Source organism: Chenopodium quinoa, unplaced genomic scaffold, assembly GCF_001683475.1.
Source record: "Chenopodium quinoa cultivar QQ74 unplaced genomic scaffold, ASM168347v1, whole genome shotgun sequence".
Taxonomy (NCBI): domain Eukaryota; kingdom Viridiplantae; phylum Streptophyta; class Magnoliopsida; order Caryophyllales; family Amaranthaceae; genus Chenopodium; species Chenopodium quinoa.
The window spans coordinates 3570299-3641550 of NW_018744537.1; the positions used below are offsets into that span (position 1 = coordinate 3570299).

At 36.6% G+C, this 71252-nt stretch overlaps 6 protein-coding genes and 1 long non-coding RNA gene across 15 annotated transcripts; 3 read left to right on the forward strand and 4 right to left on the reverse strand.

Moving 5' to 3' along the window:
• Nucleotides 1-10833: 10833 nt before the first annotated feature.
• LOC110698829 (RNA polymerase II C-terminal domain phosphatase-like 4) lies at nt 10834-11706 on the forward strand. The gene has a single exon (XM_021876346.1). The coding sequence runs from the start codon at nt 10834-10836 to the stop codon at nt 11704-11706; it is 873 nt and encodes a 290-aa protein (XP_021732038.1).
• A 589-nt stretch (nt 11707-12295) lies between these two features.
• LOC110698708 (protein ANTI-SILENCING 1-like) lies at nt 12296-30372 on the reverse strand. Of its 3 annotated transcripts, none has more exons than XM_021876217.1 (14): nt 30030-30372; nt 20636-20985; nt 20316-20484; nt 18993-19079; nt 18748-18882; nt 18101-18229; nt 17965-18017; nt 17506-17598; nt 15319-15394; nt 15149-15239; nt 14411-14516; nt 14200-14316; nt 12758-13011; nt 12296-12661 (listed from the first exon to the last, which is right to left on the reverse strand). In XM_021876217.1, the coding sequence occupies exons 2-13, from the start codon at nt 20972-20974 to the stop codon at nt 12766-12768; spliced, it is 1641 nt and encodes a 546-aa protein (XP_021731909.1). In that variant the 5' UTR covers nt 20975-20985; nt 30030-30372; the 3' UTR covers nt 12296-12661; nt 12758-12765. The 3 variants fall into 3 exon arrangements, with proteins under 3 accessions (XP_021731909.1, XP_021731908.1, XP_021731910.1); XM_021876216.1 differs by having other exon boundaries at nt 12298-12661; nt 18748-18888; nt 30030-30371; XM_021876218.1 differs by having other exon boundaries at nt 12301-12661; nt 18101-18202; nt 18748-18888; nt 30030-30370.
• On the reverse strand, nt 28014-29023 carry LOC110698830. The gene is made up of 2 exons (XM_021876347.1): nt 28844-29023; nt 28014-28724 (listed from the first exon to the last, which is right to left on the reverse strand). Exons 1-2 carry the CDS (start codon nt 29021-29023, stop codon nt 28014-28016), a joined length of 891 nt encoding a protein of 296 aa, XP_021732039.1.
• A 3308-nt stretch (nt 30373-33680) lies between the features above and the next one.
• Nucleotides 33681-40757, reverse strand: LOC110698710. Of its 2 annotated transcripts, none has more exons than XM_021876220.1 (7): nt 39995-40757; nt 39120-39385; nt 38139-38870; nt 37044-37172; nt 35340-35543; nt 35022-35222; nt 33681-34337 (listed from the first exon to the last, which is right to left on the reverse strand). In XM_021876220.1, the coding sequence occupies exons 1-7, from the start codon at nt 40245-40247 to the stop codon at nt 34209-34211; spliced, it is 1914 nt and encodes a 637-aa protein (XP_021731912.1). In that variant the 5' UTR covers nt 40248-40757; the 3' UTR covers nt 33681-34208. The 2 variants fall into 2 exon arrangements, with proteins under 2 accessions (XP_021731912.1, XP_021731911.1); XM_021876219.1 differs by having other exon boundaries at nt 39078-39385; nt 39995-40756.
• Nucleotides 40758-50113: 9356 nt separating this feature from the next.
• On the reverse strand, nt 50114-55507 carry LOC110698711. Of its 6 annotated transcripts, XR_002506777.1 has the most exons (8): nt 54667-55507; nt 54414-54494; nt 52996-53043; nt 52067-52216; nt 51450-51506; nt 51270-51309; nt 50998-51151; nt 50114-50421 (listed from the first exon to the last, which is right to left on the reverse strand). It is a non-coding gene; the product is annotated as an uncharacterized LOC110698711 (long non-coding RNA). The 6 variants fall into 6 exon arrangements; XR_002506776.1 differs by lacking the exon at nt 52067-52216; XR_002506779.1 differs by lacking the exon at nt 52067-52216 and having other exon boundaries at nt 50998-51506; nt 54667-54854; nt 54942-55507.
• A 2403-nt stretch (nt 55508-57910) lies between these two features.
• Nucleotides 57911-61108, forward strand: LOC110698712 (F-box/LRR-repeat protein At4g14103-like). The gene is made up of 4 exons (XM_021876221.1): nt 57911-58150; nt 59074-60182; nt 60285-60434; nt 60546-61108. The coding sequence occupies exons 2-4, from the start codon at nt 59085-59087 to the stop codon at nt 60870-60872; spliced, it is 1575 nt and encodes a 524-aa protein (XP_021731913.1). The 5' UTR covers nt 57911-58150; nt 59074-59084; the 3' UTR covers nt 60873-61108.
• Nucleotides 61109-65795: 4687 nt separating this feature from the next.
• On the forward strand, nt 65796-70478 carry LOC110698831. The gene is made up of 4 exons (XM_021876349.1): nt 65796-66176; nt 67061-67381; nt 69454-69672; nt 69789-70478. The coding sequence occupies exons 1-4, from the start codon at nt 65796-65798 to the stop codon at nt 70476-70478; spliced, it is 1611 nt and encodes a 536-aa protein (XP_021732041.1).
• The last annotated feature ends 774 nt before the right edge of the window (nt 70479-71252 follow it).

Genomic DNA, 71252 nt, shown 5'->3' on the forward strand with positions numbered 1-71252 from the left:
ATAAATATGACACAATATTTATCTTAAGCATAAAACAGAAATAATATTTATCTCAACTAAATAAGCATGAAGATAAATATTAAAGCTAGCAACACATTATCATTTGACAGAAATAATTCTATCTTTATTCATATAAAATTAACCACATAGAATCATATATATCTATATCGGCTTTCATCATACAGAATTATAATACCGAAACAAGGTGGAGTCTTCAATGTCAAAGATATTATTATACGTAAGAGAAAACTAAGGAAAATATATCAATTTACTCCATTAATTGATATCTTCTCCAATATGACCCTTAAGATGGACGACGAATTAGATAGTCCGATCTTGGTCAAGAGAACATCGAGCCGCGGTTTAGATAAAGGTTTAGTGATGAAATCAGCGAGCTGATCACCGGTGGAAACATGTACCACACGTAATGTCCCATTTTGTACCTGCTCACAGATGAAATAAAATGCAACTGCCAAGTGCTTCATCTTTGAATGAAAAACGAGATTAGCATTGAGATAAGTGGCACTAAGATTATCACAATAAATCACCGGAGTGTGAGTAACCTTAACACCTAGTTCGGTGAGCAAATTTTGAACCTACATACAGCAGTAGTAGTAGTGGCAACGGACCTATACTCAGCCTCAGTAGACAAACGAGCCAATGACTTTTGTTTCTTAGAGCACCAAGTAATAGGATTGCGCCCAAGGAAGACAACATGACCCATGGTTGATGTGTAGTCATCCTTATCCCCTGCCCAATCCGCATCGGAAAAGACATGCAAAATAGGTGGTGAATCACAATATATGATTACCCCTCTATCAAGTGTACCACTTAAGTATCTCATAAGACGTTTAAGAGCTAACCAATGATCTGAGGTGGGCCATGCATAAATTTTGTGAGAGCTTGTTAACTGTGTAGGCAACATTTGGTCGGGTGAGAGTAAGATATTGGAGACCTCCAACAGCCGCTCTATAATCCTTCGGTTCTTCTAAGACAACACCCGAGTTGGCGGACAAATGTTGCATGGTGACCATAGGAGTGGGTGTCGGTTTGGTGTCAAGCATACCCATGCAATCAAGAAGATCAATAATATATCGGCATTGACTGAGAAATAGACAATGAGAAGAAGGCATGACCTCAACACCAAGGAAGTACGAGAGTTCACCTAAATCCTTCAAGGAGAACCTGCTAGCAAAGTCTTTGAGAAACATGTCACGAATTAAATTTCCGTAGTTTGTATTACTGTATAAGCACGTATATATATACAACCTAAGAGAGATTAGGGCTTATCACATTGGTCCATTAGCTATACATATACATAAGGCTTAACCACCCCCCCTCAAGTTGGAGCATGCAAATCACAAATGCCCAACTTGCCAAGTAAATACAAGACTTGGTTTTTGCTTAAGGCCTTAGTAAATATATCAGCGAGTTGATCAGTTGTATTCACATAAGACGGACTAATAACTCCTTCCTGAATAGCATCCCTAACATAATGATAATCAACCTCAATATGTTTAGTACGTTCGTGGAAGACCGAATTCTGGGCAATATATAACGCTGATTGACTATCACAAAACAAGCTCATCACACGGGGATGCGAAACTCCCAAACTGTCGAGTAGTGCCTTCAACCATTTTAACTCATCAGTTATATTAGACATCGAACGATACTCTGCCTCCGTAGAAGACTTAAAAACAGTATGTTGCTTCTTAGTCTTCCAAGAAATAGAGGAATCACCAAGAAACACCAACCAACCAGAAATCGATCGTCCCCGTCAAAGGACAACTAGCCCAATCCGAGTCACACCAGCCTATCAAATGTAAACTGCAATCTGAACTCAATAGGATTCCTTGACCTGGACATCCTTTCAAGTAGCGCATCGTACGAAGGGTGGCCTCCCAATGGTCTTGACGAGGTTGTTGCATAAATTGAGATAAGATATGAACTGTGTAAGCCAAATCAGGTCTAGTGAAAGATAAATAGATCAAACGACCCACAAGACGACGATACATTTCAGGATCAGAAATAAGAGGTGTCTCTGATTCAACCAGAGTATGATTCTGCTCAATAGGAGTACCTGCCGGACGTGCCCCTAGCAAACCAGACTCTGCAATAATATCAAGAGTATATTTCCGGTGGCATAAAAATATATCTTCAGGACTTCGTGCAACTTCAATACCAAGAACGTACTTCAAAGCACCTAAATCTTTCATATGAAAACAGTCACTCAGATAGGACTTGAATTTTGAAATTACAGAAGAATCATTCCCCGAAATTATTAAATCATCAACAAACACAAGAACACTAAGATGAATAGTCCCATGATTCAGAGTAAAATGAGAGTAATCAGAGTACGATTGCAGGAATCCATACCTTTTCAGATAGCCGACCAATTCGGAGAACCGACAACGAGGTGCTTGTTTAAGACCATACAAAGACTTTCGGAGGCGACACACCAAGCCGGGTTGAGAACCATGGAAACCGGGAGGTGGCTTCGTATAAACTTCTTCATCAAGGTCACCATGAAGAAAAGCATTATGAGCATCCATTTAATGTAATTCCCAATTCTTCGCTGCAGCAACAACTAAGAAAGCACGAACGGTAACCATTTTAGCGACGGGAGCAAAAGTTTCATTATAGTCAATACCCTCAACCTGATGGTTGCCGAATATAACAAGCCGAGCCTTCAACCGTTCAATTGTGCCATCAGAACTATGCTTCACCTTGTAAACCCATCTGCTCCCGAGAGCCTTCTTTCCCGGGGGTAAATCTTCCATTACCCAAGTCTCTTTATCGTCCAAGGCAGAAATTTCTTTCTTCATAGCCTCTTTCCACCCCTCATGTTGCAATGCCTCCTTGAAATTACGAGGCTCAACCGCCGTATCTATAGCTGCAATAAATACACGGTGTCGCATAGAAAAATTTTCACAATTCACAAAGTGTGCTAAAGGATAAGGAGTACCTGAGGAGCTTGAAGTAGACGGTGAACATGGAGAGATAGATGAACTCGGAAGAGACAACGTATGTGCGACATAATCCCGATGCCAACCCGGAGGATGCCTTTCCCTTTGACCACGGCCCAAAACATTAGAGGATGAAGAGGAGAGACTCGAATCAGCCATGTAGCTGCTGTCCGAGTGGCTGTCAGGAGCAGTAGCAGCGGCAGAAGAAGACGCGGAGGAGCTGCGGTCAGAGCTGGACTCCGCAGGGTGGGCGCGTCCTGGCTGCCACTAGCCTCCGAGGTAGTAGCAGTAGCAGTAGCAGATGACGCAGCAGTAGCAGTAGCATGAGGAGTAGCAGTGGTAGGGACGGGAGAATGGTGGAGAATGTCGTCGTGGTTAAGAGAGGCCTCACCCACCTCTAAAATTTGTTCTAAGTCATCCAAGAAATCAACATCAACCCCAACATTATCATGAGACACAACATCCACATTAGTGTTTACTACTTCACCATTACTCACAAATGGAAATTCATTCTCAATGAATTTGACATCACACGATACAAAAATATCACCTGTTTCCAAATCATACATCTTCCAACCCTTTTTACCATGAGGATATCCCACAAACACACACTTCCTACTTCTAGGAGCAAATTTGTCGCCTTTAGCTTTTTGATTATGGGCAAAACAAAGACAACCAAACACTCTCAAAGCATCAAAATTAGGTTATTTGCCAAAAAAAAATTCATATGGTGTTTTGTTGGCTAGTACACTAGAAGGAGTACGATTAATCAAATAGACCGCCCCAAGAACACATTCTCCCCAAAAACCCATCGGTAGATTACCTTGAAACATCAAGGCACGACTCACATTTAATATATGTTAATGTTTACGTTCTACCCGACCATTTTTTTGAGGTTTACCAACACAAGAGAATTCCATTGTCATTAAAATGCGGAAGCAAGTGTTTGAATTCCGTACCATTATCACTCCGCACACATTTGACAGTAACATCAAATTGACATTTAACCATAGCAAAAAATGAAAGAAAAGAAGAATAAACTTCAGTTTTATCATTCAACAAATAAACCCAAACACCTCTTGAAAAATCATCAACAATAGTAAAAAAATAGTGAGCACCACAAGTAGACGGCGTCTTATATGACCCCACAAATCACAATGTATCATTTCAAAAATACGACTAGCCCTACTGTCACTATTGGGAAAACTATCCCGAGTTTGTTTTGCTTGTGGACAAATATCACATGCTTTATTCAAAAATTTGCTACCAGAACCAGCACTAATAGCAGGAACTAACTTGACAATCTTATTTGACGGATGACCCATACGACGATGCCATACCTCGAATAAAGAAACTTCTGGATCCGTCATTGCACATACTTTGGGAATTCGCCGAAAATAGTAGAGTCCATCTATTCGTTCACCGCCTCCAATCAGGCTCCCCGAGTGTTGGTCATGTATAGCACATAAAGAGTCAGTGAATTAGACAAAACAGTGTGAATCATCAATCATTTTAGAAACCGAAATTAAATTGCAATTTAATTTCGGAACAAATAGAACATGCTCAAGAATAATGCCATCGGCCAAATACACTCGACCCTCCTTCGTTGCCAAGGCTTGAGCACCGTCCGGAAGACCAACGGGGCAAGGTAAGATCGATTGCACATCTAGTAAACAAGACCCATCACCGGTTACATGATGAGAGGCGCCGGTATCAACAATCCAAGACAAGGAACAAAACTCACCACTCATCCGGTCTTGCTGACGAGTATTAGCCATATTCAATAAGATACGAACGTGCTCTGGTTGTAATTCTGACAGGGCCATAAGAGTGTCTGACGAAGGAGCATCGCCACTATAGCAGGCCACAGCATTGGCTCGCACAGAAGGCCTGGAAGAATCAGCCGCACCAGCAGGGGGCTGTTTAGCTAACCTGCTGCCAGGGGCAAGCACAGCCGAGGAACTCGACTGTCCAAAAGAATTAGCCCCCCCTTTTTTTGCTGTATTTTTCGAGCCACCATGGAGGATATCCATGAAGAATAAAACAGCCTGAATTTTCGTGACCCGAGCGCTTACAGTGCGAGCAATATAATAAAGTTGCGATTTATCCACTCGATATGTGGATTGAGAAGACCATCAATCAGGGGGTAGCGTAAAGACATGGGCTTCATCCTTCTGAGACTTTGTTTCAGCAATAGTGCATGATTGTTCCTCTTGAAGCAGAGCCTGGTAGGCACGATCAAGAGTAGCAGGGGGTTGTTGAGGGAGAAGAATGGTGCGCACCACTGCATATTTCTCGTCATCAATACCGATCCAAAACTGATGCAATTTCTCCTTCTCCCTATCCAATTCGTACTTTGCAGCCAAGTTACAAGAGCAATTACCACACTCGCAACCATGAGGCGGCTTCAATCGAAGGAGATCATCAAAATACCCCATTAATGTAGTGTAATAATCCTCAATAGACATATTCTTTGATTGCTTACAATTAGTGATAGCAGCCCTCAATTGTTGAAGCCTAGGTCCGCTTGCTTCGCAAAAACACTTCTCAATCCCAAAGCTTCTTCACCTCTTCAAAATAGGGAATTGATGCAGCGAGTTTCGGATCCACAGCCCGCAAAACCCACGACACCAACATGGAATTGATTGTTTCCCAGTCGAGCATTTTTTTTTTCTCAGTCGGCTTGGAGTTGGTGCCATCAACAAAGCCGAATTTTCGTTTAGATTTCAATGACAAAGTAATTGCCCTAGACCATGCTAAGTAATCATCACCCTTCAAGATTACGTGAGTAATCAAGTTTCATCGCCTGAGCCAAGGTAGAAAGGGGAAGAAGGATCAATCTTTCCGTCGTCACCCATTGTTGATTAAGCAGTAGAGTAGAGAAGAATAGAAAAACAAATTAGTGTTTTAGGGTTTAGAATCGAAGAGGCTCTGATACCATGTCACGAATTAATTTTCCATAATTTGTATTACTGTATTAGCACGTATATATATACAACCTAAGAGAGATTATGGCTTATCACATTGGCCCATTAGCTATACATATACATAAGGCTTAACAAAACATATTTAAATTAATAGAATTGGGCCCAATTACAATAATGTGATCTACATACACAATAAGATATATAGGTGTAGTAGCATGATGAAGGATAAATAATGATGTATCCCAAACACATCGTTTGAACCCTCTACCGATCAAATAATTTGCTAACTCAGTGTACCAAGCCCGTGGGGTACAATCAATGCCAGGGCGTTGTTGAAAACCCTTGGCAACCAAACGAGCTTTGTACCATTCAATCGAACCATCTTTTTTATATTTTATGCGGAAAACCCACTTACACTACCAAGATTATGAAGAGAAGCAAGTTCCTCCTCCATAAAGGGTCTTGTAAAGCTTGTTTCACTGTTTTGGGTACCTCCGGCTTAGATTGAACAGAGGTGTTGTTTACGTACTTTTTATTTGGTTTAAAAATGTTGTTTTTGGATCTCGTGATGATCTCATGGGTTGGTTGAGTGGTTATTTGGGTATTTGAGTTTGTGTCAGGAGTAGGAGTAGGAGAAAGAGGTAGAGGTGAATTTTGCAGAGTAGTTATAAGTGAGGGTTCTGGGTTAGATGGTAGTTGCGGTGTGGGTAGTGGGTTGGGCTTGAGTCATAGAGTGGGTAGAAGACGTGGGGCTATTTGGAGTAATGGGTGAGGTGTTGGGTAGTATCAAGTGGGCTAGAGACATGTGTAGGATGGGAGTTGGTATGAGTGGAATTAGATGGAGTTAGTGTTATTGGACTTGAGCCATAAGAGTCTTGATGATCATGCATTGGCATGCGAATGGGATTTTGTAGAATAGGCAACGAGATTGAACACCAAGAGTCTGGACTTGGAGTGGTAGTAGGTGAGGGGTTTTTCATAAGCTGAGAGCGGGGAAACTCATTCTCAATAAATCCAACATGGCGGGATGTAAAAACACGATTAGTGATAGGATCTAAACAATGATGTGCACTTTGTGTTTTTGAGTACCCAATAAATATGCAAGCTCTTGATTTTGGATCTAATTTATGAGATTTGTATGGTTTTAACCATGGTTTTGTATCTTCCTGCTCTGATACCATATAAGAAGAAATGAGTGGTGATTGTATTCAAAAGTAACGTCGACTGTATATATTACAAGCTATAGTCTAAATATGTGCAAGGAATAAACTAATTAAGGAAAATAATAATATCCTTATGAGGGGATATTATTTACAGCTAGCAAGAAATATATGCCTAACTAATTAGAAAGATTACAATGATACAAGTCAAAGATATTATTAAGGAAAATATATCAATTTACTCCATTAATTGATATCTTCTCCAATAAGGATAAATACAAATATGTAAAGTATACATTCTAGCTAATTTGTTAATATTATGAAAATATTATCTAATATGTAAAGTATACATTCTACCTAAATTTGTTAATATTATGAAAATATTATCTATTCTATTGTGCGTCCTATTCCTAATAGAACTCAAATCGCTTTATATAAACACCCCCAAACCTAAAATTTCTTTAGTTTTACCTTCTTAAAAGAATTTTAGAGTACACCTGAAGAGGTCGAACGTCTTCGAGACGACAATTTACGATCCCTTTACACCTGTAAGAAGCTCCATTTACTTCTTGATTTAGATCACACACTAGTTCATGCAAGAGAGATAGTGACATTCAAGTCTGAGGAGATACAATCCTGTAAAAACATGGACGATGTGTACGAAATATTTAATGGTAGCTTTATAGTGAAGTTAAGGCCGGGTGTTCGTGAATTCCTTAGGGAAGCTAAGTTCCGTGTTTGATTTGTCTATCTATACGGGAGGAGAGCGAAGCTACGGACAAGCTATGCGTGAAATACTTGATTCTAAGGACGCTGGTTCCTCGATGTTTTCGTACGTGATTGCTAAGGAGGATTGCTTAAAGGCGGAACGAAAGGGTTTAGACAATGTGTTATCACATGAAAGGGTTGTTTTGATTGTTGATGATAGAAAAAAAGTTTAGAAGAATTCTGGTCATAAAAATCTAATAAAAATTGAACCTTATTTTTATTTTCCTAGCAAAAAAGAAGGAAAAACAATGGACAAAGAGTTAACTAGGGTTTTGAGTGTTTTAAGGAAAGTCCATAATTCATAGAGATGTGCGAGATGTGCTCAAAAGTGTTATGAGGAGACCGTTAACTATTTTGAATCGGGTCACAAGGAAGATCGGTAGATTCTTGGTATGTCATTAAATATTGTTTGTGTTTAAGGAAATTAATTAGGAAATAAGTTGGATTATTGTTTAGGTTTGTAGTGACATAGCAAGTGTTGCATATTAGAAAGAAAAGATTCAATAAATTTCACTGAAACAAGCAAGGTGTATGTATAATATGTTATTCATTAACCTTCACTTTTATGATAGCCCATAACATAAGAAATATTCTAATTATTTCTTAATAGTAAAATCTCTAATTATATTATGTCTTGTGTGATGGTGAAGCTATCGCCAATGTGAAGCTACTGCGGTGAGACATGCTTTGTGCACATTCATGGAAGCGGGGTTTCAAAGATTTGTGCTCGAGAAGGACAACATTTAATGAAGGGTCTTGCTCCTCATTTAGAGTTTGGTCGCATTCTTAAAGACATACAATGCATTGTAATGTGGCTGGGAGGTTTTAACCCCTACTGTAAATAAGATGTGTGTGTGTGTGTTTTTTTATTTTCTATTAAAAAAAAATCTCTAATTATGTTTGTGTGAAACTTAGTATATATAGAAAGTTAATATTTTAGAATATACTTCACATTGAAACCAAACCCAATACATTTTTAAGTATCTATACGAAGTCTATGAAATATATGATAACATCTATTTTTGTATAGGTAGAAAAATGTTGTTTAATGTAAGTACATTTATACATGTGGTATATATGATGCAAAATAAAAGTCGTTTGTCAAAAAAAAAAAAAAAAAAAAAAAGTCAATTGAAATTTTAAATCAAAATAAAAATCAATGTGTGTACGGGACAATTAAAAGAGTAAAGGAAGTGTAGTAATACGGATTAAAACCGAATTAAACCAGGCCAAACCGAATTAACAATTCGGTTTGAATTTTTTTTAATTTGGATTGGTTGGGATTGAAAAAACTAAAAAATATGGAATTATGATTTGGATTCGATTTTGGATTTTAAAAAACCGAAAACCGAATAGAAATCGAATTTGGGCCATAATGCTTAGGATTATGCTTACTAATGTTGTCAATTATAATTTGAAAATTTGTGCTAAGCTTTTGTTTATTGCGATAAGTAATATATGTTCACGCCCAAAAATTAAACCCAAAAACACATGTCCAAAAATTTCGGTTCAGTATAGATTCAATTTTGAAAAACCGAATTAATACGGCTTGGATTGGATTGGACTAAATCCAAATTCGATTTGGATTCGGTTTCAAAATTCCAAAACAGAATTAATTCGGTTTGGCCTATAATCTAAACCGAAATCCGAACTTTCACCCCTCATTTTAAAAGTGAGCTTATATAGTTATACTTAAGTAAAGCTTTGACATGTCGTTCACTATCAAATATTATGAAATGTATTGTATTTTAAAAGTGAGCTTATACTTAAGTAAACCTTTGACATGTCGTTCACTATCAAATATTATCTATTATCTACTCCTTCCAACCACTATTCAAAAAAAAAAAAAAAAAAAAAATACTCCTTCCAACCTATTACAAAATAGTTCAAACCCTTGCTTGGGTACAAAATTTTAGGTGATAGCTGCTAAATATCTTCCTCGCTTTATACTGTTCTTCAATTCTTATTTTCAATCAATTTTGTCTTATAAAAAGATTCTAAATAAGAAGAACAATATGAAATTGAGAGAGTATCAATTACCCTTCTAATATTTAATTTTTTAACGAATTTGTCAGTTATATCATATTCTTTGTAACGATAAAATTTACTCCACATCTATTACTATTACTAAAACAGAATATACTGACGTCACCACTGCCTATATGTCACTTCCTTAATAAAAAATTTCCCGCCTAAATGCCAGGATGATGTCATTTTTGTATTTTTTTTAGAGCTATCATATTTAACAATTTTGAAATTTAAATGTTAGAAGCTTCCACATTACAACTAAAACCTATCAATCTCTAGGAATTTTAAATATAATACTAATAAAATACCTCCTACATACTTTTTTTTTTCCAGGCCAAATAACCTCCTACATTAAAATATATATTAGATGACGTTGAACTGATACTATTTCATAATTTGATGAAAATCTAAAATTTTAAAATTACTTTTTTTTATTTGTACAAGGTGCATAATTTTTATATAAATCGTATATCGCACGGATTCTAACCTAGTTAATTTCTAAAATGATATATTTTCTCTCTATAAGATAATAATATCACAACCTTAAAAAGTTACTCGTAAAACTGCATATTCTCTCTCTAACATTCACAAAAATAAATGCTAGTACAATTTAGAATTTTATTTTTGCAATTTGAATATCAAAGAAATAATTTATCTATTTATCTCTAGTAAAAACACGGTGCAACAAATTAAACCGTGTAAGATCTAAATTACAAGCTAATGAGTAAGGAAAGATTGGCTGATATGTTGTTTTTAATATAATAATAAAATTAAAGGCGGCATAGATGGACTAGGGATAGAAATATGGAAAGTATTTTCTAGATAGATTTTTGTTAATCAAAACATTAGCTTTCCTGTAATATGTCGTATATAATCTTTATGTATATTGGACTCCCTCTTTAAAGGTATCCAAAACCTAAAAAATTATTTCCTTCGTCTTTCCTAAAACAATTCTAAAGATTTCATCTTTCCAAAAAAATTACAATGAATTCATCAATAACAAAAAGTGAGATTAATCGTATTCCAGACAATAATCTCCAATGCTTGTTAAACTCGAAGAAACTTCACTTAATCCTTGACTTAGACCACACCCTAGTCCACTCGAGAATGTTGCACAAACTCACGTCTACGGAGAAGGAAACTATTGACTCGAACACGAACTCGAACTCAATTGAGGATAATGTTTATAAGATTTGCGGTGGTAATTGTGTGGTGAAGTTAAGGCCGGGTGTACGTGAATTTATTACGTTGGTTAGCTCGATGTTCGAGTTGTCGATATACACCATGGGAAGTCGGTATTACGCGCAACAAGTGCACGAGTTGCTTGTGTCTAAAGCCGGGTTTCCGAGTAATTGTTCGATTGTTGTGAGGGAGGATTGTGTAAAGGAGAGGCGAAAGGGGTTTGATAATGTTGTGTTATCACATGAACAAGTTGTTGTAATAGTGGATGATACGGAGAAAATTTGGGAGGAATCTTGTAAGAGAAATCTTTTGAAAATTGGCGGGTATAATTACTTTCCAATTAAGGAAGGGTTTGATGATCAAGAAGTAGTGGACACGGAACTTGCGAGGGTTTTTCGGGTTTTGATGTTGGTTCATACTTTGTTTTATGATGATAGTTTTGTGATCAACAATGGTTGGTCTCGGGACTATGGTTCGAGGGACGTGAGGGATGTGCTCGAAGCGGTTTTGATTAGCTCGGTTTCGGGTTGTGGAGATAAAAGGGGTGATGCTGTGTGTAGCAAAAAGAGGTCGAGAGATAGTACTATAGCTTGTGTTCAGACAGAAGTGAAAAGAAGCAGGACATCAGTTGATTATGTGGTTGATTCTGTTCAATTGGCAAGTGTAGTACATTAATTAAGGGTTAATTTTGTTGGTTAATGTTTGTTTAAGTATTGTGGATTGTTAAAATGGGTTGTTCTAATTGATGTATTAAAGCCCTAGGCATTGGGAAGACCCTTTGATGATCCGATCCCTAGGGTTTTATTATTCGCGTGTTCATTAATTCAATGAGGATTTCTTAATTTTTATCTTAGAAAAATTGTACTAGGATTAATTTGCGCCCAAATTGATTAGGGCTATTATGATAATATAATAGTATGAATTCTTCAATCTTCATTTACCAATTAATGCTGTAAGTTTTTGGTCTTTATTTTGATCTGAATTTTTTAGTACTGTTAATGCTGCAAGTTTTGGGTCTTTTATTGGTGTGTTAAACCATGTTCAAAATAATTAGAGAATCAATTCTTGTATCGATCGCCCTGATTCAAGTATAACAGTAATCATGTTCCAGTAAAGCTTTCTTCTACTCCATTTCTATTAATATATTTCTGCATATATGACAGTAATCTTAGCAGAGGTAACAAATGAAACGACTTTTTTTTTTTTTTTTTTTTACCATGAATGAAACGAAATTTTGGAGATCAAAAGCTGATCATTGCAAAATTCAAGTACAGAATGGTCATTTAATAGCCCAATAATTAAAGTATGACACATAGATCATTACAGAAATTTTAAGGGAGAATCTATAATTACGATCGAAGGAAAAATTTATAATTGTGTTTTCAAGAAGGAAGTTATTTACATTGCCTCAGAAATAGTAATTGTTCAAATTTGTAGCAAAAAGGATTTAGACAGCTTCATATGTTCTATTTGAGAAACTATGATTGGATCCAAGGGGTGCAACCCGCAAATTCTTCAAATGGCGACTTGCTAAATATATCGTGCTCAACATCCAAAAACATATCAAGCACACAGTAGCAGTTAGCTCAATCTGAATCCTTCTGTACACAAAACTCTTCAATTGCCCAACCTAAATAATTATTCAAAGGTAGAACAAGCAAGGCACTTCAGTAAATGTGACAGTAAGTGTTTAGCAAGAGAATTTTTTGATTCATAGAATGCTTACCATAAAAATCACAACAAAGTCGGATGTGATGCACTTTGAGGCCTCTCAACAGGAGATTCAGGTCCAGAAGTAACTTCTACAGCTGTTCTATTAGGTTCATCTGATTTGGGCGCCGAAGGTCTCTCTACTTCTGTTCTATTAGGTACATCAGACGATTCATGTGCAACAGTTACCTCTACTGCCGATGTATTAAGTTCATCTGTTCGATGCTTCATTATCTGGTTCTGACAGTGTGAAAACTCTTTTGCTTGTCCCTGTCTCAATGATAAAAATCAAAACTTTGCCTTTTGAAAATAAAAGAATGAACAACTTTGGACTCCTATACTCCTACCACACTTCAATGCAAGATTGCAATGTCACATGTTACCAGGGAAACGGCAGGAGAGACAGCAACCACTAAGGGCGGGAGTTCATTGGTTAGTGACGTATATAAAGGAGATGAAATTTATACCCAGCCATTGGCCATGGACCAGGCATAAATTAAGAGCTATTCACCCTATACCCGCCCACCCTGCCCCATATACCCACCTCAAACCTGTCACCCACCCGGTGTAATCAAGTTATACTCCCTCTGTCTACAAATCAAAATCATATTCATATAATACTATATTTTGAATGTCCACAAATAAGTCAAGTTACTATACATGGCATATTCACCCTAATTTTATCAAGTGATGCGAGTCTTTGAAAAAAAAAAAAGGTTTATCTTTCTTTTACACTACACCATCAATTTAATAATTTTCTTTTACATTATCTATATAAAGCCTTACCCCCTCCATGTTTAAATTTTATATCTTTGAGCCAAAAAACCTTAGGAGACTTTTATTTGTGGATAGAGTGAGTAGTAAGTAGAACTACTCAATATATTCAATTACCCCAAAAGAAAATACTGCACCAACTTTATCTTCTCCTCTTTGTTTTTTTTATAAATAAACATATTTATCTTACAGCCTGATTTTGCTTTTGACATTGGCATTGTTACACTTTGAATTACACTATAATAATGTTTATGAGTGTGTGAAGTAGGTGACTGAAGTTGATGATTGGTACTGACTATGTTACACAGACTCAACAAGTGTCTGACACGACTTGTCAGAAACAGCAATAATATGAGAAATATGCACGGAACCGGTCCAAAATAAAAGTGTTACTACCATACCAAAGCACCCATTTCTGAGTGCCAAGTATCCGACACTGCTCTACTGAGACTTGTAGTGAAATGAAGTGTTGGAATAACAAGGTATTTGAGACAGATAGTGTGCAAAGGGTACAGCTAGTTAAATAATTGTCCTATGGCCAAATGGATGATGGGAGTGGTATCTGGTATGGTTTAAACATGCAATAGCCGATATGGGTATGCGGGAACCTTCCACCACATGTCCACACAAGCTACACCACACTCACATTTCTACAAAAAGAAGATACAGTGGGAAAAGTGGCACCTTATATAAAGCTTCCCACCAGAGATCTGATTTATTTTGAAGCATGCGCCATTGCATTGCCATCTCATGTTCAATTGTATTTGCCTGTGCACAGTGGGAAGCAAACACAGCCTTTCTCTACAAGGACCAAAAAAAAATAAAGAATCATTCACATATTAAGAGCAAATAAAAGGTGTGATGTATGTAGAATTAGAATGGTAGATAAGAATGCCTTGTTAACGTTAAATTTGTGCTTCAGTGAATCCATGATGAGATGGCCAGGAAAATTCAGAGTCATATCAGGTTCATTAAAAGTGGCTTTGCAAGCAACGAGAGGCCTGGAATAAGAATAATTAGAAATTTAAAATAAATAAATAAATAAATTAGAAGCAAGATATAACATTATAACTACAAAGTGAGTCCTGTACAGAGTGATTTCCCTCTATCCAAGAACAAGGGATTAATTCGAGAATAACCTCTCTTGGTGCGAAGAGATCTTAGGAGTTCGTGTGCTAAGGAAAATTTTGATCTAGCAGAACCCAAGTATCGGTTTCAGAACCAAAGAAGGCAGGGTTCATTTATGATTATTCCAAAGAAAGTTTACCTAGTTTCTCAAGGAAAACATATTACCTATCACCACTCAAAGCCGGGGTCATTTGTGATAATTCAAGTAGTAGAAGACACTATAAGGAAGTTGCCAAGGAAGATCGTATGAGGCGGGAAGAGAATATGTCACATTCAAATACTTCAGATATCAGCGTGTTAGGTTATCAGGATCATGAGAAGTAAGCTTCTGGTTTGGGTTGTATCAAGTGTGAATCAGTTAGTGTCTTAGTGATAGGTTCGAGGAAAGCCATGAGAAAAGTGATTATCATCCAATCACTTCAAGTCCAAAGTTTAAACCTTGCAGTTCATCCACCTCTACTAAGATGACCAAGAAGAAGAAGGGGGGGAAAACATGTTAAGATACCTTCCTTCCCCGACTACAAGACACCTATCTTTTAACAAACACATGACGAGATCTGCATCATCCTTCGATTCAAATATAACCAATGCATGCCCTGCAAGTACAAACTATAGCTTCAGATATTGTTTACTAATTTCATGCTAAAAACCAAAGATTTCAAATTAAGAACGTACCATATACATCAAAAGAATGTCTGCGTGGAATGACTTTTGCATGAGCCTTAACCTTAAAAGCCTTTGAAATCATTTCCTAAGCAATCAAAGAAGTGAATGACATCAAGATCATAGTGATTGGGCTACAACTAAGGCTACAAAACATGGCATTAGGATCACAACTAATATACAGACTCTTTGTAACATTTTAACTAAGGCTACTAATCAAATTTGGTTCATGTAACCGACCCCACTTATGGGATTAAGGCTTTGATTGATTGATTTGTAGCATTTTAAGAATTTGTGCCCTTTTTAACGTCTGATTCCTTGCTAGGGGTTACGCCCCGTGGGGTTTAGTCCACAATTCAACTCTTTGCTAGTGTTAGAGGTGGTATAATCATACACCTATCATGAAGCAAGGAAGCAGATAACGGACCAAGCAAGCTACCCTATGTTCTCTCTAATTAGGTTTACTACTTAAATAGTAAGAAAATGTGTGGCACGCTTTGAAAGGGAAGAGGGTGAGAGCTGAAAGACAAAGAACCATCATACCACAGAAGTACAAAACAAAATGAAGATCTTAGTCCCATCATTTAACAAAAGATAAAAGCCTTGAGCCTTCAAATATTAAAACAGTCCAAAAGAACTTTAGGGGCGTTTGGGTTAACAAAGGGGAAAGGGAATGAGCTTAAGAAAGGGAAAGAAGGAGAATAGAAACAAAAACCCTTAGATAAGTTAGATTTAGATAGTTAAGAAAGGGAATCATCCAACATCCATTTCCCTTCCCTTCAACAACTACCACCGCCACCTTAAATCAGAAAACAACCACTATTGCCCCTTACTTCCTCCACTACCGCCAAAGTCACTGCCCCTGCCCCTCCTTACTTTTCTCTCTCCCTTTTTTGAATAAATCTTCTAGTTCTAGTTGCTTAGGTGGTTTTTTCGGATGGTTGGGAAATTTTCCGATTGTATAGGGTGGTTCATGTTGGATGAAGTGATTTTTTCACTATGGTGGAGTCAATTTCAGGTTGGGTAAGCGCTAGTTTTGGGTTTGGTGTTGTGGGTTTTGGGAGTGTGAGGTGGTTAAGGTGGCTTTTCAGTGCTGTGTGCCCTCACAGGCATGTAGATTACCAAATCAAAGAGACATATATAACCCCATTACCAATTTCTCTCTTTTTCCCAAGCATCTTCTCACACAATGAATGAGAGAGAGGGGATTTAGATGCCTTAAGTGGTACCAATACAGATGCAAAAACATAGATACTACATTACCCCTCTGAATCTCAACAAGTTTCTATTATTACTGACATTCTTTGTTAATGACAGTTTCATAACCTCTAGCCAATTATATAGAATTGTATGCATACTAAATAAGACTCCACCACCTTGACTATTGATAATTTGAATATTATTTAAGCTACTAGTTTATGACATTGATATTAAGTACTCCCTCCGTCCCTTATATTTTGCCCCATAGTATAATGTTACTTTATTAAGTTTTGGTTGGAAAAAAGTGATGAGAGAGAAAAATGGTGGGGTTAATGGGTGGTTGTGAGAGTAGAAATGTGGACCCATATGTCCAAAATAGAATGGGGCAAAATTAAAGGGACAGACTAAAAGGGAAATTGGGGCAAAATATTGGGGACAGAGGGAGTAAATATGAAGACTAGGAGATAGACACTAACAGGCTGACAAAATCTAACCTTCCCCCCCCCCCCCCCTCCCCCTCCCCAATATTCTAGACTTGGTATGAAGACTAGGAGATAGACAATAATAGACTAACAAAATCTAATCCCCCCCCCCCCCCCTCAAATATTCTAGACTTGGTGTGCAGAGAATCATAATTGATTAAATTAAAGGAAAGACTATGTATAATTTAATACTCATAATTTAAGCTCCAATTATTATGAACCAAAGGGAAGTATGAAAGGAAAAACAAAACAAATAGAGGACATGGCGTTCCTATGGGAGTAAAAACCCAAGCACCAAAGAAGAGACACAGACAGCAGTCACTTACTACCATTACTTACTATCTTTACGCAAGGGGAAAATAGGTGCTCTAGCATGAGAAATTTTTGATGAATTACAATAGTAGTTGAGTGGAATAAATATGCAGATATATTAAGAAATCATGCATATGAAAAGAACAAGAATCAACATTGCAAGGAAAAAACACGGGTAATAATTAAATTATACTGTATTCAGTACCTGTACGTCTAATGCAGTATGAGACAGATCCAAGTTATACAAGTGGACGAGAGTTCCTTGCTCATGAGCCTCCTTTACTTTATCTTCCCACGGCTGCAATTATATAGCAAAAGAAATACTCAAAAATGCATCATTTTTGCGAGATGTTTTATAATAGTTGACCAGATAACTTTTCCAGTCCCTCAAACCCACAAGCTATCAAGAGAATTAAAGCAAAGGATTACTACAAAATGAAGGCCAATTCAATTTGAAATAACTGAAAGTTGGTAACACAATAAAGGCACAAAAATTATCACAACCAACATCAACAGAGACATCAACAAAAAATATAAAAGGAACATAACAGCCTATTCCCAATCCCACAAATCTATAAGATTTACTGCATTAACGCATAATTCTACTGAACCCTTAGCGTCCAGAAAGTAAGCATGCTCAACAACGTTATGTAGCAGAACTTACCAACGTGAAGAACCATCTTCGGGTATCCTGAGATGGTGAGGGAGGATCTGTCTCTGAAATATAAACAATGTAAATGCAGATATTATCTTGCCCACCAAGCATATATGAACAGAATAGAGTAGACTGCAAGTAGTACCTGCCACTGGTAGAATTTTCCTCTTCTTCAAAGGTGGAGCTTCTAAAGTGTGATGCTCCAAATTCTCATGTATACTCAGAACTTCTGCCTTTATATGGTTTTCTGCAGTGTATGTAGGTTTTTCTTTAACTAATGCCAAGCAAAAAAACAGATGAGATAAATAAAAATTAATACAAACAACTAATAAATATGCACCTGTGTGCAAAGTGCACCCAAAGTTAAGTTTTGCTCATTCGATGATTAACTGAGCAAAGAATACCCTTGGGTGCAAGTTTCACCCAGGTGTATATATGAATTACTCAACTACTACCTCCGTTCCCGTATGTCCTAGGCACTTACTATTTTGAGAGTAATTGAGGAAGTAAGGAAGAGTGTACAGGTGGGGAAAGGAGTGATTTTATAATTTCTCAACAATGTAAGTAGGTCAAATCTTATATTAAATTTTGTATGTGGGTATTGTGGCGGGCCAAAGAAGGCAAAAAGTTTAAGTGTCCTTGCCATAAATGGAATAAAGTACAAGTGTAAAGAACTTTAAGAAACGAACTTATGAGGAAGATGTAAAAAAATCATTTAGGAATGGAGGTAGTATATACCAAACTTTTTATAAACAAAAAAAAAATAGAAAGTACATTAGTCTTTTCAACCACCTTTCAATAGTGCATTAGCACTAGGATCATTCCTGCATTCTACATTTGCTTTGGGCTTATCTCGATTCTCAAAATTCTCAGATGCATGCAAAATTTCGATCTTTGTAGGCTTTTCAGCAGTGTTTGTAGGTTTTTCTGCAACTAAGCATATCACAAGCAAACATAGGAGGCATATATATATTAATACAAATAACTTTTTACCAAAATTATAAAAAGTGGAAAATGTATGTCTATTCAACAAGTACCTTTCAACTGTGCACCAGCAGAGAGACCAGTCCTGCATTCTAAATTTCCTTTGGGATTATTTTGACTCCAATTGAACAAACGTTCCACTGCAGACATATGAAGATATAGTTGCTGATTTAGATCTAAATAGAAAGAGAATACTTAACATGAAACATTATCACAAAATATCGTGTTCATAGTTCTGAGTACTAAGATGGCATCTTGGCCAAAAGAAATTATAATTAAGAGAGCAGGGATTATATAGTTTCAATGATTTGTTTCAGCATGATTTACTATGTCACTTAAGTCAGATGTAGCAGATTGCCTCATGCTCACAACAACAATAAATCCCACCAGTAGCAAGAGGTCTATATCAGACTTCCAATATAATGTATTCTCATTTCATATTATATAGTACTCCTATAAAAACAAAAATAAATAACAAATTCAAATTTCAAAACACAGAAAAGTTAGCTCTATGATAAGCAAATTATAAGGTGACAATGTGCCTAAGAGCATATGCTGTAAATTAATTTGCAATATTCCACTTAGAAAAAGGCCAATTTATTCAAAGCCCATCATCATGTGTTGGTTACATTGGGTTCAGTCGCAGACTTTTTTTTTGGTTAATAGTCACAGACTGGAGTCACTCAATTTCACAATAAGAGTAGGTCAAATTTACAAATTTCTTCTAGGCCATCATAGGGCAAAAGAATAGAGTTGGATAAAAAAGTTTTGGAAGTGCAAAGGAAAACTTTGTTGCTGGAAATTGGAATACAACTGTGAGAAGTTAAGAGCAAATGAGCCTCGTCCTACAACTCCTACTTGTAGTGCTTCTAGCCTCTTTAAGCTTGACTAACCATTAAGTTACTAGGTTACTAAACCTTTTATCTAAACGTAGATGAGCGAATCTTCTACCAAAATATCTTGTATGGCTTGTTGAAGAAAATCCCTATGGTCCTAGAAAGAAAAATCCATACAATAAATTAGGAAGAAGCGCTCTTCTAGTAATAGTCCTTGCTACTCTAACTCATATATTCTTGCACTCAAGCAAACACAGTGAAAAAATCATTACCCTCCTAAGTAAGCAACTTCACATTTTAAACAAACACAACCTTAACAAGTTAGACTTCCCATTGATGCCATTATTGCAGTGTTTGCATTATACCTAAGTCGGTCTTTATCAAGAAAGTTTCACTTCAATGTCAACAGACCATGAGAAAAAAAAGCCCAAGGAGGCTTCCAATGACTTTATGAAGCCAAGTAGACACGTATTACCAAGATTTTTCTATAGTACATGTAATCCAACTAAGACACAAAAAAACCATACAGATTACACTAACCTTTTATCTTGTCAATGATATCAGGAAACTTATCTGATATCCTTAGATCTCCGACATCAAAGATGTGGGAAACGTAGTAGTTAGCCTTTGCCAAATCTGATTTAGATAGAAGAGTGTTCCTTCTATCCTTTGCAGTACATGCAACATTGCATTTCCCAACAATAGCTTCCTGAAACATAATGGAGATAAAACTAAGATAATATTCATAATTTCTTTTGAAACATTTCAACCATGTAACTATCCATATTCACAGACAGTTCTAGCAGGGAGAAGTTATTGTTAGGAAAGTGAACAAGAGCTCAAGAAGGTAGAGAAGTTACCAGAGGGATTATGTTTGAAACTCCTCTGCCCTCACCAGAAGCCAAAAACAGCTCATTCCAAGAAGGCTCATACTCTCGTAAGAAGTTACAAACATCTACTGGGCGGAAAAACCAGATAACTTTCCCTCTCTTTGCTCCTGTTTTTGACTCCCACATCTTTACCAGTTTACCTATATCGGTGTCTTTTGCACCTTCCCGATATAGGTAAACACAGTCTTGAAGAAAATATTGAACACCTTGATATGTAAAAGACTTGTAAGACTTAATTTCTGAATCATCTGTTACAATCTTGATTCCCCATTTGAAAGTTTTCTGGTTTTCCTCCACGAGTTGTGACATAGCTTGGTCACCTAGAAGAAAGTCAGAAACCACTAATCAACACACTACCTAATAAAGAAATCATTTCAGTAACCTCCAAACACAGAAACCAATATCCCAATTGAAGAAATAAAATTTGAGCAAACAACAATATAAGAAACAATACAACAGCTACTTGCTTCCATTGAAGCTACAAAGGAGTAACAATTCTTACACGAAATAGAACAACACGCAAATTTATACATAAGCTTCAATCAGATTTATACATTTAAGAGTATGAAGACAGATATATTATCAGTCCTTCATACTATCGATATACTACACTATCAGCATGTGATTTTACCTCAAATTAACATGAGTAGCATCTTTTTATGAGGGAAAACGTTAGCAGGCATTTATTCCAAATCGAGCTCCGCTAAAGCTAAAATGCTTTGCGGGAAAAAGTTAACACATACAAGTTCCACACATCCACGGGTATCCCATCTTGCTACAAGATGGGCAACCGTGTTGCCTGCTCTACGAACATGAGAAATACTATAATCATTAAAAGACTTTGCTAATAAACCAACATCTGTTGATAATTTAGAGTGTCGGAGGAGCGCTCGCGCTTCTGAAACGCGCTTGCGCCAGTTAGGCGCGACCCGCGACAAAACCGCGCATAAACCGCGATGAGTTTCTGGAAATTCTGGGAAAGTTTGGAGGCGCGCCCGCGCCTCCGGTTGACGCGCCCGCGCCATGGCATGGCGCGACCCGCGCCTAAACCGCGCTAACTTTATGGAAATTCGAAGATTTTAGGCAAAGAAGGTGGCGCGCCCGCGCTTCTGTGGTGGCACGCCCGCGCCTCTTCGCACGCGCCCGCGCTTCTTGTCGTTTTGCGGTTTTATACGTCGGTTGCTTCTATTGATATAGAAGATGTTTTTTGAAATAAAAGAAAAGATATACAGAACTTCTCTCTGAAATTCTCCCTAAAAAAAAATTCTCCATTTTCTCTCAAAAAACTTGCAATCTTTTGTGAGAAATCTTCTTGATTTTAGTCTTTCTTGTGAATTGTTTATCATCAATTTGTTTCTTAGTGCAAAGAACAATTGGGCTGACTTTTGTATCTCAAAGAGTATTTCCGGATCAAACCCAAGCACCGTTGTGGGGGAAATTAAACTCTTTAGGAATGTATTCATACGCCTAAGTCAGTGTGTCAAGGATTGAGACTCAAGTGGTCACCGGTTTTCTCATGTTCATGTTGGATGTAATAGCTTGGAGTAGAGGCAAGTAAAATATCTTTCACAACTAGTGTTTTCATTGTGTTTTTCTGTATTACTTTGATAATTTGGTGTTTGGTTGTAATACATTGAATTGTATTTGGATTTTGTATAATTCATTATCAATTATACATAGTTAGGTTTTGTTCCCACAATTGTTATAGTAGTTCTTGTTTTAGAATTACTTGGAAAACCTTACAATCTAAAGAGTTTAAAACTTAGCAAGCATGTCTAGTGTGAAAGATTTGACCACAAATTTTGTCAAACTCAAGAAGTTTGACGGTGTGGAGTTTCGGAGATGGAAGAAGAAGATGTACTTTCTTCTTACATCTTTGAAAGTAGCCTATGTTATTAGTACTCCAAGGCCTAGTGAACATGAGAAAGAATCCTTGGAAAATGTTCGGGAAATGTCAAAATGGGACAACGATGACTTTATTTGTCGTGATCATATTTTGAATGGTATGGAAGATGATCTTTTTGATGTGTATCAAAATGTGGAGTCGGCTAAGGAGCTTTGGGAGTCTTTAGAAGGCAAATATATGGCTGAAGATGCTTCAAGTAAGAAGTTTTTAGTAAGTAATTTTAATAATTTCAAGTTTGTTGATGGTCGGTCCATAATGGACCAATTTCATGAATTACAACGAATCTATGGGAACTTGAAACAACATGGTATTTCTATGGATGAATTGTTTGTTGTTTCAAGTATAATTGACAAGTTGCCTGCTAGTTGGAAAAGTGTTAAGCATGAGCTTAAACACAAGAAAGAGGACATGTCTTTGTCCGAGTTGGCCACCCATCTTCAAGTTGAAGAAGGGATAAGAGCCATGGAAAGTGCTAAGGATGGGAATCCTAGTTCATCTACCATTAATTTGGTAGAGGAAGGAAAAACTAGTGCTTCCACTAGTGGAAAGAGGAAGAATAATACCTCTTTCAAGGGAAAGTCCAAGAAGCAAGCAAACAATAACAAATTTGCTTGTTGGGAATGCGGTAAAGTTGGTCACCGCAAGAAGGACTGTTTTTCCTTTAAGAAAAGGATGGAAAAGGCCAAAGAGGGTCATGCTAGCACTAGCAAGGACCAACCCACCAAAGGTAATCCAATTCATGAGGTTGAATTTAATTCCGGTTTGGATTTAAATGCAACGGATCCTAACATTTTTATGGTGCAGGATGATGACTCATGGTGGATTGATTCGGGGGCTTCAAGGCATGTATGCAAGATGAGGCATTGGTTCAAAACCTTTCACAAGGTTGGTGATGGAGAAGATCTCTTTATGGGAAACAATTCAACCATCAAGGTCCTTGGTAGAGGACAAGTAGAACTAATGTTTAGTTCGGGGAATGCAATCATTCTTAGGGATGTGTTGTATGCTCCGGATATTTAGTCGGAATCTTGTATCGGGGCCTTCCCTGAATAGTCTTGGCTATAAATTAGTGTTTGAAGCTAATAGGTGTATAATTACTAGAGGAACAAATTTCATAGGTCGTTGTTATTTATGTAATGGATTATTTAAGCTTTCTTTGAAAGACATGTATGGATTTGATGACGTTTGTATGAATGTTGATGCAAGTGATAATCATGTTAATTTAAATTTGTTTGATTTGTGGCATTCTAGATTAGGACATGTGAATTACAATAAAATGCTTTTCATGTCAAAACAAGAACTTATACCTTCTTGTGATATTTCTCCTAATAAATGTCCTACTTGCATGTTGAACAAGATCACTAGAACACCTTTTAAAAGTGTTGAAAGAAGTTCTAATATTTTAGAACTAATTCATAGTGACTTGTGTGATTTTCATAGTACTCCTTCTTTGGGGAATAAAAGATACATGATAACGTTTATAGATGATTATTCTAGGTTTTGTTATGTGTATCTTTTACACTCCAAAGATGAATCTTTAAATAAGTTTGATATTTATAAAAAGGAAGTAGAACTGCAAGTAGAATCATTAATTAAGAGAATAAGAACTGATAAGGGAGGGGAATACTATGATCCAGTTTATTTCCAATCTTTGGGTATAATTCATGAGACTACAGCTGGTTATGCACCACAATCAAATGGTGTAGCTGAAAGGAAAAACAGAACTCTCGAAGAAATGGTTAATTCTATATTGTCTTACTCAGGTTTGAGTGAAGGGTTCTGGGGTGAAGCTATGTTGACAGCTTGTCACATTCTTAACCGAGTTCCCACTAAGGGAAAACAATCTACTCCTTATGAACTTTTGGTACAAAAGAAAACCAAACTTGAAGTATCTTGGGGTTGTAGGGCAATCGTAAGAGTGCCTGGCAACAAGAAAAGAAAGCTCGGTGAAAGGGGCTTGGATTGCATCTTTATAGGTTATGCTGAGCATAGCAAAACCTATAGGTTCTATGTAATAGAACACAATGATTATATATCGACTCATAAAGTTATTGAGTCAAGAGATGCAATATTTGATGAAAATCGGTTTTCATCAATGAGTAGACCGAAAGATCTACAAATCAGTGCCAATGATAGGGAGATAGTAGAGTTGAATGATCAACTTGAACCTCATGAAGAAACATTTGAAAATGAAAATGTTGAAACTTCTCAAGTTAGGAGAAGTACTAGGGAAAGAAAACCTAGGAACCCTCTTGATGACTTTATAATTTATTTAGTCGAAGGGTCTAGGGATGTCCTTAGTTCTACTACTCCATATTGTTTTAATGTGGATAGTGATCCAAAGAGTTATAGCGAGGCCATATGTTCTCAAGATAGAGCATTTTGGAAAGAAGCTATAAATGATGAGATGGATTCCATCATAGGTAATAATACCTGGGTCTTAGAGGATTTACCTCCCAGTTGCAAACCTCTTGGTTGCAAGTGGATTTTCACTAGAAAAAGGAGACCGGATGGCTCCATAGTGAAATTTAAAGCCAGATTGGTTATCCAAGGCTTTAGGCAAAAGCATGGTGTTGATTATTTCGATACCTATGCACCGGTTGCAAGAATTACCTCCATAAGGTTGTTGATTGCAATGGCTTCGGTATATAATCTAGTGATTCATCAAATGGATGTCAAGACGGCATTCCTTTATGGAGATCTAGAGGAAGAAGTGTATATGAAACAACCCGAAGGGTTTGTTTTGGAAGGACAAGAGGATAAGGTGTGTAAATTGGTTAAGTCTTTGTATGGACTTAAACAAGCACCTAAGCAGTGGCATCGGAAATTTGATGACACAATTTTGTCTTTTGGATTCAAAGTGAATCAAGCAGATAAGTGTATATATAGCAAATTTGATGACAAAGGTCATGGTGTCATTATTTGTCTATATGTTGATGATATGCTTATTTTTTGTACAAGTCTACAACAAGTAGAATTGACCAAGGAATTCTTATCCTCATCTTTTCAGATGAAGGATTTGGGGGAGGCGGATGTCATATTGGGCATCAAGATTATTCGGGACAATGGTAGACTTATTTTAAGTCAATCTCACTATGTTGAGAAGATGATCAAACGGTTTAACATGTTTGATAAGTGTCCCGTTAATACCCCCATGGAACCAAATGTGAAATTGGTTAAGAATTCGGGGAAAACAATTTCCCAATTAGAGTATTCAAGGATAATTGGATCCTTGATGTATGCCATGACTAGTACAAGGTCGGATATTGCATTGGCTGTTGGGAAACTTAGTAGATTTACTGGTAACCCGGGTGCACAGCATTGGTTTGCAATTCGGAGGGTCTTAAGGTACCTTAAGGGTACATTAGACTATGGTCTAGCTTATAGTGGATTTCCTTCGGTTTTAGAAGGGTATTCGGATGCAAGTTGGATCACTTACAAAGAGGATGACTCTTCTGTGAGTGGTTGGGTATTTATGTTTGGAGGAGGTACCATTTCATGGTCTTCCAAGAAACAAACTTGCATCGCTGATTCCACTATGGCAGCAGAGTTTATAGCTCTTGCATCAGCTAGTAAAGAAGCTGAGTGGTTGAGGAATCTCATGATAGAGTTGCCTTTATTGCCAAAGCCAATGCCACCGGTGGCAATCCATTGTGATTCCAATTCGGCGTTGATAAAGGCTTATAGTCAAATGTACAATGGTAAGTCTCGGCATATTTCACTAAGGCATAGCCTAGTGAAAGAGCTTATCAATGATGGGGTCATAAGTCTTGACTATGTTCCAACAAAGATGAATTTGGCGGATTGCTTTACAAAAGCAATGCCAAGACATTCCATCATATTTGCTATGAATGGAATGGGTTTATGTCCAAAAACACAAATTTGTGAAACCCAATCTAACACTTGAAGAAACATCAAGTCTTAGATTCAATGTGATTGAATTGCAATTTTGATGTTTGTTAACAATGTTTAATGATCCATATTGCTATGGTACTTGTGATGTATGAGGTAGCGTCAATTAAAAGTTCTCAAAGGTTTAGAGTTGAGAAGCTCTAAATGTAAGTGTCTTGTCACAAGGGCACAATTACGTATATGAGAACCTACCTATATAAGTTCGAAGTTTAGCCGCTTCAATAAGTCTAAAAGGACATATAGACCTCGATGAACTTATGAAAGATACGGACACATGGCTGTTTAAAAGTGTCAAGTGATGAATGATTCGATTTATCTTATGTGTGCTTCACCTTCGAATGGTTGGATATATCCGTGTGATTCAATCCATATGGAAATCATGGGATATGATCATCGTTAAGTGTGTTGTACTAGGTGTTAATTCAATCCGAAGGGACATTAACATTGATGCATAAGATGTGGCTAAATGATAGATTTGGAGAATGGATAAAGAAGACACTCTAAATGGGGGAGGATTGTTGATAATTTAGAGTGTCGGAGGAGCGCTCGCGCTTCTGAAACGCGCTCGCGCCAGTTAGGCGCGACCCGCGACAAAACCGCGCATAAACCGCGATGAGTTTCTGGAAATTCTGGGAAAGTTTGGAGGCGCGCCCGCGCCTCCGGTTGACGCGCCCGCGCCATGGCATGGCGCGACCCGCGCCTAAACCGCGCTAACTTTCTGGAAATTCGAAGATTTTAGGCAAAGAAGGTGGCGCGCCCGCGCGAGCTGGTGGCGCGCCCGCGCCTCTTCGCACGCGCCCGCGCTTCTTGCCGTTTTGCGGTTTTATACGTCGGTTGCTTCTATTGATATAGAAGATGTTTTTTGAAATAAAAGAAAAGATATACAGAACTTCTCTCTGAAATTCTCCCTAAAAAAAAATTCTCCATTTTCTCTCAAAAAACTTGCAATCTTTTGTGAGAAATCTTCTTGATTTTAGTCTTTCTTGTGAATTGTTTATCATCAATTTGTTTCTTAGTGCAAAGAACAATTGGGCTGACTTTTGTATCTCAAAGAGTATTTCCGGATCAAACCCAAGCACCGTTGTGGGGGAAATTAAACTCTTTAGGAATGTATTCATACGCCTAAGTCAGTGTGTCAAGGATTGAGACTCAAGTGGTCACCGGTTTTCTCATGTTCATGTTGGATGTAATAGCTTGGAGTAGAGGCAAGTAAAATATCTTTCACAACTAGTGTTTTCATTGTGTTTTTCTGTATTACTTTGATAATTTGGTGTTTGGTTGTAATACATTGAATTGTATTTGGATTTTGTATAATTCATTATCAATTATACATAGTTAGGTTTTGTTCCCACAATTGTTATAGTAGTTCTTGTTTTAGAATTACTTGGAAAACCTAACAACATCATCATATAAAAGGCACGAAGGAGAGAAACCCCTGGCATTGCTGTTTAATCTGCTCGTCACTGACAGGGCATTGCTTTCCACCCAGATTCGAGGATGCCCATGCGTTTTGCCATCAAGCATCCGAACCTAATAGCTGCTGCATGCCTCCGCATCTTCAACTGCCCAATTTGCTGGGATCTTCTTCGTTGCAGCCCATAAAATTTGACCTTGACTGTCCCTAGCAACCACGCCGAATCCACCACTAGCCCCCAACCCCACATGAGCATCCACATTAATTTTAGTAACCCCTGCAACAGGTTTCACCCATCTTGAAGTGGCAGCAGAAATAATGCACGTTGGAGCCTTAAAAACTTTCCCAGCATAGTTGCGATAGTCCTGCACCAATTTAATATACCCCGTACCACATGAAAACAGATCTGCAGCTACATTCTCGTACACTCTTTTGTTTCTGCAAAACCATATCGCCCAGGCAATAGTCAAGATCCGTCGGAGCTCTACTCTGTCTACCTTATTAGCCATCCAAAGCAGCCATTCATGGAAAGGGGCGTCAAGGGGAGAATCAGATATAATTTCATCACAATTAAAGTATCCCCAGACATTCTGAACACCTGCACAGCAGAAGAGAGCGTGGGAAATAGACTCAGCAGTCACACTGCATCCAGAGCAAATTGGATCAGCAGCAATGTGACGTCTAAAAAGCTCCCCTTTAACAGCTAGGCTCCCTTTGCAAGCTTTCCACACAAAGTGACTAAGCTTGGGAGGCCCATCCAGGCTCCACACCACACGCCACACTTCATTACCCACCACATTCGAAGCATCCTGCTCCTGTGAGGCCCACTATTACCAAGCCAATAGGCAGACTTTACACTATACACCCCCTCCTTATTAGGCCACCAATAACACACATCTGCTGGCATGTTAATAGACAAAGGAATCTGTAGAATTAAAGCACAAACATCAGGAGAAAAAAGGGTCTGCAGAATATCCAGTCGCCATTCCCCACACTGGTGATCAATGCAGTCAGAAAAACGAAGATCAGGGTCAAAGGAGGAAGTATGAGGCGGTATGACGTTCCCAGGTAACCAAGAATCCAGCCAGACCTTAATGTTAGAGCCATTACCAACTCTCCATTTCATTCCCTCTAACAGCAAAGACTTCGCCCCCCACAAGCTCCTCCATGAGTAGCTCAGATTATAACCTCTATATGCTTCTAACACTGAGCTATTTTTGAAATATCGAGCTTTAAGGATAGCATGAAGTAGGGGATTCGGATTATTATAGAGCCTCCAAAGTTGCTTTGCTAGAAGAGCCTGTTGAATATTTTAAGACCCTAAATCCCATACCACCCATTGACTTCGGTTTACACAAAGACTCCCAGCTATGCCAATGCATCTTTCTATGAGTAATTGAGTAGCACCTATTGACTCGTGATTTTATCGTAAATTTAGCCATCATGCTAGATGAGTAATTGAGTATGACACACAACAATTCCATACTAGTACAAACTAACAAATTAAACGAATCTTAGCTTTTCACAACTTTGAAAATGGCAAAATCTGAACCAACAAACTATGGGAAACCAACAACATTATTTAATACTAGCTTCTTCCAACATTCAAAATTCATGTCGAAAATCAGGAATAGAAAAATAAAAAATCACCTTGACAACAAACTTGTATAGAGTAAAGCTAGGTTATAGAATGGTGGATGTACGTACTCAATTTCTCTCTCTAGAACTTGATGAGTTTCTCTCACTAAAACGGAAAATAATGTTGAAGAAATGGCCATTTTTGCAGATGAAATAAAAAAAATCTTCCCAAAATACCATAATTTCTTGCTCTAAACACAAAAACCCAACAAAAAAATTTCAAATATCATACAGAATTGTCATCTAGATCATATACAGTAAACATATACCCAAAAAACAGAGGAAAACCCCTGATTCCAACAATATAGAGCATAATAAAGTCACCCAGTAAGAAATTTCCAAAATAAACAAAGAAAATAAAAGATCAAACTCAAAAACATCCCAAAAAAACAAGAAAAATAGAAGATTAAAACAAACCCAACTAAGAAATTTACACTAACAACAAAAAAATCATCATAATAGTTGATAAACAAAGAATGAAAGTAGAATATTACCTTAAAAATGAAAGTGAGAACCCAGATGAAGAGAGAGAAAGCATAAAAGTGGGGTTTAAATTTCTGGAAATGGGGTGATTAAACCTTGATTACTAAAAATGGCAAAAAGAAGATGACAGAGTTTTGGAGAATTTTGAGCTTAAAATGATAAAAATGTTAAATTTTGTAGCGAAATGAAGAAGGAAGTTACAGGAAATTTGGTAGAATGAAGAAGATGAAGTGACAGGAAAAGGGAGTGTTGCAGCAGAAATTGTGCGAGCAGATGTTTAACAACGCCACCACTACACCATGGTCATTGCCCAGTTGCCCACGAACTCCTACCATGTAGACTCTTCACATGCTCTAATATTGCTCTTACAACTGTAAATTAAAATTAAAATTGAAAATTAAAAATAATTTTTTAATATTGAAAAAAAAAATGTCTTTGTCTATTAGTGGATAAATTTCTCACTTATTATAATTTTTTTCTAAAATAAAACTAAATTTTTCACTATTTTCTTGCTCATTTTCCTTTAATTTTGCTTTTACGGTGTACTTCATACAAGTATATTTCAGTATGAACTTACAGGTTGGGTGAATGATAATTATTGTCTTCATTTTACAAAAATAAAAATGTCATAATCATAAGAAGAATAAGAATTACTATATTAAGTTATTTGGTGGAGTTTATTGGGGAAAAAGTAAATTAGAAAAGGTTTATTGCTCTATGTGCAGAAAAATCGTGTTATGGTCTTGTTTGGTATTTGTATTTCACGCGTAATAAATTAAAAACGCAGTATTCTTGTACTCCTTTTTTTTTAAGTTGGAGATGAGTTTGCGCAGAATTTTAGGAGGTTTAATAAAATAAGATATTAGTGGAGTAGATAAGATTATTATTTTATTGAAAAGTAAAGTGGAGTGAGAGGGAGTGAGACCATTGAAAGAGTGAGAAATAATAAAGTAAGAATGAGTAGGGACATTAGTGAGTAAAGATATATTATTGAATTGTAAGAGATTTCCAAAAATGAAACTCAAGCTTATAAAAAAGAACGGACGAAAATAATAACTCTAGCTTAAAAAAAAAACGGAGGGAGTATGTGTATGTATCACATCTGTTCACCCACATCTAGACTTTTTATTAAATAATTTTTGACTAAAACGGTTAAACGGCACGTTCAAAGAAATTTTTTCGGAAATATAACTAAATTAGTTAAATTTTTTTTAGTGATGTTTGTTGGGAGGATATTTATATGCCCATAAAGTTTGTATATTATAGCTTCATTTGGTTACCATTTTTATCTTATTGAAATTGCTTTAGGTGAGCTTCTAAACATATAAATATCATTTACAATCTGATTGGAACTTATTTGACTTTATTGAGCCTAATTAAATCTTATTACCAAATACAAACTATTTAACCATTAATAATGAGTAAGTCATTACTAAATACGAGTAATTACTACTTTGTACCTGTTATTAGTAAAACACAATATTTATATGGAGTACGCAGTACTAATTATTTTGCTTATCATTAACCGTAAATTAAGTATCAATATTAATTATAAATATAATAAGAACAATAAGGACAATAATTACATCTGCTTGGTATTTCCTATTGAGACTACTCTATTTAAGAGTATAGAAATCAAATTTTCACCTAATAGAATTGTACATTGTACTTAGTAAATCAGTTGGTAGTATGTAGCACAATATTAATATGAACATAGTCATATTTATTATTGTATAGACAGAACAACTACAACGTGACAAATTAATAGTCCTAAAACGCTAAAAATAATGGAAAGTAATAAAATCAGAGTACTACTTGAATGTTTTTTACGAGTAGTAGAGTAGCAATCAGGGCCTCAACCAATAGCAAAGAGCTAGCAGACATCTGCAAACACTCAAGCTGTTGTGCAAACCGCTAACCCCTTTTCCCTCTCTACTTTCCCAACTTCACGCAAAACTGGAAAGTTTGTGCATTGTACAAGCCTAGATTTGACGTATCGGCTGATCATTTATTTATTGTATGGTTTTGTTCTTACACCTTTATTTATTTCAAGCTTGGTTCATAAATAAATGTTGGTGCAACCAAATGTAAGTTTGTGTGAGCGTAGAATGGTGAATCTTTACGATTGTTTATTACGAGTCTACTTGTGTAACCGTTACTCCATAAAAAAAAGTGAGACAAATTTTGAGAGACGAATGGAGTAGATCACTAGTCTTGGTGTCGTGGGAGTGGGGGACACAAAAATAGTCTCAGCTATTACTCCATAGGATCTATATATACTGAGGAGAAATTCAAGTGAGTGCCTTTAAAAATGTCATGATTTGCAATATAAAAAGCTTAGGTAGAGTGCTAGCACATACAAGCAAGTAAGCAACACAATATTTCAGTGAACTATACGATACTCTTAATTCTTAATTCTCTCTTTATTTTTAAAAGTTACAACAAAATATATATACAAGCTGATTACAAAATATCTTGCGTGGTGCAAGAACTACAGATGTGAATCACATCATTCACATTATAGATTATACAGGAGTACTACTAACAGTTAATACCATTAAGAGTATTTATTGTCTTGAATGTTATAGTGACTCTGCAAACAGCATAATTTTGTAAAGTTAAACAGACAAGCCCTTTGAACAATTTGATCCAATAGGAATAATAGTCCAGCCCAGTTATCCCAAAGAGTTGATATGGGTCAGATGGTCCAGCGTCTTAACTCTAAAGCCCACAAACATGCAAAACAAGCTTGAATTAATACACTCTTTCTGGTCTATTAATCACCTTTTCTATCTCTTTGAGAAACATTCCAAAAATCACCCGAGTTGTATAAATTAAAACTATGCTACATTTTTACTTATTTTTAAGAGCGAGTGATGAGAATCAATCATAGGATCACCTGAAATCGGGAAGAGAGCTTTAACCACTTAAGTTATCCCTCACTCTCAAAGTATGCTATATTATAATATAAAGAGAAGAACATGCAAAATACAGCTATTTGTTGCATCCAATTGCACAAGCTCGAGACTCCAAATGCCCAATATGTTTAACATAATATGGGCGATATCACATTTAAACAGCTCACCTATTTTTGGTCCGTCAAAGGCCAAATTCAAAGTCCGTTACAATCAAATGTATCCTTTCATACTACATCAAATATCAAGGGCATAATTTGTATAGCTTTAGCACAGGTTTGACATGTCAAAGATTATGTTCCAATACAATACGTTCCTTCTTCAACCCATATTGATATCATGCTGATTGCTCGCAAGGAACAATTATCGCCTATGTCCTTACTCCCTTTAGAGGCACCCAAGGGCCTAATGTGGCTATGAACAAATTTCAGATGATTGATAAAAAATTGCTTCAAAACGGAACGACTGGCAAGACAAACAACGTATATCCATAGGGTCCAAGGTGGCTTTTAGGTCACGACAGTTTCTCTTCAGACTTCTACATATACTGCACAATACCAACTGAGATGAATGAACAAAAAATACTCCTTCAACTCTTCAATTTTTGAAAGCAGTCAGTCACTACAGCAGTACTAGCCCAATTACGCATAGATCAAATAATGAAGCATGCAAGTTATACCAATATACCATGACTCATGTGAGTTTCTCTTTAGACTTTATAAACTGCAAGATACTCAGAGACAAGAGTGAACAAAAATTTTCTTCAACTCTTCAATTTTTAAAAGGTACACAACAGTCACTACAGCAGTAACTAACGCCCCAACGTGTAGATTGTAAAATGATGTATACAGGTTATGTCATTGTTTACCCTTTGGTAGCCAGTGACAAGAATATCTACACTACAACCATCTCACTTAAAGTAACCATCTCACTTAAAGTAAATAAATTAAGGGGGGAAAAAAAGACAACAATTTACAAGGGATTCACACCAAAACCCTGCAACTTCTGAGAGCTTGAAGTGAAGTTCCAACCTGGCAACACTACAACCTGAGGAGAGAGGAACACTATTCTGTCTTCTCTGACGTTTCAGCGAGGAAAAGCGTTTGAGGAACCCTGTAGCTTCAGAGTTTGAAGTGAAGATCCAGCCTCGAAAAACTAGTGTCCGAGGGGAGAGGAACACCATACTGTCTTCTTGGACGTTTCAGCAAGGAAAGGCGTTTGAGGTGGCCCAAAGAAAGGAGAAGACCCTCCAAAAGCTGGCTAAGTGATGAAGTTTCACTCTGTATGGACCTGCACTTGAAAATTGCATAGAACTCTAGAAATGAAAGGAGACATAGCTGCAAGCAAAGCCTTGGGGCACTCCTCATGAGGAAGATGTCCGCATCCTGATATAGCAACTAATCTCTGCATAATCATGCGATTAATTATGAGCTTCATGTCAAAAGGGAAAATACAATGAAGTATGAATCATACAAACATGTTTTTACATATGAAAACTACTGGAGTAAGGTAAAAATTTGTAAAGAAAGAGGCCGTGAAATAACATTTTTTTTGGCACTAAATACTTCTAAATCCATACTATCACCCAACCTGCTAGCTGCTTTGTTTAGTTTCAATAAGCAATTTCATGCTACAATGACTAAAGCAGATTCTTCTAGTACAACATATGCTATATTATGCTTAGAACAAGAATCCATAACCATGCCACACTGATCTGCCTGACTGAACATGATGACCAAATTAGCTGGACCAACAACCCAAGATTGTAACTCAAAGCCAAATGGCCTTCATACAACATCATCTACTGGACAATCACACAGCTTGAACATTGATAAGGTAGATCAACTGTATCAAATGATTCAGTCCCACAATCCATGATCACTCCTTAGTCCTTAACCCACAAAAGCTCAGGACTTGGGAGATCATGATGTTACCGGCTAGAACCCAACAAGAAACAAGTGACAATTTTTTTTATTTATAAAAAGAGAGAGCATGAGGGTTGTAAAAGATCAAAATGGTGATAAATCAGACAACAGCAAGCGCACACACACACACACACCACCATATCAATACAGACACAATACTTACAGAATCTACAAATTTGGAAGCCATAGTTTGAGCAGGTCTTAAAGCAACAAGTGCATCTTCAGCTCCAGTGACAACCAAAATAGGCAAATCTTGAACTGCTTTTACCAGCGATGTTGCTTTTTCAGGCGATAAAACTGTTTCACCAGAAAGCTTACCAATCTCATGAAGAGCCTCATCCCAACCTTCTACACAGAGAGGGGCCTGATAGGATGCATTTGTAACATCAAGTTAAAAACTGACTTGACTTAAAATTTAAAAACCTTTTCCAGAATCCTAATCCTAAGACAGAATATTGTCTCACATGAGCAAAACTTATACCTTGTATAGGTTTAAAACTTCAGATGTCAGCTTCGTAGCGTCATACCATGCACGCCTATTTACCCCTTGCGTAATTTCTGTCCGCAGCAGTGGCTGAACCAAATGTTTCTTTCCCAATGAAGTGCGCAGAAGTATCCTCGCAAAAGATGGAACTACGTCTCGAGATAGGTCTGCACTCAGCAACACCACTGCTTTGATTGCAACCTGAAAATAAAAAGAATCATTCAAGTTCTAAGGCATTCTTCAGAAGAAAAAAAAATCAAAACATAATAGCTACCTGATAGAGTCTAAAGGTACAGTTGTACAGATGTCTAATTAATGCAAAAATATTGTCACACTGTACCATAAATGCCAGTAAGATGCATGATTAGCTGATTTACATCCCAATCAGCCAACAATCAGTACAGTGGTCCCTTCTAGTCTTGCTTGAGGAAAGATTTATCGTCACATGTGATGAAAGGTTAAATGTATATATAAACATCTACTAAACATAGAAAATAACATCAGCCAGTTCCTAGACCGTATGGGTTTACAGATGAGGATAGAAGGAAAGCCTTCATTTTTAAAGGGGGTGTGATTCTGATAATAGACATATCAAAACCCACATTAAGGAACTCATCTCTCTGTTGGATAATGATTTTCATAGAACCAAAAAATCACTACATAAAGGAACATTTTGGCTTCATTTGCCATGACAAAGCCTCTTCAGCAAGCAAGCAGAAACTTCAGAAGCTGTTGACAACAATTCACCATACATCAGAACATATGTCATGTTACTCAAGTTCGATGACAGTATTCCAGACTTCTGAAACACAATCAATTTAGCATTACCTACTTTGGGTTCAATAATCACCCTGTTAATCGCTCTACAATGCACCTACATTTTGAATTTTGTCCAGCCTCAACTTGGTCAAAGTAAAAAGTAAAAAATATCACCCCTCCTCCTTCCTCAAACACCTACTATTCACATGATTAGTTACACATAATCTGCCTAATTACTACTTCCAACTGTTCTCTGCCCCATAAAACTTCCCATTCTTCTTTTGATTCACAGCCCCATCAGTTCATGAAAACTCTTCTCGTATAACACAGCATTTACTTCAGCAAAGCAATGAACTGATAATGTTCAATCCCAAAAGAAAGCCAACCAAAACCATAATTAATTTGCACTCCATAAAAAAGTACAGTGAACCACAGCATCAAAAATACCGCAAATAACCATATGGTGTAAAAGACAATTAATTTCTTTCACTAGCGAAAAACAGAAAACATAAAAAACTTTTAAGCATGCACAGTTTTTTTTTTTTCTTTTTTTTGTGCCAACTTATGTACCAACAAATTAGATCAGGTATCTAATGCCCTACACCTGTAACCTATAAAATAATCCAACGTAGTCACAAAATCCATTTACACAATTTGGCTGATACTGTACGTTGCACATCTTTGACACACAACTAGCTTCAATGCATGCAATTTGCCACCCAAAACACAACACATATGAAAGGCCACAAATAGCTACAAAGAGATTGGTTTCCATCCAACTATCAGTAATTGGACAGATATTAAGCAATAAGCAAAACAAAAATTTATGAAAGGTGTAAAATAAATTATACACAACATTTACTGTACACAAAAACCATTCAGCTAAGTCTCAGATATATAGCCAACCCAAAAAACTGCATGAACCAAGCAATTATTACTCACATTTGCAGAACTCCCTGATGCTTTCACTCTTTCAGCTGCCCTTAATGCAAGCAAGCCACCATCATCATGGCCAACAAGTATCACTGAAGAAAACCCCATTTCAGAACAAAAGGACAAAAGCAGGCCCACCTGAAATAGGAACCAACACAGCATCAGCCAAAAAAGAAATTAAAAGGCCCAAATGACAATGATTGAAAATATACAAGACAGGATATTTAAAAAATATAGCCGACTTTATAAAATAAAGAAATAGATAATAAAACAAAATAAAGGAACAGATAATAAAACAATTGTGCCTCGTCAATAAGCAAGCAGATAATGAGCAGCCAATTTATAATTCTCACAAAATCAAACTTCTACAAAAGCAATGGTAACCTAAGATAAGTGGGCATCAATCAAGGCAATTCAACTGGGTTTAGTAATTTATCTCCAGTTGAAAGGAAGAGCTGAGTTCAAGAGTTTGATAGTTTTACTTTGAAGGATACTAATGACGAAGCTTAATTGTAAAATGGTCATCGGTGTTATGAACAAGGGAAATTAGTAAAAAAAAAAAAAATACACACACACAAACACAGAGAGAGAGAGGGAGTGAGACATGTCTCTGCACATCATATAAAGAGCAACAAGCTACAGTATTTTCAAAGTCTCAACAACTTCAGCTGATAGATGATACATATTTCTCATCTAGAAAGAAAGTTATATCAATCAATCAGAGCCTTAATCCCCCTATTAGAAAGAAAGTTATAGAATTTAAAAATTGAGAGCTTCTTGACACAATTACGTAGCACGAATCTGGCAGGCTTCTCACAGTATGCAAAAAATTACAAAAAGATAGGCAATGTAGCCACATGCAGCAAGACTGGAAATTAACAAGTAAATAAATTATGGTTTCTGTTCTAAAAAATTACCAATACCAAACACCAGGGTGAAAAAGGTGTTGCATCGAGTATTAACATTGACATGCAACATGGAAAGTCAAAATCGATATGTTGTATGTTTAAATAACTCTTGATTATAAGTTAAATTCGTTATAAAAGTTCCATATCCATTAAGTTATATTAGTTATAAAAAGAAGATGTCATCTAGAAGCTATACCTGAGTATCAAGGCTGTAAGGATTTGGCAATTGTTTCTCTTCCCAATCCTTCCTTAGTAGCCTAGGAGTCAAACCCCACCCAGGACGATCAAATGCAGCAACAGTTCGACCTACTTGACGTGCCAGTGTCCCCATCACATGTCTCCATGAGAAAACTCCACCTCCAAATCCATGCACTAGGACAATACCACACTCTCCGTTTGCTTCCAAATTTGAATCCAATTTCAAAGGGCTTAAATCATTTATTAGATCTTTGTCCTCCACAGCATCAAGGCTCATAGGAGGAAATTCATCAGATGAAACAGCAGAACGTGCCATATTTTCAAGCAATGGGTCAAACAAAGAAGAAGAATAGAAATTGTTGCTATAGCTTCTACACAGGTTATGTTGGGTTTTTGAAAGAGCATTAAATGGCCGATCAACATTTACCCTACCAATGCCCAGCTGAGGGCTACAGCTTCTACTGGGTTCAACAAAGGTTGTGGATGACAGAGAACATGCAGGAGAGCTAGGCATACTAATCTTGTAATGGAGCGTGAAGCCTTGACAAGTTGTGAATAAACTATCAATATCAGCAAGTAATCTGACAGGCAAGACACCGTCGTAACGAGTTAGACCATAAGGTTTCCTCCTTGTCTCACTGTCACTTTTAGGAGTAGCCTTTGCTGAGGAGGGAATGGGAGATCGTGGGAGCTTTTGATAGGCAGAGAGCAAACTCTTGCAAGACAGAACCTGCCAGAGGTTGATCACACTTCAGCATGACATTGGAAACAGTTAAACATTTCAAGCATAGCACTTTAACAGCATATAATTGGCTTTAGAGAACTGCAAGGATAGCTAATAAATGACAAATGTGCAAAATTTAAGTTAATGGAAACAAATTCACAACAATTAGAAGGCAAGCAACACTAAAAAGGATGAAACCACAAGGGGAACTACCGCCTCTGGATCAACCCGATGAAATAGAAGTTTTCTCCTTGCCTTGCAGCTAATTCGATAAGCAATCACCATATGGCCAAGAGCAAAAACTACAGATGACAGAAACAAAACAGGCATTCCCCAAGACTTCTTCAAATGAAGAATACGACTTGAAATAGAATGTGAAGCTTCAGCTACCATTTGAGAATTCGCAGAGAAAACACAGGCCTTTACTGACAGAAGAAGAATTGAAGAAATGGAGCATATCGTCACACTTCCAAGATATGGTCCATGAGAAAGAGCAGGAGCATCAGAGAGAGAATATACACCTGCAACGATGCATAAATCCGTAATCAATGCAAGAGTAGACGAGTCACAAATAATACACACAGCTACACTCATCTTCAAAACTACTTTCTCCCTGTCATCAGTCATCACCTATGTACATCCGTCCAAAACCCTGAGTTCGCACGTATGTATTTCGTATATAACATAAGTATCACATTATCCAAATTTCGCCAAAAACAACATACATACAGAATAAACAATTCAAGCACATTGCCGAACTAGGACTGTCCCCATCACCACCCACAAAATGAACATACCATACCGCATTACGGCCATAGCAAAGCCTTTACACCGAGAAAAACATCACCACCTAGTTACATCATCCGGTACACCGAAAATCAATAGCTACTAAAGAATGCAATTAAGCAATATCCCAGATGTTTACACATTAACAAAAACAACAAATGAATCATTCAACCAACAACATGCATAACTAACCAATATTCATATCAAATTCCAAGATAAAAAATTCTTATTCACCTCAATCTTAGCTCACTATAGCTAAAAATACAATCAAATTCACAGTTATATCAATAAATTGGATTGTAATAAAAACAAAGAAGAATTAAAATTATAAAAGAGTGACATACAGGTAATAAGGAGAGATCTGAGGACAGAAACGAGAGGAATATCAATCAAAGAGCTCTTAAAAGCGTATCTTCTAAGGTGTTGTTTAAGGCTATAACACCTAACACAGGTGAAGCTCGAAACCAAAACACAAGGTACCAAAACATCTCCAATGGCTACCAACAATGGCAGACATTGCACCAATAATGACGCCACCATTGCCAACATGAAAAACATCGTTCTCAAACACCTCCTCAACCTCTCCCACCCCGCCATTATCGACTTTCTGTCTCCTCCGCCACCACAACCACCACCTTATTCGAACAACACCTGAATAAAATCAAATAAAATTAACGAAAAAACGATTTTCAATGACTTTTTTTTAGGTAGGGTCGCGAGAGATCTGCGATCGTAACGAAGTCGAAACCCTAGCAGAGAAGAAGAAAACCGTCGAAAATACAGCGTCTGCCATAGCCAGTTTAAATTAACCAACCAACCGTTGAAAAAACGGTATTAAAACGAATCAATTTTGCGTCGTTTTGATGGTTTTCTAGATGATCAGAGAATTTCTGATGAGGAAGAAGATGAATGTAGTTCCGCCATTGCTAGGGTTTCGAAGGTTTGTTTGTCTCTCTCTTCGAGAATTGAACCAGTAGAACGAAGAAAGAGGTAGGAGAGAGAAAAAGAAAGAGGTAGGAGAAACCGGCGATTGTTAATAAACGGCGAAAATGGGTAAAATTGAAAAATATTTGATTTCGGCGATTTTTTTATTTTTTTAAAAAAAATGGTTTTGAAAAAAAAAAAAAAAAGGGAAAAGAAAAAGGGTAAATGGTGGCGGGCATGTGTGGCCCAATCAGTGTTATGGGTTATTGTGTCGAGTTGATGTTTGCTTTATTGGAGCATGTTTGCTAGGGTACTAATTTTGAATTTTGTGTTACCTTATTTTTTGTTGAGTTACACAATTTGTTTATGTTCTTTAAGGTAGGGGGGTTTCTAGTGCATTGAGATCTGCGTTTGAATTTGTGGCTATAGGTACAAGTAGCCTAAGTAGGGGAAGGGTGAGCAATTTCAATTCGTATTCGTATTCAAATTAAATTGAAATCGGATATACGGATACTTCATATTTCATTGATTTAGACATGAATTAAATCGAAAGATTTGTATAAATATTGATGATTATGTGGTTTATTAAATTTATAAAAGTATTGTTCAAACTAAACCAGATTGAAATAAATTTGGATTAGAATATGCCTAACATATTTGACATTTGCATGAGTACATTGTAATAGCTATCGTGAGGATGTTTGATTGACAATCAAGACTTAATAATACCTCAATAGTGTAGCATATTGAGCTTGGCTTAAAAACATAAATAGAGTATACAAAGTAGCATGCTAAACTTGATATTCAAAAATTGACTGCTTGTGGCTTTTGTAAGCTTTTTTTTTTTTTAACACAAACCAAAAGCTTAGCCATTTATTAAAGCATCAAGCTTGCAACATCAATACAAATAACCTCTTGAAGTTCAAGAGGGTACTCTTCAATCCAAATCCGACACTCACTAAAATTGCAACTTTATTTAGCTAAACAGTGTGCAACACCAACTTTTTAACAAAAGAAAAATGTACTCTTCTACGATCTCTGATAAGCCTGAGAATGTTCTTGCACCACCTTACCAAAAGCATTTGGATTTGTGATGCCCTTCTTCATCTGATGAAACAATTTAATGTTGTCAGTTTTAAGTACAAAATCCCTGAACCCTACTTCATTTGCTATCATGATACTCTGTCGCATTGCGATTTCTTCCCTAACATCCACCTCAAAGTTTCCCTGCGAGCACAAGCAATAAGCCAGCACCACATCACCGACACTGTCTCGCAGAATCCCACCAATTCCCAGTTGATGCTGCCCAAAGAAAGCAGCATCCAAGTTCAGCTTGTACAAGCCTGCACCAAGAGCTCTCCAAACCGACCCTAATTGCTGAACAAGTTGCTCAATCACAGCCTTTATCAACGCATCTTCAACTTCCCCAACAAGGCTGACAGCCTTATGAATAACTTCAGTTTCACTCTTTCTTTTCCCTTTGAAAACCCATCCATATCTTCTCAGCCAAACACCCCAAGCCAAGCACCAAGTCAAGTCCCACCACTTTGGCCCTTTAATTTCACTGTTCCCACCAGGTTTTATATCCGCGTTAAAGCAGAGAATCTCCAAATCATATCAACTGTTGAGCAGTGTAGCTTTTGTAAGCTACATCTACTCGGTCAATGATATTTTTAAGTTTGATAGAATATCACGTGAAAACAAACATATTTGAGTCATTTAATCAAAAGATGTATAATAAATATAATTTATTATCAAGTTGTTCACGAGTCTTGTAAATCAAGTTAGGAGCTTAGGACATTAAGAATTTGTGTTCAAGTTCATTTTCAACCAAGTCCTCACATTTGTTTAAATCTCTTACCACCCCTAGTAACAAGACCATGATCCTCCAACGAACTCAACATCAATTTTGGATCAAATCAATCCTCCACAACCCTTTAAGTTGAAAGTTAATGAATTAACTAGCACAAAGTCATCTTGTGGTCAATTGCCAAAACCCCACGCTATAGAAACAAAAAGATGATAACCATTTTATGAGTTCAAAGATTTATATCTCCTTGTAGGGTAATTAGTTTTGAGACAAAACCTCACTTTTTTGTTCATGCCATTTACAATTTCAAAAACTTAATATGATGTCAAAAGTAAACCTCTACTTATTATCCTCCACACTTAACCGGTACTTGCTTCGTAGTTACATACATTAGATGAACAACTCACGTGTATTGTTAAATGTAAAATGCAAATGTCGATTCCCTAGCCCCTACAACTCTATGTGTAGTAGTAAATATATGTGCACATACGGTAACAAAATTCTAAGGACAATGAAATGATTTTCGATTACTAAAGTAATATTTAATTTGAAAAGATCCTCATTTAGGCCCTATTCTTTTAAGCTTTTGGGCAGAGCAGAGCAAGGCAGAGCAGAACAAATTTCAGCATTATTATTTTTACTATTATTGTTATTACTATTATTATTACTACTTTTATTATTATTATTATTATTACTACTACTTTTATTATTATTATTATTATTATATCTCAAAAACAGACAAAGTCATACAACCTATACTAAATTAGTGGAAAGCCGAGATACAATCCGGGCCCCCACTCCTCTAGCTATAGCAAATCCTATCCTAGTGATATTATTATTATTATTATTATTATTATTATTATTATTATTATATCTCAAAAACAGAAAAAGTCATACAACCTACAATAAATTAGTGGAAAGCCGAGATACAGTCTGGGCCCCCACTCCTCTAGCTATAACAAATCTTATCCTAATGAAAATATTATTATTATTATTAGATTTTTTTTAGATTTTTTTACTCTTTTTATAACATTAGAAAATGTGTTAAATAATACAAAATATTAATTATTACCATTAAATATTAGTTATCATTATCAATTAATATTATATATTAATTATTATTATTATTATAAAATATTAATTATTATTATTATTATTAAATATTAATTAGTATCTATAAATATTAGTTATTATTAATAAATATTAATTATTTTTATTTTTATTTTTATTAAATTTTAATTATTATTATTATTAATTATAAGTTTTAAGCAGAGCAGATTTCAGCAGAATAGAGCAGATTTCAACAAAGTAGAGCAGCTCTAAAAAACAGGGCCTAATTATATATGGAGTATTATTTCTTCCTCAAGCGTGTCCATTTAATAATCAAAGCAAGCATTACAAAAGTAGATACTCCGCATAAATAATTTATCTCCACCTAACAAATAAAAGTTGAGAATATTTTGATGCATTTACATTAATTATAATAAGAAATCTGTCTGGTATGCTTCTTTTAAAACTACAAACTGTCAAATGGATAAAAATGACAATATAATCATATGATTGGGTTAGTGGAGAAATTGATAATGGCCATCCTCGTAGAATACCCTGTCACTTTTTTTTTTTTTTTTTTTTTTTGGACAGACACTTCTTTTTATGATAAGGCTATTTCGTTGTATAGAATCATTTGCATTGTTGTCAATTGATTCTACTTTGTAATTTTCTGTATACTAAACAGAATATTAATGCATTTAAATTTACAAATAAATGGAGAGCCATATTTTATAAATAAATTAAATGATCAGGTAATTGAGAAAATATTACATAAAATCCAAAAATTGAATAAGCAATTATTTAATCTGCAAAATATAATTTAAATTAGACAATTGATAAAATTTGAAATAAAATTATGTATTCAAGCCAAAATTCGATTTTCAATACATGTTTCTACCTAACTATCCTCTTAAAATTAATTTTTTAAATCAAGTATCTAGTAAATTAATTATAAAAGATACCGGATATTACTGTATTGCCACTTAAAAGAAGTTTTGTCCTTGAAATTTAGGACACAATACTAGAAAATGTTCAAATAGATTCATACATGACCTATAAATTACTCAAATAATATCCTAAAACAAATTTGGGAACGCGAAACTCTACCACATTCATTCCACCTCGTTAAAATAAAAAATACAACTCAACTAATATCCTCATATAATAAATCGAGAATATAATTTTAGATGTCATATGCCCATTTACAAATAGATTTAAATCATACATATGTATACTACTCACTCCGTCTCTGAATAACTGATACGTTGGACTTTTTTTCACTATTTATAAAATTTGTTGTTAGATAGGTATTGCTATAAAGTTTCATAATATAATTTTTTTATAATTTACATTAATGTTTACTTAAGTAAAAATAAGGTCAACTGGTGTATTGACATGTGTGTAAAGTTTGACTACGTCATTTATTATGAGATAAAATAAGTAATAAATTAATCACATAAAATTATCTATTTTCATCAAAATAATAATTGATGCATAGTCACATATGTCACATCATTATTAAAGGCATTCATCGCGTATAACCTACAAGCAAAATACTCCATCCGTCCTAATATATAGTTCCTATAACTGGAGGATAAAGTGGATGAAGTATATTAAAAGTGGAAAAAACTAGACAAAAGTTAGTCAAAATTACAAGACAGATGGATAATTTAGAGAAAAAGTAAAAGGTACAATTGTAGACAAAGTTAAAAAGGAAAAGTGGAAAAAAGTACAAGATAAGTAGATAATAATAGAGTAAATTAGGAAGTTTGATGAATAAAGTTTTAAAAAATAAGAGTATAATAATCTTTACATACTATCCAAAAATAGAATTAGGAACAACATTTTGAATTTGCAAAATAGAAAAACGTAAAATATAATATGGAACAGTGGGAGTAGCACATTAGTTACTCCATATCCATTTATCCTTCAAATATGAGCTTAAACGTTAGTACATGGCCCACCTTGTTCGGACATGTCGTTATATGGCTAACGGTCAGAAATTTCAAAAAAGAAAAAGAAAGGATCTGAAGTGGGGCATTAGAAATCTAAAACGGCTTTTTCGGACACTCTGTACTCTGCTGTTAGGACACTGAGACACTCACACACAATCTACGACCCAATAGATATAGTGGGTCGGATCCGTCAAGGTTATGGGTTGAAAGTTGCTTCAAATGTTGATGGCAATTCAGTCCGAATCCGCCCCTTGTCCGATCTGATTCGAAGAAAAAAATTCGAACCGAATTTGAGAAATAGTAATTCGAATCCGACTTCGTTTAAAAATTCCGATTCCGACTCGAAGGAGGGTCGGAGTTGGAGTCTATTTAAAATACGACTTATCCAATCCGACTCCGACTTTTCTACGTACTTGTATATTTTTTAATAATCAATTCATGAATTTATAGGTCTTTGAAGTTAATTATATATGGGTTGCTATTGATAATTGGGTCAAAATTAAATTTAAAGTCGGATTCAGAGTTGGAGTCGGAGGTTAGAAATTTAAGTCGTATCGGAGTCGGATGTCGGAGTCGGAGGTGGAGGCAAATTAAAGATCCGACATCTTGTAGGTTCAGAGTCAGATTTTACATAATCTGATCCGATCCGACCCATTGCCATCCCTAGGTTCAGGTTAACACAACGACCCAATGGTTTTAAGACCATTAAGAGTTTAAGATTAGTTGATTTAAGCTAACGGATTTGTTTGGCAATTGGCTTTTTCTATAGCTTTTGGTTTTAATATGGTCAAACAACCTAAATATATGTTTCGTCATTTGGCTTTTTAGTTGACTAAAAAGCTAGCTGCCAAAAGCCAAAAGCTAGTAAGATTATTAGCTTCTTTTTTTTTTTGTGTGTGTTGGCTGTTGACTTTTTATAGTTATACTTGTACTTACGTTTCTATCCCAACAATCAATTTTACCAAACATATTTATTTAAGAGCCAAAAGTCAAACAACCAACATAAAAAGCCAATATAAACAGTTGGTCAGACAAGGCAGGGGAAACAACTAGCAGCAAACAGTCAATCGCCAAACAAGCCCAATATGCCTTAGCACTAATATAAACTATATTTCATATTATTTTTTGCAAAAAAAATATTAAAATATAGTGAATGACAATGTGAGAAATTCAATTAAATTAAGAAAGGATTAAATTCTGAATTAAGCATATAAATACAAATTATAATGTAATGACTCATAGCATAACCCTGGCCCAACCGCCCAAATACTAGTCTAATTTAAGTTTTTTTAATCCCCATGCTTAATGAGTAATACAACAAATTTTAAAGAATGATTATAGAGATGTAAAAAAACTTACCCAACTTGAATATAGACGTGAGTAAGATTTTACAATTCTAATATTGAATAGTGAATTGACATTCTCATTTTTATATAAGGTGTACATTTGAAGGTTTTTTTTGTTGTTGTCCTTGTCCCTTTCCTATTCCCTTTCATTAGTTATAGCCTTATAGGATGCAATTTTGCTCCCATATAGTCTAATTCATCTCAATTCTCCCTTTTCTTTATGTAATCACTTTTTATAAGACTAGTTGTGGTAACGTGTGCCCTCCCAATTTGACTAAATTAATTTCGAATACTTCTAATTGCGATTAACTTTTTTAATCACAATATGTAATAAAGCGCATGACAAACATACTAATAAATCATGAACAAAAAATTAAGTGCAATAAAACGCATGGTTTTAAAACAGTTATTATGAGTAAGAATCTGGATTGGAAAAAAATGCTCAAATTTAGATTAGATTGATAAGTACAAGATAATAGAATAAAATAATGTTATTAAAACATATGATTTGTAAATGAATATTTGCATAACAAAATTGTTATATTAAATCGTACAATTTGAAAAAATTATCATGGAGATAGTCATGACTCATACAATCAAATTTGCATAACAAACATACTAAATTAATAACAAATACTACCTCCGTTTTTTTTTAAGTTGACACATTTTGACTTTAGCACTATTTACTTACTCTCCTTTGACCGTGTTTTGTGCTTTATACGTAATGAAGAATATAGTCATGTGGGATCTTGTTAGATTCGTCATAATGTATATTTTCAAAATATCAACTTTTTATAATTTTTGTTTATCGGTAATTAAAGATATTAATGGTTGAAGTTGTGCATTGACAAACGTGACTAAAGAAATGTGTCAACTAAAAAGAAACGGAGTAAGTAATTTCAACCAAAAATAGGTGAGACCGTGAGAGACTTCTTACTGTTCAAATAACCAATTGGCTTCTAATGATTTGCACTCTATTATTCACATCACATTAGATAAGTATTAGAGAGTGAGGTATAGCTCAAGTGGTTGAGCTTCCCTTCCTTGGGCAGCAATTGTGAGATAATTTCAATAAGTTATCATAGTTCAGCAATTATCAAAGCAAAATTCCAACTCAAACAATAATTTTACAATAAGTCTTGTGTAAGACGAGTGTACATTAATTTTATTGCAAGACAGTCAGTTTGGAGTAACTTTAACTATTTTTTTGGGAACTTTAACCACTTAAAAAGTAATTTTTAATCCGTTGTTGGTTTGAATCTTATTTTAATGTGTAATTTCTTATAGATTCATGATTACATATTATAAAGGCTAATATGATTAATCTAATATATTATAAGTTTTGTGTAAGATAAAATTTATTATTAGAAAAATAATAACTTCATATCATATCATATATCACTAATAAATAAAGTCGGTTTCGCAGCCATGCCATGAAACAACGACACTTGGCATTCTAGTTTTTCGCCAAGTGTCGCGCCATGTAGGCGACAAATATTTATTATTGTGACACATATGTTGCTAAGTAAGCGATTCTTGGATAGATTTTTTGAAGATTAAAAAATATTGTATAGAGTTTTATTATCAGTATACTTCTAATATTTCATATATACAAAATTAATCATAACTTTTAATAAATATCGTATAACTCAGTTTTTTCCATCATAAAATTCCTTTCAAAAATTTCTTTAAAACAAGATTCATTTATAATATATTTAATATAGTTAAAAAAAATAATAGAGAATCAATAAAAATAAGTTTTAATCAATAAAGATAATTTTGGTTTAGTAAAAATAATTTAAGTTTAATAACAATAATTTCAAGTCAATAATAACATAGATATCTATCTACAAACAAAACTACAAAAAGTACACTATTATATGATATTGTATGTCTAAATATCTTGTATTATCAAAAGGGATTATATGCCCACATTTAACATTTAAGCAAAAAAATTATCCTAAAATTTTATCAACAATTTATGCATCGCCCGAGTACAAAACTAGTAACTAATATATAAAGCTAAATTTTTAGCCAGGTCATGAGACAGCGACACTTGACATTCCAATTTTTCGCCAAGTGTTACGCCACGTAGGCGACAATTAATTATTACTATGATACATAGGATTTATTTGAATATATTTTTTGTAGAATAGAATTAGAAAAAGTTGGATGGATTCCGTAGGATAGAAAGGTTATATAAGTGTTTTATTTTCTTTAAAATTTGGATGATTTAGTAGGATAAAAAAGTTATTTTAGAGTTTTATTTTCAATAATACTTTTGGTTATTATATATAAATGTTCTCCTTAAGTCTTAACATGCAATCAACCTTTCCTTAGATGTTAAGAGAAAATGAAAATATATCAAAGATTTTGACAACTGTTCTTTTTTGGTTGTACGTTATTAAATCTAATTTCTTAAAGATTGTCAAACGATTATTACTCCATAAAATACCCATAAACGGATAAGTATGATTGCCAAGTGATTATTAATTCATGAATAGAAAATTCAAATAACATATATATTTTTGATAAAAAATTTATTATAAAATTCAATAAACAACCCGGGCATCGCACGGGCACAAAACAAGTTTGTAGTATAAATGATAACTTTAAAATACTTTTATGATAACTTTAACCTGTGTTACAATAAATTAAAGTTATATCATTATTTTCAATTGAAAATTATTACAATAAATACCAATTGAAAATAAGGGCATTGTTCATCTAAAATTATTACAATAAATTAACTAATTTATTATAAATTAACGTACACCCGCCTTTTTGAAGAATTTGTGATAATTTTAGATGAACAATGCCCTCATTTTCAATTGATACTGATGATAATATGGAGAATCCAAAATTGATAACAAATTTATTCACTCAAAAGTTATATCATCGAACTTTTCAATTGAAATTGAAAACATATTAATTCAACCCAAAAGACCAAAAGTACTTTTTTGATCCACAAAAGAACCCATATCTTTTGAACTTTTTTAGATCAGATTTGCAGTTCAATGATCATTTGATCCACAAAAGAACAAGATACAAGCACTGCAAACAAAAGAGGAATTCTCTACCTCTAATAACTTGAGTCATAAATGACTTTAATAACACGATGTTGGTATTAAAATTGTGTTTAGATGGTATCATCTAAATACCAATAAGGAATTATATCGATACCAACAAAACATTTTTACATTCATTGGTACTACTAAATCAGTATTTTGTTATAATGGTAATACCATCTAAAGTAAAAATTAATACCAATGCTTGTTATTAAGATTATTTATGACTCAAATTTTTATAGGCAGAGAATTCCTCGGAAAGAAAACCCATTCTATAGTTTCACAAATAAAACTACTAAAACCATCCACGAGCAATCAAATGGGGTAACTGCACATAAAAATATACTTCAGGTCAATTCATAGATTTCGGTTTCAGGTTCAGTCTCATACACAATTGAAAAAATAGAAGATCACTCGAATCCATGAATACATTCCTAATTAAAAGACAAGAAATTTATAGTCAAAAATTCTGAAAATAAAATGTAAGATTAACTTGTTGAACTCTTCTGAGGCCTTTGTCGTTCAGCAGCACATTTATCTACGGAAGATTTAAGAGAAGCCTCCAGTTCTTAAACATTTGATTCCAAGGCTCCCCCTTTTTTTCCAGTATATAATATGCTACCAAATATTCAAAACCGAAAAAATATAAGAGGACCATGAAAAGGGGAGAGTATACATTAAGGAAAGAAAATCATACACCGATATTCAAAGCAAGACACCTCACATTGAGATATCAAAACAAGCAGATAAATTAAAATCAGTATGCCTAATACTAATGACCAATTTTAAACAAATCGTGATAACTTTAAGGCACTAAAATGAATATTTTCCATTTTTAAGTTTGCAGTTTCAAATTGGAATTTTAGAGACATCATGTAGAGAAAAACAATCAGAACTAAAAACAGTAGCCCTTTTTACCTCTTAGTTGAGATGGACAAATCACTCCATCTCAAAAATCGGTTTATCATTACCCGAGGCTATGCAAGTCTAAATGATACCTAGTGTAAAATGACATAAAGATAATGATTATTTAGACCCGAAAAATCAGCAAAACCACTGTAAAATTGCATGAATTTAATTGAGCTCTTAATCAACTTTATGACTCAGTTAACTTTTACTTTTATTACTTAATCAAATTTTAATTTCACCCGGCACATATATTTCATCAAGAATTACATCTCATGAAGTACGTACCATTAAAAATCCTTAGGTGAACAAAACTTCTAGGAAGGCCTCTTTATCCCAAGTCTTATCAGGAAATGAAATTGTACTTGTTGATTAAGTATGATTATTGTTCTCTTCCATGTGTATGAAAAGAAGAGGTTCTTCGAAATGATGCTTGCTTTACCTATATGATCAGGTGGAAATGCATGCATGAAGGACAAAAACAAAATACAGGTTTACTACAATTATGAAAGAACTGCCGATAAAAGAGGAATAGAAAAACAAAGGAAAAACGGCCATACTATTTTAATAGGTAATTTGGAGCTTCAGTGATTACGAAAGCTGTAGTCGACATACAAAGTAGAGTACATAATTGGATTTACACAAAAAATAGCAAGGTGCAGAAATTGATAGGTAAGAAAAAACAAGAGATCAAAAGTTGTCCTCAGAACATAGAAATCATCCAGGAGAATGTCACTCACCAGGATATAAGATTATGCCCAAGGGTTTTTGAATTCAGCGTCATCCAGTTTCTGGATCTAATAAAAGCAATTAACAGCGTTAATGCTACTTATGGCGTGGGAAAGCAGTATATGAAGAATTCTAGACCCAGGATCCAATCAAAACCACTATAAAACTTGCAGCATATTTCATGTATTCAGAATTGGTATAGTCAACCAAGCCAAAGGTTCTTGCAAAAAAACTAACATTTGAGGAGACAAGATGAAGCATAACTTAAAAGCTTTAAACAAGTAACAATCCAATTGTAGCACACACATAATCTAGACAGATTCGAAAAGCAAGATTCATCAATTTCCTTCATTACAATATCCTACGACATCAGAAATTTCCTAAATTCAATGAGTGGCAAAGCATTTCAACTCAATTAGGTTACTACTTCAGCAAATTAAAAGATCTCAAGAGGGTTCGAACGGATATCCAAATACACTCTCGTGTGCATTCAGCTCTATGCACAGAAATACTCCAATTCTATAGCACCAAGTCAATTTACAGTCCTCGCTAATAGAAAGGGTATTATATCATCACATTAAGAATCAAAGTATACATCAGTTATCTGCTATTAGGATTTATGTCTTACAAGGGATCTGAAGAACGAAGCATGCAAAGTAGCATTTCCTTTTAAAACTAGCTGCCTAGGACCCACAAACAAGGATATCGTAAATAATGTATCACTTTGTGCTTTTCTTAGCATATCCAGTTGATAACAGCAGCAAATAGTGAAGGTATTCTGTCATGTGAAAGAAAACGTCACCAGATTTTCGCATGTAATCATATGATTGAACCAAATGTTAAGATGAAAATTTAGCTCGTTATCAACATAAATAGTTAGCAGAAATCTACTCTACAAACTTCTAAAGCTTGAACCAATCAACAATAAAGGACTATAAAAAGGCCAAAAATACAGAAAACTTCATTGTATGAATTTGCAAGGCTGGTTATAGGTTATAAACTTATAAATTCTACATGACCTTGCAATGATTAAATATCTGTTCTAACTAATTTAATCATATGGCAACTGATTACATATCTGTTCTAACTATTACTTCAAACCTGATTAAGCATATGGTGACGAACATAATTCTGACGTAATAAATTAATATATACTACATGAAAACTCATGGCATGCTGAATAATTGTCTCCCTATTCTTCGACTCTTAGGTTGGGCTTAAGGTGCAAAAATCTAACACAAACAAATACTATCTTACTTTATTGTGTACTGCATCACAATATAATCAGTACCTATAATCCATAATAAGAGATTCCTTCACTACACAAACCAAGGTCACTTAAGCAAATAAGAAATACGATATATCACAGCAAATTAAATTAACACGGACATTAAAGAATACCATAGTTTCACAATCAGAACAAACATTAAGTGGTCACAAGTCCAAGATTAGTTAGAACAGATATTTGAGCAGAATAATCATACAAAATCACAAATGCAATCAAATCTTTTGTATCACCAATAAAAGGAGAGAATTCAAAAGAAATAAATGACTTACACTAAGATTAATTAGATTCAACGTCCTCCGTCAAACAATCCATCATGTCTGCATAAACATCAGAATAACAAAACAAATACTCCGTTAATCCCAAAAGTTACAATATGTCAGTCCAAGAGCTCAAAATTTTCTATACCACAGCAGATATCTTATGAAACTAAGCAAGATAGATCAACAAAAGGTACTACTCCAAAATCAACAGAGCCATACATGAAACTTGCGAATCCTAATAAAAAGTCTATCAGTCATCAACTGCAAGCCTGCAAAGATTCATAGTTCCAAAGAGTATAGTAAAGAGCTACACTGTTTGAACCCGGCTTGTCAATCATGTCATCATGCTCTTCATTGTACACACTCTATCCAAATTACAGCTGTTAATTTGGCATCATTCTTACCAAAGTCACAATTCTAAAGTCAGGCAAAAACATCCATGCATCATAATCGATCCTACAAGGGTTAAGACAGTGCCTATGATACCCTTAAGAATTAACAACTGAACTTATCATTGCTCTCAATTCGACTCCAAGCAGTAAAAAAAATGCACAAAGCAGCAGTGTAAAAAAAAACATGGCAGACAGTGGCTATGATACCCCGTTTCAATAACAGGCTCAGTATGTGGTATGCCAAAGAAGAAACAACATTTATTGCTTCTGTAGAGCTTTTCACATCAAAATTTCCTTAGTCAGCCTGATATTCCAGCCAGAAAATTTTAACTTGATAATACTTCTTTTTTATAATCTTCCACGTCTATTAAAGGAACTTGTCAAGTTTAGTTCAACGCCGCACAAAAATTGCAAAAGGTTGCTAATTCAAATGGAAAGAAAAGCCAAAAACAGAATGATTTTCCGGCCAAAAATGGGGTATTCTAGGTCCCCAAGCACATGTTAAATTCTTATGGCCTAAAATATATCAGCAAGATCACTCCGCTCGTACAATATTTCATCAATATATATAGAAGTAATTTTAAATAACGGTTCAATAATTCATCTTATAAGTACCATAAACATTAAGTGAAAAGCTAAACGACACCCTCATTTTACCAAGTAACACCCGCATTTAAACATGAATGGACAAACATATCCTCGCATGTATTCCACGTTTTTCTTCCCTCTAACTCATTGTAACATTCTCTCCTCATTAGGTTCCAAAAGCCACATAAAGAAATTCCGGTTTAATATATCAATATTAGCAATTGATAATCTTTTAGGTCTTCACCAACTATAACTATTAATTCAATAATCCAAGTTAGAAGAATCATAAGACAAATAAATTAATGATGAGAATTATCAAAAGATTCAAAACTTGAAATCAACCAAACAGAAACCTCAGAAATTCAGCTATATAAAAAAAAAAAAAATAAAAAAATAAAATAAAAAGGATAATATAAAAAGGGGTTTAAGGAGAGTGTAAAGTACAACCTCCTTTGGTGGGTCAAAGTACAATCGTACTCCGCCTGATTCTCTAAACCTCCATCGCTGTTGGCTGTTGCCGCGGCTGATCTGAACAAAGTGGAGAATCAAACAATTGTTAGCAAAAAAATAAACATAAACAATCCATCATCGCCTTCAAAAATCAAAATTATACACAATTAAGCAATAATCAATTAATCACAAATCTAAAATCAAAATTATAGACTTTAGTTAACTCCATATTTCAAAGTGAACCCTAAACCTTATACAAGCAAAACGGCCACTTTGGTTTTTGAAACACCAGACGGCAGCACCGATAAAACGGACTCCATAGACGCCACCTCACAGGAACGACAGCAGAACAAACGATCAATTCAGCTTTTCAAAACGCCAGATGAAAGCTCACAAACAGCAACTATAGATTTGTGCAAGATGATAGTCTTCTAGTTCCTGCAATAGATTAAAACCCTTACTAGAGTTTAGCCAATCATTTTAACACGACGTCCAAATCATGTTTGGGTCGCTATCTAGGAGTACATTTTAGCTCTTACGTTCCCAAGAAAGAAGAGTATAATCTTATGCTCCACAAAACTGAATAAAGAATTCAACATTGGGAAATCCCTTTTTTTTATTGTCTAAAGTTGGACACCACACTCTAATTCAGAGCAATTTAGAGGCTCTCCCCTCCTACTTGTGCTCCTATTCTCTCTTGCCAATTGATGTTGCTTCCAAGATTGATTCTTCACACCAAATTCTTTTCTGGCTCCAACAAAAAAATAAAAACAGTCACCACTGACAGCTTGGGAGAAAGTTTGTAGCCCAAAGAGTGCGGAGCATTGGGCCTTCCCCTTATCTTACCTTTATATAAAGCTTTTATAACCACGTAGTAACATATGGAGAAAGATCCTTGCACAACTAGAGATTCTGCAAAAGGGTATCCGTTGAAAAATAGGTGATGGCAAAGACATTTACTTTTGGCTCGACAATTGGGTAGCTAATCAAAGTCTTTTAGAAATCCTCCACTTAGATGGAACCCAAGTCAATCTTAAAGTATATGACTTTATCTTACCCAATAAATAGTGGAATAAACAAAAATTACGAGCCCTGCTTTCTGAAAACATAACAACACAAATCATGGGCATTCAGTTAACACTTAATGATATGAGAGACACTCTCATGTGGGGCCTCATTACGCATGTTAACTTCTCAATTAAGTCAGCCACGTGGTTAGCTCATAATCTAAATGTTGAAGATAATAATTGGTCCCATCAGTGAATTTGGAAATTGATATATTCCCCCCGAAAATCCAGATTTTCTTATGGTAAATATTCCATAATAGTTTAGGAGTTCAAGATACTCTTCATAAAAGGAACATTATCTCACTGATAATCTGTCTAGCTTGTAATCATCAAAATGAATCAATAGATCATCTTTTCCTCAATTGTTCTAGAACTAGAGAAATGTGGGCTTTTCTCTAATAAAAAAGTGGTTAGACTATACAATCTCTTTCGTAAGTTTAACTAATACTTTAAAGTTTCTAAGAAAACATCCCAACACTTTAAGGAAATTTATCTTTCTCATTTAGAGTATTTGGAAAGAATAGAATGCTATAATATTTTGTAATAAGTCCTTTGAATGTTTAAGGATTTATCATCAAGCGCAATTTGCGTTCAATGAGTGGTGTCGTCAAAGATCGCTCTTAGATACCTTTTCCTCTATGGGATTTCCCATTCCGAGAGGCCACATCCAATCTTCACACACTCTCCTCATCAGTCATTCTTGTATCATGGAAGCCACCTCCGATCAACTTTTTCAAGCTCAACTACGATGGGTCGGTTCTCAACTACTCAGCAGTAGCAGAAAACATCATTAGAGACAGTAGCGACGCAGTTCTTAAGGTTTCTACTTTCAACCTCAGCAACACCAAAAGCATTCATTGCAGAAACTACAACTCTTCATAAAGGGGTCCAACTAGCTCTTCATTGCGGCATTCTAAACATTCAAAATGAAGGTGATAATCTTTTAGTCATCAACTCGATAACAGACACTTGGACAGTCCCTTGGCAGATTGAGCATGTTATTAAAGACACTCGTTCTCTCCTCTCTTAGTTTCATAATTAGAGCATCCAACAAATCTATCGGGAGGCAAATCGCGCAGCAGCTTGGAAAGCTAATGTAAGACATTTTAGTTCATGATACTATGAATATTGATGTTTGTAATAACTCTAATTTGTTCTCTATTCTTTCTTTTGATATATATTAGGAGTACCTCTCGTGAGGAGGGCATCCTAATGTTTTTCATTTTACCTTTATAAAAAAATATATCTGATTACAATATATATAAAGATTAGCTGGAGTATTATTCAACCTATAATGACTTGCTCGCACTAATGAGGCTATTGTTCAACCTCCAAAGGTAGACCATGAATAAACATAATCTGGTTGTTTCATGAGCCAATTCAATTGTCCAAAATTGTACCTAAAATGCCTTTCAATCGGCACAATTAGGGATGTCAGTGAGGCGGGGATGGATCTTGGTTTGGCGGGTGATGGACCGGGGTGGATTTTAGGTTGTACCCGCCCCATCCCCACATCCATATATTTTTAAAAATAAAATTATAATTTTTATATTATTTTATAAAAAAAATTATGTAAAGTAAAATAGTAAATATAATACTTTGTAATACACTTATATTATAAACAAAAAAAATGTGTAATATTAACAATAATTTTTTCTTTTTGCAATCTTTATTACTTATGAAGGATTGTGTATTTGAGAGGCGGGGATTAGGCGGGTCTTAGGTGGGGGTGGATATCCAAGTGGGGGGTGGGGCGGGGATGATTTTGGAGTTGTGCTCGCTGGGACGGGGATGAGGATTAATTTTAGACCCGCCGTGAGAATGAGAATGGGTATGAAAATTTTAGGTGGGGATGGGGATGGGAAGGCCAACATTCGCCCCGCCCCGACCCATTGACATCCCTAGACAAAATGGCCGAAAGTTTACCAAAGAATCGAAAATGGAGCTATTGATTTTAGAAATTCTAATTAAAAAAGTGAGCTCACGATCGGTTGGCCCGCATGCCAACTTGTAAAATCTTAAGGGTATTTATGTATAGCAACATAACGACATTCGTTTTTTTTGAAAGTCCGTTTTAACAACAGGTACAATCCGACTTGTGTCTATCTGTTAGATACTATTACCTTAAGCATCAAGGGTATCCATGTATATTTGCATAACGACATGTACAATCCAATTAGAGATCATTACCTTAAGTAGCAAGATTAACAACAAAGGTGATACAAATGGAAATGAGAGAATGTGAAAAGAAAAAGCCTTTCATATTTCATCTGAAATTTGTTATATACACAAGTTAGTTTTTGTTTTTTATTTGATGATTAAATGAAAAAAAAAATCATCAAAATAAGAACAAAATACTCATAGGTGTATGGTGCACACGAGTGTATATAACAATATGTCTTTCATCAAACAATATTAAATCGAAAAGCATTCACATTGGATAAAAAAAAGTTGGATAGGATAGGATCAAAGCAAGTTGGATAGTAAAAGGATCAAAGCAAGTTTATAAAGTTTAACCAAGTCAACGCTCAACACCAAAAAAACATAACAAATAAAATGCTCCATTTAACAATTATATAAAACTCACATTCATATCAATCCAAAACCTCGTTTACAAATTCAAATGCTATTTCAATTTCAATACTCCATTTAGCTATCGCTCACACGGTATTTCTCTCTCCTTAATTCTATTCGATTGTCTGGTTTCTTTATTAATTGGTGAAATTCTCATTCGATTTTCATGTTTAGGGTTTCTGTATGTTTCTTGATTGATTGAATTAGGGGTGAAATCTGGATTCAGAATTAAGGCATTTGTTACATTATCCTGCTTCAAAAAATAAGTCGATTTTTAATTTTGTTCATCATTTCAACTTTATAGTACAATACCAGTGCAATTTAAAAAACCCTGTTTTGTTATTTGTTTATTTATTTTTATTTTTTCTGGAATTGAATTTATGTATGATGTTGTAAACTTGATTAAACTGAGATTGCAATTTTGCTTATTCAAACGCGCATTAATCTTTTTTTTTTTTTTTTTTTTTTTTTTGGTCGAAATTAATCTAATTAGGCTGATGATACTTCTCGTGGATAGGTTATTCAAAGATTAGAAATTATATATACATGTGAAATTTTGTTAAAATTCATTTGTTTTTTTCAAATATTTTTTACTCGAAGATAGTAATATAAAATGTATGCATTGAAAACTGTACAATTGTCAAATGAAGAATATAACAAAGAAATGGTAGTTAATAGTTAGTGCCTAATGTGGTAGTGCCACCTAATGCGGTACTGTAGTATTTTTTCCGTCTCTAAAAGTTCTTCATATTTTGATATCCAAAACTCGATTAGGGTTTTGTTATATGATTTGGTATACTCACTGAAGCTTTGTTAATTGCTAATTTAATGATAGTGTCATGTGTGGCTGTGCAAGCCTTTCTATGTAATCAGAATATCAAAATCTCTATTTGTCTTCATATCTCTCTGTAATATCAACAATGATTTGTATAAGAGGGAGTTAGCATGCAATTGCCCTCGAAAAGTAAAGCATGATATAACAGTTTGATTAATGAGTATGGATCTTATTTTTCCAGGATGCACGAGCATGGATCATATGAATTCAGGATTCACGATCATGGATTTGAGCTCGAATGAGAAACCGCCATATAGTACGACTATATGGAATATTCGAAAATCTAGTGGTAATTTGCTAGCTGATAGGCTCAGCGTTTTACCTGATGAATTGTTAATTCAAATACTTTCTTTGCTTCCCACCACAGATGCTGTTGTTATGTCCATTTTGTCTAGGAAAATGAGAAGTGTTTTCCCTTTGATTACAAGCCTCGACTTTGATGATTCACCTATATCTTATTGTTTGAAACATCCCAATCGTATTGATCGTTTCCCTGCATTTGTGTCCTTTGTTATCAAAGCCATCCATACATACCAGTCTGAGCATCTCAGCAGGTTTAGACTTCGAATAGGAAGGGACTTTGTTACCAGGTCCTTTTCGGGGTGCACTATTGAAGGTACGGGTCCATGTGATAAATGTTGTTTCCCTGACTTGAAATTCCCCCTGCTTAATATATTGATCGGTTTTCCATTAAGCCATCATGGCCTTAGGGAGCTTGATCTCCGCATTCAGGTGAGGAAACCAGGCGAAGATCAGCTGCCCTCTGAGATTTTCACTTGTGATACGTTGGAGGCATTGAAGCTTGATGTCAATCTTGGTCTTCATCAAGTTTTCACCATGCCATTCTTTCATCTTCCAAAATTGAAACTATTTCACTTCACCACTTCCATTGTTTCTGAGAAAGACTTTCTGAATAAGTTAGTTTCAAGCTGCCCTTTACTTGAAGACCTCACTGTGCAAGCCTGGTGGAAGGATTTTCCTTTTACAACTGTATCTTCGCCTTCTCTTCGAAGACTTTGTTTAAAATTGTATCAACGTCTTACGGAGGAGAACAGTAACTCCTTGCATATAAATACTCCTAACTTGAAAAGTCTTGACTACTATGGTAACTTAGCAGTACACTACGATATCCAAAACATGCAGCGTCTTGTGAAAGCAGACATCAACATAAACAACGTTGGATATACTTCCGTAAGTCAGGAAGTTGATGATCCTTTGCAGAGAACACTTAGCCTTATCAGACCTTTGTCTATTGTTCAACATTTATCTTTGGCAGGCTTGTATGTGCAGGTTTGTCTCAATCTCTCTTCTAGCTTAATTACCTTCATTATTATTGCATGTATTGTATGAACTGTTAAAATTGACTGATTGCTTGTGAATCTTTGGGTGAAGATTCTAGATTTTTATGGAGTAAAGGATTATCTGCCCGTGTTTCGAAATTTGAAATATCTAGAGCTGGGTTATCGACAATTCTACTGGGATAAAGTGTTGTTGGCATTTCTTAATTGCTCACCTGTCTTAGAAACTCTTGTTTTTCCACAGGTCAGTGTGCAATTTCTTCTTTATTTGGTATTATACTGACATACATGGAATGAATTTTTGGTAATGGTGTAACAAAATTAATTGATTGTATATTTGTCTTCTGCCTCACAGGGAATGATTAATGAAAACATGGATATGGAAGTTTTTGAGCGACTGAAGTTGGAACGAGAGTTTTGCAGAACAACTCGAGTGATCCCTTCGTGTTGCAGGTCTCATCTCAAAAGAATTGTGATAAAGAAATACATGGTGACAGAACGGGAGATAAATTTGATCCAGTTTCTGCTGAGACATGCATTAGTATTGGAGGAATTGGTCATATACGTATACCAATTCCCCTGGAGGACTTGGCCTCCAATTGAAGATCGGAAATGTTCGCTTATAAGAACACTGCGAGAGTTACCAAGGGCATCAGTCACCTGTTTAATTAAAGTACTATGATCTGTTATTAATTTTTTTAATAGAAAGTTTGTTCTTGCTCTAAGTCCTACTGGTTAGGATTATAAAGCAAGATTACATATATTTTACTCCGTATTATTAGAGATGAACATGTTCAGTAAATAAACAATATATATGGTGAGGAGCATAATAAGCCTAATTAGCCTCATAGCATAAACATGTTAAAGATATTTAAGTAATTACTGAGCAATTAAATTGTCGAGGCCAGTCTTATTCAACTCGCGTTGTTGTTGCTGTTTTAGCAATGTTATTCTTTTTGAGTACTTCAACTGTATTTTGGTTAGCTTTATTGGGTTATCAATTGTAAATGGTATTGTTTGTTGAGTTATTGACTCAACAAGCAAAGGTTAGTGCTTGTTTGGTCGCAAGTAAACAGTGGGGGAAGTGAGACTTCTTAGGAATTTCACAATTTTATTAATTTTGCAGCTGTTCCAGTCCCTGTAGGGATGCCAGTAACGAGTATGGACTTCTGAAGGAATGCCTAATATTTACGTTATGATGGCAATGGTCAAGCCAAACAGCGAGAATGGGTATCAGAAAAGAGATGTTGATTATGCAACCAAATACTCATCATCATGTATTTGATGCTGAAATTAAGCTATTAATATTGCATCAGCTGCATCTTGCGAGACTGCTTTGAGCCTTTGAGGTGTGCGGTCAAAATGCAATTACTTAGACATGTAAGTACACCAAATTGGGTAAAACTGTAAAAGAGTATAGAATATAATATCAATAAATTAGAATAGACCTCGTGTTAACTGAACTTAACATAAAACTTTAACACGAATTTGTGTATCTAAATATGTCCTTTTATTTAGAGTAGTGCTTAAAAGTTTCACATAGTTGAGAGACATACTATGTATTTACCAACCATAACTTAGGTTAAATTTTCAAATACAAAGAGCTCGTTGGTAAATTTGACAGTAATGAGGCGGGCAGCAAGGAGTTCTGAAGCAATCTTCCAACACAGCGGCACATTTGAGTGCTCCATTTTCATTCGACTTTCAATCACCAAAATTTCTTCCTTAATTATGGTTGGTAACTTAGCATCTAGCATCATCTCTTGCTTTCCTTCACTATGTCCATCTGAGGTCACCATTTCAAGGGTCTTGCTTCCTGCTTGCAAACTTGCTATCGCTGAAGCGAAAACAAATGTATTCATAGTCAATTCATATCATATCATATTATATCATAGCATGTGTTATATTTTTTTAGAACTAAATATCATACCCGATTTCATAAGAAAGAAAAAGAGTTTGCATTTAGTGATATTTTCTGATAGATACTCCCGCGGTGTAAAATTTAAAATCAAACAAGTTATGATGTAATTGTGTCCAATTAGACTTTTCTCGAGGATAGTGAAAAATTGTTTTGATTTTATGTTATATAAGAGGAGGGAATTTCAAACAAAAAAACTAATATTCAATGAAAGAAATTCATCACACTTTCATGCTTATTTATGGACTATTTGTCCTACTAGAACTAGACCATAGTGAGTTTTTTGTAAGAGTTGATTAAAATTCAATTTGCAACTAAATAAATTCTAATAAAATTTGACAAGTTTATATGACATAAGATAAGTTCAGAGCAGTAAATTCCAGGTGAATCGAACACACTCTAACATGCATGTTAGATGTATATGGTATTTTTGTACAGAGTAATTGAAATGGATATAAAAATGGTGTGCAAATATACCTGAGCAAAGAGGAAAGAATAGCAATTACAATCAACTTCGCCATTTTTCCTTGTAGGTTTTTATGTTGTAGAAATGTAGAGGAGAGAACTTTTTCTTATTTGGTGCATTTTATTCATACCAAAGCTTGCATATTTATAACCTGCTCATCAAGAGTCTAACTAACCTCATCTCATTATGGAGTTTCATTAATAAGTATAAAAAACGTGATTCATGAAATGTCGTATTATTGAGGAAACTAAAGATTTGAATACCAGATCATTGATTATTCATGTACTACTAAATAATCTAGATTTCTAGAGTGTTGCTTGTCTATTGAAACCTTGTCAAATGTTCCATTCAAAATTTATAGTTAATGTTATACATCTAATATATTACAACAAATCACACACGTATCGCGTGTATATATGATTAGTAAGTATTGTTTGGGTCCAATTAATTCTCTATTGGGCATAACTCTGAAATGATATAATTCAAAGCCCAAAAGCAAGGTTCAACTCTCCAACCCAAGTGCCAAGTCAGTCAAAGGTCCGGTCAACGTGGCAAGCCCACTTGACTTCAAGGGCCCAAGTCATTTAATTGAGTAAAGGTATAAAAGCCAACATTTATATCATTTTACATTCATTCACAATCAGCCTCAAGCATCTAAATCTCTTACATAGCTCATTCTCTCTCTCTTCTAACACCGTACTGACTTCGGCATCGGAGGGGCCTTCCTCGGCACAAGCCCCGAGGCCAGTTTTACGTGTTCTTTGCTATGCAGAAAACCCTCGGCTCCAGTGTCCTTTGGACCGAGATCGATCTTCTCCTTAAAAAGGGCCTGTTCATTGTTTTCATCCGGAACAATTTGGCGCCGTCTGTGGGGAAGATACGAAAAGTTAAGCCAAAAAATCTAACCAGTCTTAGTAGAAAAATGACTAAGAGTGGCAAGAGCACCATGAGTGCTAAGAAGAATGGCCAGGCCTCTGCGAAGAGAAACAGAGACCTGATCACGGTGAGGGAAAATCGACCGATTTCGCTATCACCGGAACCAGTTTCATCTTCTTCTAAAGCTCCCCATTCTCCGGAAGGGGACACTTCGAAGGGTTCTCCATCCCACCATTCTCGCCGACCGACAAGTTCGCCTAGGCCGAGTGGATCAAATGCGAGAAGTTCTCCACCGCAAAGTCAACACTCGCGGTCTCAACCGAAAGAAACCCCTCCATCGGGGCCCTTTACGGAGGAAGTGGCAAGGGCCGTGGCAGTCTGTATGAAGTTCCTCAAAGCACAAGGGGGTCAACTCCCACTTACACCCCCCGAGTCTTCACCTCTTCAGCCGAGACACCTGAGAAACAGGATTGGTCAAGAGGAAAGTGGACAAGTTCCACCCTACAAGGAGCTTGGGGAGAAATGGCAAGAGGATACATGGAAAACCAAGAGGAAAAGGAAGAAGAACCCTCACTTCTTTCACCACTCCGAAACTCGGGACTCCTGAGTTTTCGAAGCAAACCACCACCATTGAGTGCGAAGAGTCTGCTCGCCGAAGCGTCCATGAACGCTTAGGCTCAAGAGAGGTGGACGTGCGCAGCCGTCTCACCTTCCCAGAAGGAACCAGACCCTACCCTGAATTGTCTCGGCCAGGGACGAAAACCACTTCCACCTCTTTAAGAGGGAGAAGCGAGGTCCCTTCGGCCAAGCAAACAGGGAAAGCCGTGATGGTCCCTACAAGCTCTCCCTTCCAAGGTTGGATATTGGAAGAGCATGTGCCGATGGTAAAAATACCATCGCACATTACTTACGATGACACCTCAGAACCGAAAGAGCACATTGCCTCTTACGAGGGGCACATGTATCTTAATCCCAAGCCCGAGGCTACCTGGTGCAAATATTTTCCAACCACCCTCAAAGGCGTTGCACAATCGTGGATCTCCAAGGGGGTGAAAGAAGGATCTGTAACAGGTTGGAGTGACCTTGCCAACAAGTTTAAGAGCAAGTTTTCTACGGCGAATCGCCGAGAGAAAACGACTGCAGAGCCGATGAGTCTGCAGCAAGCAGAGGATGAAAGCCTCCGAGACTATCTGACTCGCTTCAGCAACGAGTCATCCAGAATTACGAGTCTGGATCAGGGCCTTGCCGTATTCGCACTACGAAATGGCTTACAAGCTGGAAAGTTCCTTGACTTCATGGTCGTGCATCCCCCGCAGACCTTGGAGGAAGCTTTGGACGCCTCGGATAAGTTCATCCGAGCCGAAGAACGGAACAAGACAAAATCTCAGTCCCAACCCAGGGCTGAGAAAGCTAAGGGACAACTGTCCGAAGGCCAGGGGCCGAGGAAAGGGAAGGCGAAAGCCTCAGACCCTTCCACGACACCTCAGCCGAAGAAAGATAGGACCCCCTATACGGGGAGGTTTGAGTCTTACACTCCCCTCGTTCTTCCACGTGCTAAAATTTTCAGCACGACCAAGGATGAGGGGAGATTCAAGAAGCCGAGGCCACTTCCATCATGGCATCAGAAAAAGGGGAAGAACCAATGGTGCGAGTTCCACGAATCCCCTGGACACCGCACCGAGGACTGCCTCAAGCTGAAAGACCAGATCGAGGATTTGGTCCAAAAAGGCTACTTGAAAAAATACGCCGTAGAGCGCCACGAAGAGAAGAAAGCCGAGAGAGATTCACGGCAGGATTCATACTTTCTCCGGAAAAGGGACAAGTAGAATGACGGGGAAAACCTTGACATTCTCACTATTTTCAGGGGTGTTTCTCGGAATACGCTGAAACGCCGCTTGAGGGGCTTGACCCATCAAGTACATAACGCTGAGTTCCGAGCACCTCAGTCTCCAGTGCCGAACATGTTGTTCACAGCCGAAGACTGCAGGGGGGTGGTGTACCCCCACGATGACCCGTTAGTGATCACGACAGGCATTGCAAACCACAATGTCTAACTTGTCGACGGTGGCAGCGGGGCGAATATCCTCTTTTGAAAGGCGTTCGATCAGCTGAAGTTGGAGAGCAAACACCTAAATCTAGTGCCCTTCCCGGTAACTGGATTCAATGGCTCTTCATCATACCTAGATGGGAAGATTCTTCTTCCTGTCTCCCTAGGTCAAGGCCTGGCGTAGTGAAGCATTATGGCCCAGTTCTTGGTCGTTGAGGTTCCTTTTGTATACAATGTGATCATACGGAGACCCCTAATTCACGACATTTAAGGAGTTTTCTCGACGTACCATCAAGCAATGATTTACGTTTCGGACAAGGGACGCTCCGAAAAAATCTTGGGCAGTCAAAAGGAGGCCCGAAGATGCAACCACCTCAAACCATCCAAGAGTCGTCGCAACGACAAGGATGATGAGGAGGAAAAAGAAAAAGACCGAGGAACGAAAAGGCCCAAGGGCTTAAGTGCCTCGGCTCAAGGATCCCCAGTAAAGAAGACTTCTTTGGGGAAAGAAAAGGCTAGTTCTTCGTCTGAGCCAAAAGACTCAGGAAGTCAGCCAAAGTCTGGGAAGCCCACTGATATTGATAGCAGGCCTGAATCCGACGAATCTAGTGCTAGAGCAATGGAACTGGATAATCAGACAGAATCAATACCGTTGACCGAAGGAGATGATGAAAAATGTGTTAGCATCGGACAAGGACTAGATCCGAGCTTCCGTTTGAATTAATCCAACTCCTTCGAGACAACAGAGACGTGTTCGCTTTCTCGACATCATACATGCCCGGGATTGACCCGAACCTCATCTCCCAAAAGCTTAATGTCGACACTGCATGTCGACCCATTAAGCTAAAGAAGCGGAACTACTCCGCTCAAAAGAACCAAGACATCGCAGCCGAAGTCAAAAAACTTCTGGCCGCGGGGTTCATCGAGCCTTGTCAATATCCGGAATGGCTGGCTAGTGGTGATGGTTCAGAAGGCAAATGGCACCTGGAGAATGTGCGTTGATTTCACGGACCTACATAGGGCTTGTCCGAAGGACTTTTATCCCTTGCCGAGGATCGATCAATTAGTCAACTCGACGAGTGGCCATGCCTTGCTTAGTTTCATGGACGCATTTTCAAGGTACCATCAGATCTTCATGCACCCCGATAACCGAGTAAAAACAGCGCTCGTTACAAGTTTTGGGGTGTACAATTACTAAATGATGCCCTTCGGATTGAAAAATGCGGGGGCAACGTATCAGAGGTTGGTTGACCAGGTCTTCGCCGAGCAAAAAGGCCGAAATATGGAAGTTTACGTTGACGACTCCATTGTCAAGAGCAAAAAAGCAGAAGACCATGTTGCGGACCTGGCCGAAACCTTTGCCACTCTTTGCAAACATCAAATGAAGCTAAATCCGAAGAAGTGTGTCTTCGGCGTGAAGTCAGGCAAGTTCCTCGGCTTTATGGTCAGCAAAAGAAGGATTGACGCCAATCCTGCCAAAGTACAAGCGACTCTTGATCTTCCTGAGCCGAAAACGAAGAGGGATGTTCAACGTCTCACTGGCAGAATGGCTGCCCTTTCCAGGTTCATCTCTATAGCCTCAGACAAGGGATTGCCTTTCTTCAAAGCGCTCAAACTCCCAAAATCAAAAGAGCTCATCTGGAAGACGAGCAAAAGCAAGCCTTTCAGCAACTCCGTGAGCACCTAGCTCACCTCCCAACACCGGCAAGCCCAACTGATAGAGAAACGTTGTACTTATACGTGGCAGTGTGTCCAGCCACTATCAGCGCGGTGTTTCTAAGGGAAAAAGAGAAAATTCAGCAGTCGATCTATTTTGTCAGCCATACTCTGACAGATGCTGAGACACGCCACCCCTTACTCGAAAAGGTTGCTTATGCAGTGGTGGTAGCAGCTCGGAAGTTAAGACCCTACTTTGATTCTCATCAAATAGTAGTCCTAACTGATCAGCCGCTGGAAAAAATTCCTCGATAAGGTGGAAAAATCTGGTCGACTTACGAAGTGGGCTTTCGAATTTACCGAGTTCAGTATCAGCTATCAGCCGAGGCAGCTATCAAGGCTCAGGCCTTAGCAGATTTCTTAGCCGAGTGTTCTTATTAAGAGACACTTGACGAAGAAAAGAAGATCTGGACTGTTTTCACAGATGGATCCTCCACCGTAAATGGTTCGGGGGCAGGGGTTGTCATTACCTCTCCCGAAGGCAAATCATTTGAGTATGCACTAAAATTCTCATTCAAGGCTTCAAACAACGAAGCTGAATATGAAGCAGCAATTGCTGGTTTAGAGTTGTCACTACTAGAAAAGAGCTGATTTCCGACGGAAAATTTTCCGTCGGAATCAACGGAAAATCCGTCGGAAAGGGCCTTTCCGACGGAATTCCGTCGGAAACGTTCCACCGAAAAACCCTTCGTCGGAAATTTGGGATTTTCCGAGGGGAATTCCGTCGGAAAGTCTTATTCCGACGGAATGCACTCTGTCGTAAAAGAATTTGACTTTCAACGTCAGTTCGTCGGAAATTTCCGACGGATTTTTCCTCGGAATATTCCGTCGGAAATGTTCTTTTTCGACGGAATATTCCGTCGGAAATTTTATTAAAAAAAATATAAAAAAAAAGCCCAGCTCCCACCACCTCCCTGTCCACCACCCTCACCAGACCACCACCTGACCAGAACCAGACCCAAACCCCACCACCATCATAGTAACCCACCCCATCCATTTAACCCCTTAACCCACCCAACCCCAGCATCGTAACCCACCCCACCACCCTCACCAGACCACCACCTGACCAGAACCAGACCCAAACCCCACCACTGTCACCCACCCCACCCATTTAACCCCCTAACCCACCCAACCCCAGCACTGTAACCCACCCCACCACCGTAACCCCCTAACCCTAACACCAGCCAGACCCACCACCAGACCCACCCAGCCACCCACTAGCCCCACCAAACCCACCCACCAGAACCACCCAGCCACCCACCAGACCCACCTAGCCACCCAAAAATCTGAAAAAACACGAAAAAAAATCTGAAAAACAACAAAAAGTCCGAAAAAACAAAAAAAAAACAGATCTAATACAAATAAAAATCCGAAAAAAATCCAAAAAAACAAAAAACAAGTTGAATATATAAATAAAAATTGAATATACAAACAAACAAATTGAATAATATAAATCTATAATCAAAATAAGAAAAAAAAACAAAAACAAAAACCGTCTTCAATTTGTTCTTCAAATCGGGGGCGTTGTTGTTGATGTAGTTGAGGTTCGTTGCTGTGTGGTGCCCAGAACCCTTAAAACCACCACCACCGTCGGCCAAAACGAAGGAGAAAGAAAGGAAGGAGAGGAGGAAGGGACGAAGGACGAAGAGGAAAAAGGGAGGAGAAGGAGGAAAGGAGAAGGACGAAGAGGAAAGGGGAAGGATAAGGAGAAGGAGAAGAGGAAAGGGGAAGGAGAAGGAGAAGGAGAAGAGGAAAGGGGAAGGAGAAGGAGAAGAAGAAAGGGGAAGGACGAAGGACGAAGAGGAAGAGGAAAGGGAGGACTGGGTTCTGAGCGTAGGGGAGGGGAGAAGAAGAAGGAAGGAGAACAGAGAAGACGGAGGAAAGGAGAGGAGAGAGAAAGAGAAGAGAAAATGAAATACCAGCTAGGGTTTCAAAATTTATATAAGGATTTTCCGACGGATTATTCCGTCGGAAATTTCCAGCTTCCGACGGAATTTTCCCGTCGAAAACGGTAATTTCCGAGGGAAAAAAATCCGTCGGAAAATCCCTCGAAAATTTTCCGACGGAAATTACCTTTTCCGACAGGCCAAAATTCTGTCGGAAATGTCGAATTTTCCGACGGAATGTATGTCCGTCGGAACGTTTCTGTCGGAATTTGACCTATTTCTTATAGTGTGTGCACAACATTGGAAGCTAAACATGTCTGTTTGAAGACAGACTCCCATCTTGTTGCAAATCAGATCCGAGGAGAATATGAGGCCAAAGAGCCCTCAATGGTTTCTTACCTCGCAAAGATCAAAACTGTAATCGTGAAGCTGAGATCTTTTGAAGCGGAACTGATCCCAAGAGGTCATCAAGCCGACGCACTCTCCAAACTTGCAAGTTCATCTCTAACCGAGCTGAACCGATCTGTTTATGTGGAGGTGCGCCGAGAAAGAAGTGTTGACCAAGAACCTGAGGTTTGCTGCGTCGCACATGAGCCAAGATGGATGGATCCCATCCTTGCTTACAAAATTTGGGGAGAACTTCCCGAAGACAGGAAATTAGCCTCTAAGATGAAAAGACTTGGTTCAAGGTTCATCATCTTCAAAGGGGAGCTCCTGAAGAAATCATTCCCAGCCCCACTATTGAAGTGCGTGGGTCCAACAGATGCAGATTACATCCTTTGGGAAATTCATTTCGGCATCTGCGGGAACCATATAGGGGGAAGAACTTTAGCCCTAAAGCACTAAGGGAAGGATTCTATTGGCCCACAATGATTCAAGATGCTAAGGAACTGGTCAAAAAGTGTGAAAAATGCCAAACATTTGCACCAGTCATCCGTCAGCCGTCCCGAGATCTTCAGCCAATCTTGAATCCACTTCCATTTGCTCAATGGGGATTGGACATTTCGGGACCTTTTCCCGATGCTCCATACCAAGAAAGATGGCTGATAGTCGGCATAGACTATTTCAGCAAATGGATCGAAGCCGAATCATCTTCGAACATTACAGAGCAAATAGTCAGAGAGTTCATCTGGCAAAACATTATCACTCGCTTCAGAATTCCGAAGGTTTTGCTCTTTAATCGTGGGAGGCAATTTGATAACTTGCCTCTAAAGCGGTACACAAATCATTTCGGCATTAAATTGGCGTATTCTGCGGTTTGCCATCCCCAGAGTAATGGTCAAGCCGAAGCTGCAAATAAACAGATCCTTAACGCTCTCAAGAAGAGGGTTGAAGATCAAAATTCCAAGTGGATAGAGGAACTCCCAGGGATTCTCTAGTCACTTCGGACAACGGAAAAATAGGCAACAGGGCATTCACCTATTGAATTGGTGTATGGATCCGAAGCCATTCTTGCAATGGAAATCGGCTCAGAAAGTCTCGGAGTAAATCTCTTCTCAGCCGAAGAAAATGAGCAACTCATGAAAGAATCACTCGACTTCGTTGATGAGATCAGAGACTCGGATCGAGACAAAATGGCTGCTTACAAGCAGAGAATCAGCAAATTTTACAATCGAAGGGTCCATGCAAGACTTCTCAAAATTGGAGATCTTATTCTTCGGAATGCTGCTGCTGTACAAAAAGGCCGCATTCATGGGAAACTCTTATCTACTTGGGAGGGACCTTATGAAATATATGATGAGCTTCAATCAGGGACATACCAACTTTGGCAGTTGGATGGAACCGAGTTGAAAAACCACTAGAATGCCGATGTACTTAAGAAATACCATGTGTAAAGCCCTTTTTGGGAAGAACGGTCTATGTAAGTACATCTCACTATTAATGAAAGGCCGTAGAGCCACAAATTGTCCCAAATTCAGCAAGTTTCTATTTTTTCTGTCTTTAAATAGTGTTTGAAAATTCAAGGTTTTGGTTCGGCGCTGTCCGGAGTATTGCATAATGATGCATTGTACTTCGGCAAGTCGTAGAACCAGCCAAGACGAGGATAAAAGATAAAAGCCCGTAGTATTGCATAATGATGCCTTGTACTTCGGAAGAATCTGTTCCTCTAGGCAAATGGGCCATAGGCGCATCCGAGACATAGCCTAAAAAAT

Bases quoted from the DNA above. Each gene is read 5' to 3' on its own strand.
- LOC110698829 (XM_021876346.1), top strand. From the start codon at position 10,834: ATGAATTCATCAATAACAAAAAGTGAGATTAATCGTATTCCAGACAAT.
- LOC110698708 (XM_021876216.1), bottom strand. From the start codon at position 20,974: ATGTCACAACTCGTGGAGGAAAACCAGAAAACTTTCAAATGGGGAATC. The intron at 14,517-15,148 runs GTATCTTAACAT...TTCTTATTCCAG, and splicing joins CTTGTAGTCGGGGAAGGAAG to GCCTCTCGTTGCTTGCAAAG. The intron at 13,012-14,199 runs GTGCCACTTTTC...TCATTGAGACAG, and splicing joins GGTGGGAAGCTTTATATAAG to GGACAAGCAAAAGAGTTTTC.
- LOC110698830 (XM_021876347.1), bottom strand. From the start codon at position 29,023: ATGAAATGGAGAGTTGGTAATGGCTCTAACATTAAGGTCTGGCTGGAT. The intron at 28,725-28,843 runs GTTTGTGCTTTA...GCTTGGTAATAG, and splicing joins AGACCCTTTTTTCTCCTGAT to TGGGCCTCACAGGAGCAGGA.
- LOC110698710 (XM_021876219.1), bottom strand. From the start codon at position 40,247: ATGGCGGGGTGGGAGAGGTTGAGGAGGTGTTTGAGAACGATGTTTTTC. The intron at 39,386-39,994 runs GTATGTCACTCT...GCATCGTTGCAG, and splicing joins CAGATCTCTCCTTATTACCT to GTGTATATTCTCTCTCTGAT. The intron at 35,223-35,339 runs GTATAAGTTTTG...GCATCCTATCAG, and splicing joins AAGTTTTAAACCTATACAAG to GCCCCTCTCTGTGTAGAAGG.
- LOC110698712 (XM_021876221.1), top strand. From the start codon at position 59,085: ATGGATCATATGAATTCAGGATTCACGATCATGGATTTGAGCTCGAAT. The intron at 60,183-60,284 runs GTTTGTCTCAAT...CTTTGGGTGAAG, and splicing joins TGGCAGGCTTGTATGTGCAG to ATTCTAGATTTTTATGGAGT. The intron at 60,435-60,545 runs GTCAGTGTGCAA...TCTGCCTCACAG, and splicing joins AAACTCTTGTTTTTCCACAG to GGAATGATTAATGAAAACAT.
- LOC110698831 (XM_021876349.1), top strand. From the start codon at position 65,796: ATGATTTACGTTTCGGACAAGGGACGCTCCGAAAAAATCTTGGGCAGT. The intron at 67,382-69,453 runs GTAGCAGCTCGG...GTTGCAAATCAG, and splicing joins AGGTTGCTTATGCAGTGGTG to ATCCGAGGAGAATATGAGGC. The intron at 69,673-69,788 runs GTTTGCTGCGTC...ACTTGGTTCAAG, and splicing joins GTGTTGACCAAGAACCTGAG to GTTCATCATCTTCAAAGGGG.